The following is a 72,089-nucleotide window of genomic DNA, read 5'->3' on the forward strand; positions in this document are numbered from 1 at the left end:
GGAGGTGCGTAGTCTGACACAAGCCAGCCCTCTGAAAGTTACGTTATTGAAATCAGTTGGGGAAAACGTCTAGTCTAGTCACGTGGTGTTGAATGATAAATATGGGTGAGTGAGGGATGTCTGGGTCTTTCTCTTATTCCATCTGCTTCAACGGTTAAGAGAGGAGTGAGAGTGCCGGCCACATGGGAGTACCTTCAACCCTCATGTGGTGAAGAGATGGAAGCTGAAGAGAGGTATCCTGAGGTCTCCAATAACAGGAACCATCTTTAAGGAGTGAGAGAGGAGAAGGAGTCCGCCGTGCAGCCATTAAGCTACTAATTCTCCAGTCACTGTCCATTCCCAATTGCAGCCGTCCGACCCGCGGTCCTCCCGCATTGTGGAAAGGTTGTGGATTCCGTGTCATTGCTAGGCTATTACGCAGAAAAAACAGGGGTCTAAAACCAAAATCTGTACTGCGCATGTCTGACGGCTCGCTGTGCGGACCATCCGCAGTACAGAAAAGAGGAAGATATAAGAGGTACACGCGGATGCCGTCCGGGCACAGGGGTGCACTCCGTTGTGGGTTCCCACATGCGGAATCCGACCCGGTCGTGTGCGGCTGGCCTTAATGTGGCTGGAATATGCTTGTCTGTCACCGGTCTAAGGCCGCCTGCACACGGGGGTATTCGTGCGTGTAAAATTTGCGTGTGCAATACACAGAGAATAGAACCCATTGATTTCAATAGATTAATTCACATTTCCATATTTTCCAGCGCAAAAAAAAAAATAGAAAATGCTTTATCTTTCTGCATATCAAGGTCCCCATAGAAGTCAATAGGGTGCGCACAATACACAAGGAGATGTGTGAAACACTACGCACGGCCGGGCTCACACGACCGTATAGGAATTGCGTATACCGCGAGCTCTGTCCGCCCGTGTGATACACGGTAGCTCGCAGGCAATCAAATGCATTGCCTTAAGGCTGATTTGGACACAACGATTATCGCTCGAAATTCGCTCAAAAGCCATGGTTTAAGCAATAATCGTTGTGTCTATCCTGCACCCGTCGTGCTGTTTTCGTTAAAGATTCGCTCATCGGTCGTCTTTCAGTCCCCTTAAAATCCATTGTTCGGCCATTTACTTTTTGTTTGGTTAAAATGACCTCGTTCAGTGATTTTAGGGGAGTTTTCAATGCAAACACTACACAACGATAATACAACGACTGAAAAGACCGTCATTTTCCAACGATTTTCGTTAGGTTAAAAACGTCTGTCTTTAAAAGCAAGATCATCGCTCACTTTCATCGTTATAACGGATTTTGAGTGATAATCTGTGGGATTTACACGGCCTAATTGTCTTGGAAATAGAACAATAAAATACACCGATGTGCGCGCAAAAAAGCATTGCTCATTCTGCACGTACTCAGCACTCCGGCGCCTGCAAACACGCATACGCTCGTGTGAAGTTGGACTAAGCACCATGAACTGTGCTAGACTCCCTTTAGAAGCATTTGTATGCTGCTCATAGCTGATGGCAGATTTCCTTTAAGCTTTCATATTCCAAAAAAATCTGTTGAAAATGAGAGAGGAAATCCAACCGGTTGCTATGGGCAACCCCTTCTCCTACGTGTTTTACGGCTGCTGCACTGTCACGGCTGTTTTGGCCCAACCTGTTGCCGCTTTAGGAGTAGGAGTTGCCCTTTTAAGAGCGGCGGCCGAAGTCGAACGCGAGGCTCTGACGTCAGGGTGGAAGTGATCCGGCGGACGGTCCTGCGGAGGAGTCGGTGCGGCGGTGCCGGGAGTCTGCCGAGAAGGACGGACTGCGGCCCGTCGTGTGAAGGCCCAGGGCCCGCTCTCCATGTACTGAGCCCGCTAGCGCCCCCCGCCGCAGTCCCCGCACACAGTCCGTAGAGCGCAGGGCCGGGAGGATGAACCCCGCACACCCCTTCCTGAACCCGCCGCAGCCACAGCCGCCGGCCCCGCAGTACAAGTCCGCGCTGCCCATCAAGAAGAACGCCATCACCGACGACTACAAGGTCACCAACCAGGTGCTGGGGCTCGGCATCAACGGCAAGGTGCTGGAGATCTTCAGCAAGAAGACCGGGGACAAGTTCGCCCTGAAGGTAAGTGGCGGCCGGGGAGGTCAGTAGCCGCGGTGTGCGGGAGAGACCCGGCTTCACGGCAGACAGGAGGTGCGGTGGTGGAGCCCTGTACACATTGGGCTGCGGATCCGCATCACCAGGGGGCCGGGCAGCAAGCGGTGGTGGTGGTACGGGGGCCCGGTAGTGCTGGGTGGTGGTGCCGGAGGTAGCGGGCCCCTGTAGCGGCGGGCAGCGTGCTTTATCCATCCGAGAACATGGGACGTATCACATTTGTAAGTCTGTGACTTCACACGGGATTGGCGTGTTACTAAGAGGCTGGCGGTGCGTGTCCTCGGCGTGTTCTAGTACTAAGCGTATTAGATGGCGTCTACATACGAGTGCGGTGCGGCTTGTTCTTCACTCCGTGGGAAGTAGCGGTGATGACTGGCCACAGTCACTGACAACCGGCCGCTGCGGGGTCTGTGGTTGTCAGAAATCACGTGATAATTAACCCATTAACTCCGCACGGAAACTGCATGTGGAAGTCGCCGTGTCCGTACGGCCTGGGTCACGGGGCGTCCAGGGGTGGGCGCTGCGCCCCAGAGAAGCGGTGATGGGCCTTGAACCTCTTGGTGATTGTAACGGTTGGGGGGATCCCGATCGTATCTATGGGGGTAACCAGAGCGCCACACTCCTGGACGGGGTTAATAGTCTTGATGCCTGGGGGGGGGGGGCAGACCATTATAGCACTTGTTTCCCCTATTATACAAAGTGGACGTTGGGGAAAAGGAAGTAGTTGCACAGAGTTGCAATAGCGCGAGGCGGCTGACTCCATTAACCCCATAACACCTAAACGTATGTTAACATCCTGAGTGTGCGGGGCTCAATGGACCTAGATCGCGAGCCGATCCTGCTTAATATAAGGTGGGTGCCGGCTGTCAGTGATGGCAGACATCCCCCCACCACCACAGCAGTATCAGCATTAATGTGGACTGTAGCTGTTAACCCTCTAAAGACCACTTGTAATTCTGACAGCGGCCTTTTGTTCAGGGGTCTCAAAGGCCCTCCCTATGATGCGATCGTTTGGTTGCCATGGCAGCCAGGGGCCTATAGAAGGCCCCCAGGACTGTCATGAATAAATGCCTGTGAAGGCTTGCCTGTGGCACACCTTCATAGACCGCCTGTCAGAATGCAGTATAATGTAATGCTGTGTATGAGTGATCAGACAACCGCAGGTTCAAATCCCCCAGGGGGACTGAAATTAAAAAGTGAAAATGTAAGTAGAAGTGTAACCCCTCCTTGACCCATATTAACATCATTGATATCGCTGCGTCCATGAAGTCTGATCCATCATGAAGTACCATATTTATCCCACTCGGTGAATGGCGTCAGAAAAATAAAATTACCACCCGAATTGCGCACTTCTGGTCACACTGTTTCCTAGCAAAAAATGTAATGGAAAGCGATCGAAAAGTCGTATGTACTCGGTGATACCAGAAGAAGCAGGACGTCCCACAAATACGTCAGCGGAAAGTGATGGCAGCAGAAAATAACATCTTTGGCAAAAAATATTACCGTGTTACAGCAAAAAGCAAAACTATATAAACTCGGTATGACCAGAATCGCCCGGACCCACGGAGTAAAGCTGCTTCTTGTTTACTGCGGCCAGGACGCTGTGAAACCAGACTTCACAAACCCTCCGAAGAGATTGGAATTGCGTGTTTAAGGGGTTAATACGGTGTGCAGGGTGGTAAGCAGTTTGTAGACCCCTCTATAGGGGAGACCACCGGGGTCTGACTGACGGGTGTAATGATGGCTTGACAGCTGCTTGGCCCTATCAGTATTGTGTTGATGGCGGCAGGGACAGCTGTCACGGATATGGGAGCACGTGAAGGCGGCGCGGAGCGTCCCACCGGCTGTTTCCTTATTTAGACAGTAGTAGTAAGATAAGCCGGGAGAGCTGTCCCTCGTAATGTGCGGCCTGCGCTGACACGGTGGAAAGTGGTCGCCGGCACTCTGCAGATCGGACTGATGTGGGGGGGCTGTAAGCGGTTACCCCTTGTAGTTGGCACCGGACTCCTCTAATCTGACGGTTGATGTTGGCTACACGGAGTGACCCCTTTATTAGACCGCCCCCCAATCCAGTACTGTTGGCCTTCAGAACTGCAGCAGTTTAGAATGGCAGACGTCCATCATTCTGCAGGATTATCGGCCCCTGCGGACAGGAAGCTGCTTGTAGATTCCACAGATTATGGCCCTCTTACATGATCGCTCAGTGTTGATGCCACCCCACCTGAACGGCATACGAGAACTTGTTCGCTTCTTGTATGATGTTGGGTTTCTGCCTGCAGAGAACAGTGGATCGTCCGCGTCCACTTATGGACGACTGCCTGCTTGCTGTGATTGGAGGTGGGCGACCGGAATGATCCTCGCCGCCTCCGTTCACGGTGTGTTGCTGGCTCCTATATAAAAGCAAGGGAAGATTATTGCAGGAACAACCTTTGCACCTGACAAGTCGTCCTGCGTAAAAGGGAGCTCATATGGAAGTACGGACCTGCTGGGGTCAGCTGACAGGAAGGGGTCATCGATGCTTGCTCCAAATCCCAACCCTCCAGAAGTCTGGGTTCATGTGTGATGCAGGTGATGTGTTTGAGAACTGTGTCCCCCCCCCCGCCATAGCACTGTAACAGGGCCATGTGTGGTCCCATTACTGCCTATGCTGTTTTATGGTGGAAGCACACGACCACTGCGGCCAGTCGAAGGCTCTAAGGTTGTCATTGGCTTTCCTGGCATCAGCGCTTATACCCTGGGTGCCATGTTGCCAGGTTGGGGATGTGATTTTGCACCCTCTGGCATTGGGGCGGTGTGAGCCGCTCTGCTTCAGGGTTCCGCAGGGAGTATGACTGAGGGGACGTAGTTGTGAAACTTTTGAAGTCTTAAGCCGCTATCACAAATGAATGTCGCAAAGCGCCACGTTTTAAAACATGGTGCTTTGCTGCAATTTTACTTCCACTTTTGGCTGCAGCTCCCTGCGGCTGACGGCGTGTTTTAGCACATCCAATCGTTGTGATGAGGTGCGCTAAACATGCCAATTATGGAACAGTGTCTTTTGTTAGAGGGCCATTCATAAAGCTGCTTCCGCCAGTTTCTAGTATGCCATGTTGTGGATGTGACTTGCTGGCACACAAGCATGCTCCCTCCCATTGATTTCAATGGGCTATTAAGTGAAATGAGTCTAATAGTGCCGTTTATACATAATGCGCCTGAAAATGGGACATATTGCAGGTTTTGTACCAACAAAATTTGTGCACAAAATCCGCTCGTGAACCAACCCACTGATGTCCATGGGTTCTGATGTCCATGGGATCGTAGTCAGTAAGGGCGCCTTCACACCGGAAGCTGTGGGAAAATCTGTGCCACAATCCGGCAGTCTAAATGTGCAACTGCTGGCAGAGTTCAGCCATTTTCAACTCTTGTATTGGCACATTGGATACGGGGATTTTGGTCAGAATTTCTCCACCTGGTGGAACGGTCCGTCTCATGAGGGCGCCCTTGCCATCCTCTTACCTTCTGTACAGACTGCGGTGAGTGACCACAGGCAAGGATTATGTGCCCTTGATTGTCACATTTGGGAGGGAGAAGATGAGGTCACACCAGAAATTGCCCTCCTGTTTAGACCATTTATTGACTCAGTGACGCAAATATTTACGGACTTCTGACTCCTGGAGATATTTGGTCTCCTCCGTTCTAGTGATACATGTAGAAGTCAGTGACATGTATGAACTCCGCACATCCTGGTCTAGTTTTAGACTGTCAGAAAGGGTCTTGTTTCTCATTAAGGAGAGCAGCTAGAAAGGGTGAGGAGACTTATAAGGTCATGCAAGCTCCTCTGTGAAATATGGAACAATACCTCTATAGTACCACCTATTGGAAGGCGCCATTCCTGCAAGTCAGTGTCACTTTTTATACATGCCTTATAACAATGACTGGGAATTGTGAGCCAAAGCTGGACTAACCATGCACAGACAGCTGTTTTGGGGTGTTTGCCCTTATCGGTGTGCACCAGGTTTCTGACTTGGCTAGTGAGAGGCCTGTGATGTGGGTCAGGAAGGGTGTCGTCTTTCCTTAGGGGAGCACCTAGAAGGTGAGTTAAAAGACTTCTAAGGCCACCCATGCTCCTCTGGGAAATATATGCACAATACCTCTGCAGCGCCACCTATTGGCAGGTAGCGTTCCTGCAGGTCAGTGTCGGAATTTTTATCAAACCTGGATTTGTCTGTAGCAGCCTCACATCTGCATGTAGCTTTAGCCCCTTTCAGTGGTACAAAAACCATGTGAGGACTTCCATATGTAGAAGATGCTCAGCTTTAGTTTATTTTTCCTGCAATGACTCGAAATGTGCGCGGAAAGTCTTATAAATGATGGCGTGGATTCCAATGTAAATGAATGGGTCACTTATGGGCGTAGATTTGATGCAGAATCCGCTGCATGCGAGCTTGTACATTTTATGTCGCTAATCCTTATAATCCAGGTTTGATTTGTGTTGGTCAGATCATAAAGTAACATCTTACATCTTTGTATTGGGTTGCCGCTCTTGCAAGGATTGGCGGGTTCCTGGTGAGACTTTGGGTCTGTTCACAGGTAGTGGATTCTCTTCCTGCTTCTGCAATGTATCTACTACAGTAGCGGCAAACAAGGATGAGATTTCAGCAGGATTGGCTGTGTGGATTGTAAGTTTGCAATGTGTCCATTCTTAATGCAGTAACTCACTGTGGATTTCACCCTTTGTAATGCTTGAAGCAGAAGCTGCATGCAGACTTGGTGGTCTCGCTGTGAGGCTCGTGACGTCATGCGACAACGAAACCTGAATTCATCTTTGAGGACAACCCGGTTTCCCCCTCCGTAGCAGTTCATTGTTTACAACACCGCTACAAACGGAGGTGACGGTGGGTGTCAGAGGATGTACATGGAATGGGGGATGAGACCAAATGTCCTTCAGCCAAGTGCCTGAAAATGGCTCCAACAGACACAGGGATGTAACGATAGTGGGCAATGAAACAGTTGGAGCTGCTGGTGCTTGTTGGACAATCAGACGCTCCTCTCTACTGATGGTCTGTCGAGGGGTTCCTGAGCCCGGTCACCTTGTGTGCCCTCACGCATCCACTGGTCCCAACAACTCCTAACAGTCTGGTCAGAATGGCCGGTGGGGGACAATTCATCAATATGACCATCCAGCTTCTCACATCCCAATAATGCGCCCCTCTCAGACTCTGGTAACTGAGTGAAATCTCTTCTCTGCGTCGTAGAGGCGTCTAGTGGTCAACAAGCTCTACACAAGCGGAAGAAGAGGTCACTGCACACAAGGAGCCTCTGAGAGCCTTTTATACGCCAAGGGGGGAACAACTTTTAGGGCTTCATGTGACAAGACCGTTCATCTAATCACCACAACTCTCATCATTTATATATCTGCCTGAGATGGAACTGTGTGCCAGTGTTTACAGCTAAATGACAACTTCTCAGGCTCGTTTGGTTTTTGACCATGTATATTAAGCTGCTTTTGTTGAAAATCTCGGTGAGGACAAGTAAATCTCAAGGACCTTGAATATGATTATAAAGTGGGCAACAGATTAACCGTGTCAAGAAAATCATTCCATTAGAGCTAATAATTACTCTGTGGCATATAGGGAGATGGGAGGAGGAAAGGAGTGTAACACCGAGGAGGAGAGGCAAGTTGGGTAATAAATCCTTGGAATATCCTGCCATAATGTGAGATTAGATTAATAGAAGGCCAGGTAATTATGGGGATGTGAGTTTATATCCGCTTGCCTAGTAGATCTCCTGGGACCCTCCAGGCAGACCAGACAGTCTTACATGGGATATAAATCCACAAGGCTATTAAATGGATCGTCTCCGGCCACTGCAGAATGACTGGCAGCTAGAATTGGCTATGTGAGGAAGAGTAGGACCTGAGCACCATATGTGGAGAAGGGTAGCGGGGTCTGCGGCTTCCCGCAGAAGTGGGATGCATTTACTGAAGATGTCTGCTGCCCTGCAGACAGCACATCTGGCTGTTAGTTGGAAGCCGTGTTGGCGGGGACTTGGAGGGTATTCTATCTTGACGCCAACAGGAAGTCCTACTGGAGCCAAGATCGTGGGGGGGAGGGGGGTACGCCCCCTGAACGTGACCGGCTACACATGTGGTTGGGCTGTAGGTCCTGCCAGCCCACTAAGGAAGGCTTCGTCACACCAGAGTGAGAGTGAGTGTCCCCTCCCCGCGATGTAATTGTAAGAGGCGGTTTTCCCCCGTCCTCGGCCTCACAGGTCCTCCGAGCAGTGCTGAAGAAGCAGTATGGTCTCTGGCTGTCTTCCCGGTCCTCAGGCTCACAGGTGCGTGGTGAGGTGAGAGACGGGGGTCTGAAGTTGTGAGCACTGCAGTGCCACATGCAAGCGCTTGCCGTGCAGGCCCGGTAAGCGGCAGGGGGGGCCAAGGGTCATGAGGCGAGCAGTTTGCGGTCAGCGCTGCAGAGTGTCGTGGGGGCCGCAGTGGTACCAGGAGCGGTGCGGAGCGGCGGCGGGTCACACTGTAATCAGACAAGCAGTTTGGCCAGGCAAAATGAAATCCAGGACCTACATGAAGGTAGCCAATCGGGAGCTAGGGGTGTGACAGGGGCGTTACTGTGGCTAACCCCTGTCAAACCCCTAGCTTTCTGGTAGTGACAAGATACAATAATACCGCTGACTGGTAGGAGTGGGTGATGCTAAGGATGGGAACCAGGTCAGCGACAAACATTAGCACCTTTTGGTGTGCATTTGGCTCAGTAGTCAATGGTTCTGCCATGGTAAGTTTGAAGATTCGGTCAGAAACAAACAATGGATGAAGGCCATAACGAGGCGCATAACTAGCCCTAGGGCTCATTCACACAGGAATATCACACATGTAATATGGAGAGCTTAAACCCCAATGACTTGCATTCAAGTTAAGACGTGTTTTTCACGTGCGTGAAAAAAAATCACAGCATCACCTATTTTGGTCCGTATTGCCCACTGAAGTAAATGGAATTTGGATAAATGTGCAGTGAATTTGTACGGTATGATATATGCATATTCAGTGTATTTACGCTTGAAGGCAGGAGAAATCAATGGGGCGTGTGTCCGTCCCTCATGTGGAAAACGTAATGAATGTGCCTAAAAGGGAAAAATACAATGAGCTTAAAATATGCAGGAAATGTGGTGTTTTGCTCCGTGAAAAAGCTGCATATTTCTCGGACTGAAACCCGCGCTGCCCATGTGAATGAGCCCTACGTGCCAGTGCGATGTAGGTCCATGCAAAACCAACTGTTTTACTTGTGCTTCTTCCGGTGTTCCCATTGTCCGTCATAGTGCTGACCAACCGTCTTCTGTCCGAAGTGCCAAATGGTGAAGTCAAGATGTAACTTTCTAGTCGTTCCCTTCGGGTGTGGTAACCCATAACTGGGGGACGGTAACGAGCCGCGGCCTCCTGCAGTGTTGGGCCTTCCATACGTGGGTTCTACTCAGGATAATTTGGGATTTCCATAGAAGTATTAGATTCTGTATGTTCGAGTGCAGAAAGGGGAGGTCTGGTGAAGACCAGGGTGTCCCTAATCACCGGGGCCACATCTGCCTTATGGGTGCCTATAGTGGCCGATTTGTAAGTCTGTATAGTAGGAGCTCGTTCACACCAGGGTACTTGTGCAATACGCAGTGAATTAACCCTACTGGTTTCAATGGGTTCATTCACATGAACATAGATTTTCACCCATTCTACAATCGCTTGCAAATATGTGACATGACCTATTTTGGTGCGTACTACAGGCCATTGAAGTGAATCGGCCGGCGCAAATTCACAGGAAACCTGCATATTTGGGCACTATTCAATGGGCCCATCTGCCTTTTTTTTTTTCTCTCTCGTGCAAATGCATAGTGTATCTGCACGCAGGAAAAACGGGCATGCATGTTTTTCTTGTTGCGTAAAATATGCAGCATATTTGCGTGACTGAAATGCCATGTGCTCATGTGAATGAGCCTTAATGGCGTCCCCCACAGTGGCCAGGCAGCAGTGACGTAGACTTGCAGTGGTGAAGGAGTTAAATGATGAAAGTGGTGATGGTCACTTATCCGTCTAAGGTGATTTGTAGCCAAAAACACGTAACATATAATCATTAAGTCTATCTGTTGGCTGACGAGTAATAGCATGTGAATTAGCTATCTAATTACAATCTGTTAAATACGTAGTGGCTGTTCCGGACCGAGCAGGTTAGCGGCCGCCCTGCTGCTATGAAAACACTTACATAACCTGTGACAATCCCCGGCGGCGCACGTGAGCGGGAGGGTTAACCAGTCCTGTGCTGTCGGCTTGCCAGAGCATTAAACTGGTTGCGATGTTGGTGCGGAGCCCAAAGTGTCCCGTGAGACCTGCTGAGGGCGACGGCTGATGGTTGCCAGAAACCTGCTGCCACGTGAGACAATGTGTTCGTGGGTTACAATGTCATCTGGTTCTCAGCCGGCCTCTGACTATAGAGGGGAGACTCCGCGGGATCGTAGGACTAGTCCGTCGCAGCAGAGATATACCGCTTTTACCCACGTGGTGATTTTACTGTTTAAGGCCCCCTGCACACGGATTTCCCGCCCGTACCCACCTGCATAGGATTGCATTACAAAACGCTATCTTATGCTTTGTCCGCTTGAAAGCACGCGTGGAAAACAAATCAGGGCACGTTCTATCTCTGTGCGGGTCTCGCAGAGGCCCGCACAAATGTCAGTAGTGACGGTCCGGCTCTGCTCTGTGAACGCATCTGCACATAGCAGAGACTAAGGCCTCCTTCCCACGAACGGATTTACGCCGCGTAAATTCGCGGCAAAAATCCGCTGCGTTGCCCCATGCTATTAGGTTCTATTGAACCTAATAGCACAATGCTCACGATGCGGAATTCCACCGCGGAATTTCGCACCGTGAAATCTCCCGTCCCCACCCGCAGCATGCTCTATTTGCCGCGGGTGTACGCGCTGACTGCTTCCATTGCAGTCAATGGAAGCCGTCCGTTTGGACACCGGGAGCGGGTGAGCCGCAGGTCTCTGCCAGGGCATGGATCTGCATCCCGCTGCGAGAAATCTCCCAGCAGGATCTGACCCAGCTGCCTGTTCTCAGGCGTTTTTTGCATTGCTTTCCCTGCGGCGATAATCCGACCACGGGGAACGCAATGCACGCTTCCTATAGCGTTGCTATGGAAAGCGCAGCCCCCCTGTCCACAAATCGAGAATCTTAACAATTCGCCGCCGCCAGCAAATCGCAGCATGCTGCGATTCTCCATGGTGTGCCTCTTTCAGATAGGCTCACTGCGGATATCCGTCTGCTGGCTCCTGCTCCCCGGCGGCGGAGATACCACAACACCCGTGGGCAGGCAGATATGTAGAGGGATATGGAGGGCTTCCTTTTAATTCATTTTCTTTATTTTTTTAACTTCACCCAACAAAAAATTATTTTACTTCTATAGTTTATCTTTAAAATTGCTATTTTTATGCTAAAATGAAGTACAGTAGGGGGTTCCTCACTCTGTTTTGATATGTAACTTGTATACTCTGGGATTAAAGAGCGGTATGGCAACTATTCTGGTTGGCGGGAATTCAGTTTTTTTTTCTTTTTTAAATATAAACCCTTTTACACGGTAGCTGGGGCATCCATAGGAGAAAGCATCCCACTGTAATGACCTGTTACTAATAGAGCTGGCGAGGGTCTGGAACTGACCTGCGAGATTGCAGCAACAGAGGCTTTAATTCTGCGCCATATTTCTGCTATAGGAGCCATATATTTATATGGTTTGGCCCTTAAGGCGTTAGCGCTATCTGCTAGGTCCTGCAGCACAATTGTGTTGAAGTTTTCCAGCACTAACTATTGATGACCAGGATAGGTGATCAGCGAGAGTCCACCGCCCTGAATCCCTGCCTGCCGATCAGCTGACTGAAGGGACAGCAGTACTCCGGTGAGCGCTGCTGTCACTTCAGTCCATACTAGTCATAGCAGCGTACATTGCATAGCTGCTGTGCCTGGTATTGCAGCGCAGTCCCATTCATTTGAATGGGACTGAGCTGCTCTCAGATCATGTGACTGAATGTGATGTCACAGAGATGTGAAGAGTCCCCTTGAGTCAGCTGATCAGCAGGGAACTTGAGCGGCAGACCCCTGCCAATTGACTATCTTGAGGATAGACTATAAAAGGTGCTGGAAAAACCCCCTTCAAAGGTGTCTGGTCTAGTGGTGCCAGTATCTCCACTTCCCATTCCGTACAAACATCGAGTCATCTGGTATAGATTCCCTCCCGTTGGTGACGTCGGTGCAGGGGCTGGCTTACTTATTTTGATAACCAGGTATCGCACAGCTTCAGAGGCGGACACATTTCTCTGGGATCCCTCTAGATTTCACATTGTTGCCTTACTTTTTGGTGCCGTTTGTACCGGGTTTCAGGTCTGAGTTCTGACTTTCAGGTGGCCTTCCTCATTTTTCTGTTGCCCTGCTGTTTGTAGTCATGCAGGAGACGTGTAGCAGGGCTAGCAATTCTGCCAGTAGTGCACTGTCCTGCACTTCCTTGTCCTGACTTTCCATACTGAAATGAACAGTCCTAACAGAGTGGATTGCAAAGAAGCTGGAAGGGAGCCCCTAGTGGCAGCTACTTCAAATGTAATTTACAGAGGTAAAGCAGCAAAATTTGTAATACAATAGTATATTGGGGAAATGATGAAACTTGGGCTGCTGTCACCCAGCCATGAGACTCGGGTAAGGTTTGTGAATTGCGAGACTCACAGATCTCGTGCGTATATGAACCCATTCTTTTGTTTGGGGTCATATACAGGAGTGATATCGTGGAGTGTTCTTTTTGTGTTCCTCTAAACACGTCTCCCATTGATTTCAATGGGACCTTTAATGCATTGCATGGCTCTCGCATGCAGTAGGATGTACATGTCAGGTTTCCAATTGAAATCGATGGGAAATGCTTCCAATTCTCTATTGCATGTAAAACTCGTGCAAGAGATCAGATCTTCACAAACTCAATACGTTTCTGCCTGAAAATCATAGCCGCAGGTAAGTTGCACGTTCACAAATGCGATATGGGGCTGGGTTTCGGGGCCAAAAATTGTGCTCGTCTGTAGGTAGCGTTGGGGCTCATTCCCCTAGATGTGTGCGTAAACCGCTACTTGTGTTACGCTGTGTTTTTTTTCATCATTGAGCTGGCTATTGCCGCTTATGGCAGTGATGGTGCACTACACGTGACAGCGTATCTCTCTGCCCGTCATGTGCAGTGTGACTTGTTTCTTTTTATTTCTGAATTTCTCGCGGCCTCAGAGCAGCGTTGCTTATGCAGCGCCACCCATACGCAATGTATTTTGTCCAGCGTTAAGAGCTGTACGCGTGTAGGACATGGTGATAGAGTAATATGCACTAATGGGAATAGATCAATTAAAATCAATGGACTTTCATGGACTTCGTTCACTGTATTACGCGGTGGGAATGAGCCCTAAGGCTGGATTCACACGGGGTGGATTGCCTCCTTTTCCTCCGTGCAGGCCTGCCGCGCACACAATCTGCAGCATTTACAGTAGAACCTTGCGTTGTCGAACACTTCCGCATGTACGCGCTGTGGGAATGTAGTTGCAGTGCTGTTGTGATTATTCCGTGCGGAGACCATTTAATATACGCAATACTTCAGCTCAACCTGGCCATGGATTTTGATTGCAGAAAACGGTAAGCAAATCCAGCCGGTGTGAATCCAGCCTAAGACCAGCCAGTGGATGAGCGCTGTCTGAGGAGTCGGGGCTCCTCTGCTGACTTGTGAGATCTCCCCGGTATCGGGGACACTTGTCGGGATACAACTGTGTACTCTAGTTGAAGGTGTCACTTGTTTGCAGCCGTAGCTCCCTGTGCATACGTAGACATTACACAGACCTCTTTCTCCGGGTCACATGATCGGACAGCGCAGTTCTTGCACGCAGCATATTCTGCTGATTACTGTTTATCTTTTTGTAAAATGTCCTATTTTCCCCTCCTTTGACAAAGAGTAATGACGGAGACTGAGAGGACTTCAGTGACGAAGATTGTGCGCTAGAATGACCCCGGTGTCAGGTGACAGCCTTGCTTGCCAGGTCTGTGCGCTTCAGTGACATCAATGGCCTCGCACCGCACTGCTCCCTGTGTCACAATGTTGATGGGACCGGAGATCTGATTTCTCTCCGCTGTTGTAGTTTTAGTCTCCATTACGGGAACCTGTCATGTTTTTATAGTCCCCTTCCCTTCCCTCTTTGGTATTTTTGTAGTTGTTACACAATGTGTGTTTTCACCCTGCTGTCATGTGGAGAGGGCTTCCTCTCTGATAGATTGACCGTGGGTTTTTCTAGAGGAAGTTCCTTGGTAAGAACTGTGTGGTCATGGTACTTGCAGCTCCTCTTCTCCACCCCTCAGCTTTTTAGTGGCTGGGGAAATTGATGAAATGACTGGCGTTCCTAAAATTGTGTCCCTCCGCCTCTATTGGTGATATCTTTGGGTTTTTCTTGATTGGGTACATTTCTGGGAGTTTTTATATGGGAAGACTGATCTCTAAAAGGAACACTGATATTAGAAAGTCCTTAACGTTCAAGACTTGCATCTGTCACATTGTGTAAAGCTTGTTGACCACTAGACACCTCTACGACGCGGAGAAGAGATTTCACCCCGTTACCAGAGTCTGAGAGGGGCGCATTATTGGGATGTGAGAAGCTGGATGGTCGTAGCAATGAATTGCCTGCCATCTGGGCCGTTCTGACCAGACCGTTAGGTGGTGTAGGGGCCAGTGGATGTGTGAGGGCATACAAGGTGACCGAGTTTGGGATGCCACCGACAGACCAACAGTAGAGAGGAGCGTCCAAGTACAAGAGTACAAGCAGCTCCAACTGTATTGTCAGTTATCCAGAGACAGGTGGTGCCATTGTTACACCCCTGTCTGCCAGAAGCATTTCTAGGCCCTAGTAGTGGTATGAGGGATAGCCGCGCACTCCATGCCTACCCGTATCACATCTTGTATCCAAGCTAGAGGTGGTACAACAGGGTACTAGAGCCTCCATGCCTGCCATTATCACATTTTGTATCTAAGGTAGAGGCGGTGGAACAGGGTACTAGAGCCTCCATGCCTGCCTGTATCACCTCTTGTATCCAAGCTAGAGGCGGTACAACAGGGTCCTAGAGCCTCCATGCCCGCCCGTATCACATCTTGTATCCAAGCTAGAGGTGATACAATAAGGTACTAGAGCCTCTCTACAAGGGGTCAGTTCTCCACAAATGGTCCTTTTGCTCTGATATTGTAATCACTCATTTATAACAATGTTGCATACATACTCAGTGACATCCCTCCCCTAGAAGCTGTCGGACTGAAACGTTCTGTGTGTGACTGTATGTATTGTGGTAAGCGGTCCCATGCTCCTCTCTGCCCGCCGTGTAGATCCTGGCGCTGCTGCAGGCCTGACGCTTGTACAAGCAGTGATTGCTGCGACCGGCTTCTGTGCTCGCACATATATGGCAAGGAATGAACCACAGAACTGTGTAACTCTCCTGATGTATGAGGTGTTGCGCTGCCGCCAGCCAGGCCTTACTGACATGTCAGCCACAGAATGCTGTATTGTTATATCAGCAAGTGGCTCTTGAAGTCTGACTCGGCAATGAAGGTCTTCCAGCAATCAATTTTGTTTCTCTTCTGCCGTTTTCGTACTTGTTCTACACGGTTTGCTGCCGATCCTGGTTGTCGCTGCTTCACTATATTTAGGGAACTTGTTAAAAAGAATAAAGAAAAAAAACCAACAAAAATGAGCAATATTACTAGTCTGTGAGAACATGGGTATAATTATACTGTGCAGCAGGAAGGGTATCGTTCCTCATTAAGGAGCGCGCCTAGTGAGGAGACTTGGGCCTCATGCACACGGGTGCGCACGGAATCCTTCCCGCGATACTTCTGCAATGCTCATTGCAGAAGTGCCGCGGCAGTGATGGCTTCCATTGACTTCAATGGAAGCCGTCCCTGCATATCCGCTCTGAAAATAGAGCATGCTGCGATTTTATTTCAGCACATAGCTGCCACAAATAAAATCTGCTGGTGTGCGTGGAGAGGGGAATCCCCACACACATCAATGGGTACATGAAGCAGTGGCTCGCCCGCGTCTGCTGACAAGTGCGGGATCTGCAATTTAATGACTCCTTAAGGCCATGCAAGCTTCTCTGGGAAACTTATGAAAATAGGATGGAACCATACCTCTACAGCACCACCTTTTGGAAGGCAGCATTCCTTCAAGTCAATGTGACCTTGTAACAGTAACTGGGAAGGATCACCATGTACAGACTGTTTCAGGGTTTTAGCCCCTAAGTGTTAAGTATGTTGCTGGCTTGGCTAGTGAGGCCTGAGGAGAGACCATGCCATTCCTGACCCATGTCACAGTGTGTGTGATTATACCCTTTTTTTTTTTTTTTTTTGTCCCCTTTCCCCAGTTTGTGGATCGCACTCGTGGGAAGAAATTGCAGCATGCTCCATTTTTTTCTGTGGATTCCACAGGACTGCTTTCATTAAAATTGGAGTCAGTCCTATCTGTGGCACAGCTATCACTGTGGAGGTGTCGTGGATCTGCGGGAAAGCAGGAGATTGAGAGGAAAAAAAAAAAAAGCCCATGTCCGTGGGCACGGCCGGATTCAGCAGTGGAATCCGTGCGTGCAAGTGGACATTGGGCCTGATAATTTCCAGTTGTTACAAGGCTTGTTAGTCACTTGTTGACTTGCAGGAATGCTGCCTTCCCATAGGTGGCGCTCTAGAGGTACTGTTCCGTCTTCCTATTTGTTTACAGTGGAATGAACACCTTTCACATAAGCGGTTACATAATCTCCCTGTACCTGCGGGACATGGCATGAAAAGGAAATGCCTAGAATTTATAGTGGAATTACCATAAGTGGATGCCTAATTGTTTCCACCTCCCCGACTTGTACCACCAAAAAGACTATTAGAACTGAGCCCTAGGGCCCTTTTACATGGAACGACTTTGTTGGGCTTTCTGTGGTCAGGCTGGGACACTCGCATATTTTACGGAAGGATGAATGCGCCTGTGAAACTGGCTGTATACATATTTAGTAGGTGCTTATTACCCTGTTGTGTAATATATTATGCCATTGTTCCTCATAGATACAGCAGGCTTGCAGCTCATGGAAGGTTCCTATTAAAATATGGAAGTGGATTTCCCACAATTGACTTCATTGAACTAGATGCAATAAGAGCCTTTTAGTCTAATGAGTGGTCTCTGCTTCCCAGTAATGTCCAGGGGGGCCGCACATTTCATGGACCGTTTTTACTTTTGAAATGAATGAGTTATAAAGCATTTTTCAGCACCCCTGTAGGATGGAAATATTATGCATATATTAGACTTTTCTTTAGTAACTACCCTATTAAGGCAATTCATTGGCCAGAACTTGTAAAATCAGTCCTTGGTGAGGAACTAGGTGGAGGGTACAAATGACTTTGCTCAGAGGCTGCACGAACCAGGACTAGTAGCTGCACTGTTTGAGGAATGCCCCTTTATTTGAGAGGTTATCTTGGATCTGGCTGCCCCGTGGGGGTGGGGTATGTGATTCTGGTCGAACTTTTAGTTTTGGCTCCTGGATTCTTTCATCCTCTTTTCACTAAATGAGGGTATTGTGAAGCTGATTAGGGCTCATTCACATGGTCATATATGGATTTCGGGCCACAAATATGCAGCGTATTTACTGGCTGAGACCTGCAGCATGGATTGTGTTCCGGTCATGGCAACTTTTATTTTTTTTTGTAAACACAAATTTCGTATTTTTTGTGCCAAAAAACCTGCCTGAAGCTCCCTTGGTTTACAAGCAGATAGGAAGGGTTCCTGCGTGTTTACTGTTTCCACAGAAGCAACCGGAAGTCGTGTGGAAAAATACACAGCTGTGAATGAACCCAGTGAAGTCACTGCATTATGCAGCCGTGTGAATGAGCCCCAGCACTATGTACTGCTCTGCCCTGTAGGCATCCGGTTCCTGTTTTCCGGCGCTCTGAATGCATTTGGCAATACACTTTATATTCTTGGCGTATAAGCGTTGTCCTTTATATTTACTGTAAAGATCTCAATGTATCCACGTCTGATGCAACAGCCCCAGAGTAACGCCGCAATCATCGCTTCTGTATCGGTTCAGGCTTATTGCCCGCTTTATATGCATGTATATGGGCGGTGGAAGCTTCTATATAGATTTTTTTTTTTTTTTTTTCCCCCTTTCCTTCCTCTATTCTGCCCCCCCCCCCCCCTTTCACTCCAGTCATCCCAAAAAAATGCCAATGTAGTTGGTTAATGATGGCTCCTGTATGGGACTGGTGTGCAGCAGTCATTACACAATCTACTCGAAAGTAATGAACACACATCTTTCTGCCGCCCGCACTAGTTTCCTGTTGCCCTTTGACCAGCACTTATACAGGGACTGTGTTGTCATCTGAGTGCTGAGTCAAGAAGTCCCGAAATTCTCCTCAATCTTCCTTTTTGACTCATCAGAAAAACATATTCTAATAAGTCTTTTGCCTTGTCCCTTAAAGGGAATGTCTGGATTATTGGTGGCAGTGGGGTGATGCAGACTACTTACAACCACAATGCTCCTCTCCCGCTGCAGCTGTCACCCTGGTGGTTTACCTACATGACTGCTGCAGCCACTGAAGACCCAGCAGGCAAATCACTGGGTTTTCTGCCTGGGTGATATCTGTTAGGTGGCCTCGTGCCACGGTGACTATATTATAGTTTTGGGCACAGGGAACACAGTGTTATAAACTAACTCTTTAAACCCCTTAGTCTCTTCTCTCTGCCGCTGTTTAAGGGCGCCCACCCACTGGCGTTTGCGTTTTCCGCGGGAAAAAAAGAAGCGCTTTTTCCACGGCGTTTTCCGCGGCTTTTCCGTTAATTTCCATTGACATTCATGGGTGCATTAGGAGAAAAATAAGGACACATATGCAACTTACAGTTCCTATGTTAAAAACGCAAACGCAACGCAAAAAAAACGCCAGTGGACAGGAACACATGTTATCTCTATGCCTGTGCAGGAAAAACGCAAAACGCAGGTAAAAAAACGCCAGTGGGTGGGCGCCCTAAGTAGATAGAATTCATCTAATAGCTCCAAGCGATTCCTAATGCCCTTATGTAGCACTTTACAGCAGGGGTCCCCAACCACCGGGCCGCGGACCGGGGCCGGGCCGTTGGGTGTTTAGCGCCGGTCCGCGGAACCGCCGGGAACTTTTGCTCTAAACACTCGGCCCGCTGCCTTGTGCTATGTGGCCTGCGGCGTGCCGACGCCGCTGACCACTGAAGCGATTACCAGCGGGGGCGCCGCAGCTCCCCGCTGGTAATCGCGCTGATCCCGGTGCGCACACTGACGTCTGTGCAGCCAGGATTCTCTTCCCCCGAGTCCCCTGCTCATTAGTTCCGCAGGAGAGGACTCAGGGAGGAAGCGTTCCAGGCTGACGTCAGGGCAAGCAGACAGAGAGCGACAGCAGGGAGGAGGTAAGTATATGGGTTGGGGGGCTGCCTATTACAGGGGGGGCTACTTATTACAGGGTAAGGGGCTGCCTATTACTGGGGGGGGGGAGGGGCTGGTTACTACTGGGGGGGCGGACTGGTTACTACTGGGGGGCTGCCCATTACGGGGGAAAGGGGGCTGCCCATTACGGGGGAAAGGGGGCTGCCCATTACGGGGGAAAGGGGGCTGCCCATTACGGGGGAAAGGGGGCTGCCCATTACGGGGGAAAGGGGGCGGCCTGTGACCTAGGGGGGGGGGACCTGCTTATTACTGGGGGGAGGGGCTACTTATTACAGGGGAAGGGGCTGCTTATTACTGGGGGGACCTGCTTATTACTGGGGGGACCTGCTTATTACTGGGGGGGGCTGCCTATTACGGGGGGGGGGGAGGGGCTGCCTATTACGGGGGGGGGAGGGGCTGCCTATTACGGGGGGGAGGGGCTGCCTATTACGGGGGGGACGGGGACTGGCTGCTTATTACGGGGGGGGGGGGCGGCTGCTTATTACGGACACACACACACACACACACACACACACACACCGGCTGCTTATTAGCGGGGGGGGGGGGGCGGGAAGCACCGGATGCTTATTACTGAGAGTTGGGCTTGTTTATTACTGGGGGGGGGGGGGATAGATTATATACTGCCCCATGTGTGTACTGCCAGGACATTCTAAATGTCATAATTAAATAATAATGCACTAAACTCCAACTCCCTTCATAACCCCGCCCCATATAACCAAAGCCCCACCCATGTCCCGTCCCGCCCCACCCTGCCGGGACTTGTAAAAATGGTCTTGCTTGAAGCCGGTCCCTGGTGCCAAAAAGGTTGGGGACCACTGCTTTACAGCAATAGATATTGGGGCTCACAATCTATTCACCAGTCTGCATGTTCTGGTTTACTCCCACAATCCAAAGACTACCCGGAGGGAACACATGCAAACAACATACCAACTCCATGCACACTTTTTCTTTTTTTTTCTAGTCTAACTTACATCCAGGACTAGGGCACTGCAAGGCAGCAGAGCTGATCACTCAGCCACCCTGCCGCCGATCTGGCATCCTCTCGCCAGGCGATGCTTTTCCACTTCTCAGTGATCTAGTTTTTACATTCTTCTTGCCCACTGAAGTCTTACCTGTTTCTTGTAAAGTGGTTGTCTGATGTTGTAGCCCACCCGATGCGAAGGAACAATTGTGCCTTCGGACACGTTGGTTGGCCCACCAGTATCTGGCTACAGTTTGCTGGACTGCGCTGCATTTTCTTTAGAATGATTCTTGACTTCTTCCTCTGATCCTCTTGTTAACGAGGAGCTTTCATATTGCTGGCTGTTTTTGCTCCATCACAACATTCCCGGTATAATCAGTACGGATGGATGAGAACAATCAGATTGGCAGTTTTTGAAATGCCTCCACTGCTAGTCTGGCACTGATGATTGGGGCTTGTTGGAAATCTTAGATTCCCCCCCCCCCCCCTCCCTATTTTAATGTGGATTCAGCATGGAACTGATCACTGAAAAACTTGCTCGCAGGATTTAGTGCTGCCCTTTGGGGTCACAGGGATAATTTACATTCTGCAAAGCTCCAATCCCGGAAGAGCAGGTGTCTCTAATAAAGTGGCCGCTCGGTGTCAGCGACTTGCGCATTCCCCTCATTCCACAGGTTGATTACCTCGGCAACTCCACAACACACACTAATATGTTGCTGGTGGCCAAGTAACCTCCTGCCATGACATTACATCAACATAAGGGACGAATTCCTTCCACATCAGCTCATACGTGACAGAAGTGCCTGAGCTGCCGATGTCCTTACTGTAAGGGGACTCCTGGTCACAGGGGGGGATCGTATATCCCTAAATGATGGCTCCTCTAATTCATCACCGCTGCTTCTGGTTGGAGACAAGTTAACGAAGTGATGTGAGTTGTGTAACTGTGTTGCTGTTAACCCGGTAATTTCAGTATTGTATGCTAATAAGATAAACCTTGTCCCAGGAATCTGCAGTGCAGAGATCTACTGTATGTAAAAGACCGGTCTCATGCGAGCGCATGCTGTTGCATACTATGCACACCAAGATAGTGTATGGGGATTGGCGGCACGCCAGCAAACAGTCATGTGATTGGGGGGGGGGGGGGGGTCAGAAGAATTGGGTTTGTTTTGGCTTTTTAAATTTTTTTTTTTTAATTTTCCCCCCAAGTTGGTTTTCCAATAGATTCCTATGAAAGCGCACAAAAAATAAGAGCACATAACGCTTTGAGGGAACAAAATGCTACAAACTTGGAAAAAGCTGCTTAAAAAAACTTCATATTGTCGTTAACCTACAGCACACATCTGCGTGTAGTGTTTGTAGTCTTAACCTCTTAAGAACCAAGTTTGGTAAATCTATAGCACTTGGTCCTTGGCTTTAATCCCGCCTAATAGCAGAAGTATGGCGCTGGATTAAATCCTCTGCTCCTGCTAGATTGCAGGTTGGGTTGTCGGCTGTTGGTCACAGCTGAAGACCCAGAGAAGGGAAAAGCGTTTTTAACCGCTTCTGCCTTCTCCTTTCCTGTGTATATAGCGCTCAATGAGGAATATGTACTAAGGTGAAAGTGGAAGTATAACTTCCACTATGGGACCCAGCGATCGTGCATCCACCAGAAGCCACCTGTTACAGCAAAGCTGCAGGGTCTAGCAGACCCTGATCAGCTCTGCTAATGACTATTGTCACTACAGGGGGAATGTTTTCTCTTATAACTGGGGCTCATATGGATGCCCCAGCTACAGTGGAAAAGTGTCAAATAAAAAAAGTGAATGCACCCCCCCCCCCCCCATATGCCATATGCTCCTTGTAACTCAAAACTATACATATTATATATCAAACTGTCCAAAACAAAATAAGGAACCCATTCCCATACTTAGTGTAAATTTACTAATTAAAAAAAAAGCTATAAAGGTTAAAGGGGTGGTCTCGCGAAACAAAGTGGGGTTATACAATTCCGTATGGCCATATTAATGCACTTTGTAATATACATCGTGCATTAAATATGAGCCATACAGAAGTTATTCACTTACCTGCTCCGTTGCTAGCGTCCTCGTCTCCATGGTTCCGTCTAAATTCGCTGGCAGCTTGCTTTTTTAGACGCGCTTGCGCAGTCCGGTCTTCTCCTTCCAGCACGAGCCGCTTCAGTGTGCTCCCCGCTACAGCTCTTCTGCGCATGCGCAGACGAGCTGTCACTGCTCGGGAGCGCGCTGGAGCGGCCATTCTGTACCATCCTCTGTTAGAGGAAGGTGCAGAGCTGCCGAGCTGTCCGGAGAAGCCGCCCAGCTGTCCCGCCGTCCAGCTGTCCTGGTAAGTGATGGGCCGGGGGGGGGGCTGTCGCTGCGCCGGGGGGGGCTGTCGCTGCGCCGGGGGGGCTGTCGCTGCGCCGGGGGAACTAGCGCTGGGCCGGGGGGGGGGCTGTCGCTAGGCCGGGGGAACTAGCGCTGGGCCGGGGGGGGGGCTGTCGCTGCGCCGGGGGAACTAGCACTGGGCCGGGGGGGGCTGTCGCTGGGCCGGGGGGGGGGGGGGGGGGCTGTCGCTGGGCCGGGGGGGGGGGGGGGGGCTGTCGCTGGGCCGGGGGAAGTAGCGCTGGGGGGGGGGGGGGGGCTGTCGCTGCGCCGGGGGAACTAGCGCTGGGCCGGGGGGGGCTGTCGCTGCGCCGGGGGAACTAGCGCTGGGCCGAGGGGGGCTGTCGCTGCGCCGGGGGAACTAGCGCTGGGCCGGGGGGGGGGGGCTGTCGCTGGGCCGGGGGGGGGGGGGGGTCTGTCGCTGGGCCGGGGGGGGGGGGGGGGTCTGTCGCTGGGCCGGGGGGGGGGGGGGGGGTCTGTCGCTGGGCCGGGGGGGGGGGGGGGGGGTCTGTCGCTGGGCCGGGGGGGGGGGGTCTGTCGCTGGGCCGGGGGGGGGGGGGGGTCTGTCGCTGGGCCGGGGGGGGGGGGGGGGTCTGTCGCTGCGCCGGGGGGGGGGGGGGTCTGTCGCTGGGCCGGGGGGGGGGGGGGGGGTCTGTCGCTGGGCCGGGGGAACTAGCGCTGGGCCGGGGGGGGGGCTGCGCCGGTTACCTGCTGCCTGGCGGTGGGTGACTGGTCGGCGGCTGCGGTGGGTCCGGTCGGCGGCTGCGGGGCGTCTGGTTGCCATGGAGACACAGCTGGCAGCGTCTCGGGAGCGCGCACGTCGGGCTGCAGCGAGCGACGGGAAAAGAGCTGGCGGCCATCTTGGGCAAACTTTTATAAGTTGCTGAAACGCTGGAACGGTAAGTACGAACCAGCTAGAAATGTCATTTACAGGGGGGCTTAGTAATGTGTACTTAATGGGGGGGACTGGGCAAAAAAAAAATTCACTGCTTCCTCGAGACATCTCCTTTAAGAGAAAATCATATTTACCTTTTTACCCCCAATAAAACAAAAAAAGGAAGTCGGTGAAGACAGATGTAAAAATATAGCCCTATATGTCACGGGGAAAAACACAACAAGATTTAGTTTTGGCAGCTGAAAGAAAAAAAATTGGCCAATAAAAGCACCACATGGGTAAAATCCCTAAAGTGTTTGGTCCTTGAGGACACGCCAAAAGTAGTGTTTGTAACAAGACAGGCCAACTATCCTCCAAATATTCCCCCAAAAGAATGCACGTGCCAGTCATTCCGTGTAAATACAGCCACCCTTACGGGGAGGAACAATACAATAACTTGCTTAATTTTGTTTCATCTTTGCTAGAAGTTCCTGGTTGATCAGTCTACTGGTGTAAAGTCGCAGCTCATACTCCACGCAATGAATCTGCATGGAGGTTTCTCCCACCTCCCCTCAATAAAAATAAATAAATCTGCACTAACTAATGAAGAATAGGCGCTCTGTGTAAAAAGTTTCAAACTGTCATGAGCTTGAGTTAAGGCCCATTTACACGGAGTGATGGTCGCTCAAAGATTGCTTTCCCATGGCAGAAATCACTGGCACTATATCACAATGCCCGTGGACAGCTGATTTAAGGTGGCATCACACATTGTTTCTCGTGGTTTTGTGTTTTGGAGTTTCTTTTGGTCCTAGTTAAGAAAGGAATGACATGATGTGTGGCCTACAATACGGCACTCTCCCCCCCCCCCCCCCCCCCCCCCCCCCTCCCCTTCCTCCGTCATTATTTTGCTTCTTTAGAAACTACTTGAACTGGCACGGTTTAGAGGAATGCTATCCTTGCCTGCTGAATCTGTCACTTTATCTTGTAGCTGGTCATACTGACCTAAATCTTTGTGTAGAGGCGTTGTTGCATATCTTCCGGAACATGCCTAGAGTAAAACTACTTTGAGTAACTGAAAACTTTTGCTGTCTGAAACTATTAAAGCAGATTTGTGTTTTTTTTCTCTGTATATTTAGTCAGAATATGGTTTTCTCTTGATACACTTTTTCAAATAAAACTGTCCCACCCCTAGAAGAAGTTGTCGTTTTGCTGTAAAGCCGGCATGCAGTTCCATCTCGGGCAGGTATGTATATGAGAGTTGTGGTGTGACTAGATGAACAGTCTTGTTACCTGCGGACCTAAAAGTGTCTCCCGCCCTTGGCCTATAAAAAAGTTCTCGGAGGCTCCTTGTGTGTAGTGACCTCTTCTTCCGCTTGTGTAGAACTTGTTGACGACTAGACGCCTTCATGACTCAGAGGCGATTTCATCCCATTACCAAAGTCTGAGAGGGGCACATTATTGGGATGTAAGAAGCTGGATGGTTGCATCGATGAATTGTCCCCCACCGGCCATTCTGACCAGACTGTTAGTTGTTGGGACCAGTGGATGTGTGAGGGCACAAAAGGTGACTGGGCTCAGGGCGCCCCCTACAGACCACAAGTAGAGGGGATTGTCTAACAAGCACCAGCAGCTCCTGGTGTTTCACTGACCACCAGTAAAGGAACGTCTGTCCCACAAGCATCTGTTTTTCTCACCATGCAGAGACAGGAGGCGCCAACGTTGCATCACTGTCGGAACCATTTGTAGCCCCTTGTCTGAAGGACACTTGGTCTCATGGCCCCCATTACATCCACCCACCGTCGCCTCCATGCACAGTGGTGTCATGAACAACAAAACTTGGAGTGGAACCAGGTTGTCTTCAGCGATGAATCTGTGTTTGTGTCTGGAGACCTTGGGGTGAGCACCTCAATCCAGCCTTTGCTGTGGAGTGGCACACAAACCCCTGCTGGTGTGATGGTCTGGGGGGCAATCGCATGCAACAGTTGGCCACCCCTATTAGTGGTACGAGGGACAATGACAGCTCACCGATATGTTCAGGACTTCCTGCAGCCACGTGTTCCTCTCATGGCGGCTTCCAGCAGGATAATGCTCGGCCGCACACACCAGGGCTCACCGGAATGTCTCCAGTAGGACATATATGGGGACGTCAACTTCCACAACCTAGGAGTTTGCATGATCTAGAGGCTGTTACAGCAAATATGAAGCAGGATAAGATGCAGAACTTGTATGCCTCCATGTCTGACCATATCACATCTTATATCCAAGCTGGTAACGGGGTGATATCTCTTCTCTGTCGTAGAGGCGTCTAGTGGTTAACAAGCTCTACACAAGCGGGAAAAGGTCACAGCACACAAGGAGCCTCTGAGAGCCTTTTATAAGCCAAGGGGAGAACCACTTTTAGGGCTCCTGTCCACGGGCGAATTTTCACTGCATTCCCCGCAGCGTTCATCTGGCAACAGGGAACGCAGTGAATGCTTTCCATAGCGCAGCCCCACCCCCGTTCACAAGCGAAGAATCATAGCAATTCTCTGCAGACAGCAATTCGCAGCATGCTGTGAATTGCCGCAATCTGTCAGTTGGCTCACCATGAATTGTCTGCTGGCTCTTGCTCCCAGGCAGATCCGCCGCAGGATTTCGCAACGCCAGTGGACAGGCAGCCTTAGGATCTCGGCCCGTTCATCTAATCACACCACAACTCTCATTTACATATCTGCCTTAGATGTTGCTGCATGCCGGGTTTTACAGCAAAATGACAACTTCTTGGTGTTTCTTCAGTGTTTCTTCCTGGAGTAGTATATAACACTTGGCCAAAACTGTACAGTGGTGAAAGGGCTGTTTAGTCTGGATTACCTCTCTATGTGACCTGTTAAAGCAGATGCAGCTTCCGGCTGTTAGTAGATGATCCCCTGCTGGCTAGTGATGTCAGTCACCGGGCCACCTACCTTGTCAACACTTAAAATTTATTTTTTTACACTTTTCAACAATTTGAGTTCCTGTGATTTCAGATTAATAAAATAAAGGGAAACAATGGCCCATAAAAGCACAGATGTGTAGCCAGTAATGGGTTTTGTACGGAGTAACGCGCTCTGACTTGTGCGGTTAGGCTGCGTTGTAGGAACATTTGTGTCCTTGGAAACTTGAGCTGTTTGGAATATTTGTAATAGTTTCTGTTCTTTTTTTTTTTTTTTTTAACAGAAGCTCCTGTAACTAGTCACTTCCTAGTTGCGGGGTGTTCCCACGTGTGTATGATACTTACTGGGTGTTTGTCTAGTGAATGACCTGTTTCTACACCTCCCATGTGGGGCGGCTTCAGAACCTATTGACAACTAGGTTTTGCGCTACGGATGCACTAGTATATGGAGTGAGATCTGTTGAAGTAAACTCTCTTGCCCAGACAAGCTAAAAATCTGATCCTATCTAACTTGGGTTATGGTCACGCCTGCGTTCGGGGTCCGTTTTTGCGCCACATTATTGGAGCTGGAAAGGGAGCAATCCTGGCAGAAGTAAGCGTTAATCAATCTTTACATAAACGGCATGTACTGATTGCATTGTGTTGCCCCATAAGTTTGGTAAAGGAGACCATCATAATTTTAAAGGGAAGTACAATCTTCCTCCTTCCAGGAGACTGCAGGACATGGAGACTGACTATGAGGGGAGAGTAATGGAGGTTGGCCATGGCTTCCCTTGTGAAACGGGAGTGAGCAGCGCAGGAGACTTGCATAAGTCAGAGCCCGCTAAAGGGAAGTTTATACAACTTGATGATTTGGCAACCAGGTTATTGTCCTGGTCGTTGGGCCTTATGAAGATGCTGCGGATCACCTGGCGGGCAAATAAATGCTCATTCACCTGGGAATTGCATCTTTCTGCAGCACAAAAAATATTTCTGGCAGTGGCACATCTGGCTGCGTGAATGTGAGATGTGCTGCACATAGTGCTCTATTCAGGGGGTCAGTCGGTGAGCGGTCGTGTGGAGATGTGCTGTAGATCTATTGGGTTGGGGGGGTAAGCAGTGATATGAACGTGATGTGCTGTAGCACTATTGTGGGGTGGACAATCTTATAAATATTTGCTGTAGATCTACTGGGGGGCGAACAATCATATGACCGTGAGATGTGCTGTAGATCTATTGGGGGGGGGGGGGGTGTAAGTGGTTGTATGAAAGTGATAAGATGTGCTGTAGATCAATTGGGGGCGAGCAATTGTGTGAACGTGAGGTGTGCTGTAGATCTACTGGGCCAGCGATCGTGTGAAGATGTGCTGTAGATTTATTGGGGGTGAGGGGTTATATGAACGTGATGTGCTGTAGATCTAGTGGAAGCGAGCGATCCTATGAACATGTGCTGTAGACTTATTGCAAGCGGTCATATGAACTGCAGATCGGACACCTCAAGAGGTGTGCAGTCTTCCAGGTGCACAAATCATAGATGTGTCTGATAGGCTGTCAAGAATCTTCAGTCCTACAGAACAGCACCCATTCCTACTTATACAAATAGGGACAAATGACACTGCAAAAAGATCCTTGCAACTGTCTGCAGAGCCTTTGAAGACCTCGAAAGAAGGTGAAGGAACTAGGAGCACAAGTGGTCTTCTCATCCATCCTCCCAGTGGATGGCCATGGAATAAGGGGATAGAACCGGATTCTACAAGTGAACTGGCTACATCGATGGTGCTGCCGGCAAAGATTTGGATTCCTAGACCATGGAGTGAATTACCTATATGATAGACTGCTTGCTAGAGATGGGTTGCACCTTATGAAAGCAGGTAAGCATATATTTGGTGGGCACCTTGCTTCACTCATTAGGAGAACTTTAAACTAGAACAATATGGGAAGGGAAGTGAAGGGCCAGGTAAAAACAGCTAATATATTTGAGAACCTTGCTATTAGGAGTGGAAAGAAAGAGCTAAGACAAAAAAACTCAGAAGGCAAGTAGAGGAGCAAGAGACACCGATCACAAACTAAAATGTTTTTACACAAATGCACAGAGCATGGGAAACAAGCAAGGAGAATTGGAGCTCCCAACACAGGAAGGGGAAATATGTCATAGGCATCACGGAAACTTGGTGGAATGATACACATGATTGGAATACAAGGCTTGAAGGATACAACTTATTTATAAGAAGCAGACCTAAAAAAGGGGAGGAGGTATTGCGTTGTATGTTAGGAAAACCTTAATCTCCACAGATTCAAGATTCGGAGCATGGTAGTTCTGTAGAAACTGTTTTGGTAAGATTACAAGGAGATAACATAAAGGACACCATTGTAGGTATTTACTACAGGCCACCTGGACAAGCAAAAAACATGCCATAGTGATTATGGGAGATTTTAACTATCCAGACATTTGTTGGGAATATCAGGTAAAAGTAAAGGATCCAACAACTTATCTGCTTTTGCTGATAACTTAATCTTCCAAAAGGTTGAAGAGAAAACAAGGGGATCTGCTATCTTGGGCCTAATTCTTACCAACAGTGAGGAAATGGTAAGGAAGTAAGGTGGCTGGGATCTTAGGAGGCAGTGATCATACTATAAGTGAATTATGGATAACAAGGGGAGGAAGGCCTCAGAAGACTCAGACCTCAAGGTTGGATTTCAGAAAGGCAGGTTTCAATAAACTCAGGAGGGTAGGAAGAATCCAACAAATGTCCAAGAAGGTTGGGAAATATTGCAAAATGAGATTCTCAAAGCACAATCTGTAACAATCCCTAAAAAAAGGAAGAATGGGAAGCATTTAAAGAAACCAGGATGGATGAACTTAGAACTTGCAGACATGTTAAAAAAGAAGAATAATATGTTTATCAAAAGGAAAGAGGGGAGGAATATCTAAAGAAAAATATAATGCAGTCTGCAGAAACTGTAGGGCAAGTGTCAGAAAAGCTAATAATGAATTAAGGCTTGCAACTGAGGCCAAAAGCAATTAAAAAGGATTTTGGGGGTATGTCAAAAGCAAAAGAGAAGTAAGCATCCAATAGCAGCTTTGACACGATGAAAATGGTGAATTGGTTAAGAATGATGAAGGTTGAACTTTTAAATTCCTATTTTGTATCTGTTTTCTCTCAAAGTAGATGGAACATCAACTGATCTTCCCTGTGCTATTGGGGGAATAAAAGAATGCAGGCTATCTATAAGCAGAGAGATGGTGAGAGAATACTTGGCTAACATAAATGAGTTCAAGTCTCAAGGTCCAGATGAATTACATCCTATGATAGTAAAGAAAGCAGCGGAGGTAATTGCTGAACCACCAGTCATAATCTTTGAAAATTCCTGGAGACCAGAAGAAGTCCCAGAAGATTGGAAAAGGGGCAAATGTTGTCCCTATCTTCAAAAAAGGCAAGAAGGTCGATCCAGGAAACTACAGGCCTGTGAGCTTGACTTCTATACCGGGAAAGATCTTTGAACAAATCATTAAACAGCATGTATGCAAGTACTTGGATAAAAATGGAGTAATTAACCAGAGCCAGCATGGGTTTGTAACAAACAAGTCATGCCAGACAAATCTAATTTCCTTCTATGACAGATTTCCTGACTCGGTTGATCAGGGAAATGTGGTGGATATAGTATATCATGACTTTAGTAAAGCATTTCACAAAATATCTCCTACCATACTTATTGAAAAAATAACCAAATATTGGATTGACAAGGCAACCATTAGGCGCATTCACAACTGGCTGAGTGATCGTACTCAGAGTGGTCATAAATGGCTGCACATCCAAGTGGAAGAATGTATCAAGTGGGGTACCACAAGGATCTGTCCTAGGCCCAGTGTTGAATATTTTCATAAATGATCTGGAGGGGGGAATTGATGGGAAACTGATGAAATTTGTTGATGACACAAACCTAGGAGGGAGGGATAGTTAAAGGGGTTGTCTCACGCCGAAACGTTTTTTGTTTTTTTTTATTCAATAGGCCCCCGTTCGGCGCGAGACAAACCCAAGGGATGGGTTAAAAAAAAAAAAAAAAAGTCTATTACTTACCCGAATCCCCGCGCTGCGGCGACTTCTTTCTTCCTTTACCAAGATGGCCGCCGGGATCTTCACCCACCATGCACCGCGGGTCTTCTCCCATGGTGCACCGTGGGCTCTGTGCGGTCCATTGCCGATTCCAGCCTCCCAATTGGCTGGAATCAGCACACGTGACGGGGCGGAGCTACGAGGACCAGCTCTCCGGCACGAGCGGCCCCATTCACCAGGGAGAAGACCGGACTGCGCAAGCGCGTCTAAAAACGCCAGAAGACAGCCAATTTAGACGGATCCATGGCGACGGGGACTCTAGCAACGGAGCAGGTAAGTGAATAACTTCTGTATGGCTCATAATTAATGCACGATGTATATTACAAAGTACATTAATATGGCCATACAGAAGTGCTGAACCCCACTTGATTTCACGAGACAACCCCTTTAACACTATCTTCAAAAAGATCTAGAAATGCATGCACAGCAGGCAGCAACTAACAGAATGGTATTTTAACAAGGAGAAATGCAAAGTCCTACATCTGGGCAAGAAAAATGAAGAAGAAAAAAAAAAGTACATGTAGAATGGGAGGAATTGAGCTAAGCAGCAGCACATGTGAAAGACTTGAGTATACTAATAGATCATAGACTGAACATGAGTCAACAATGTGATGCAACAGCCAAAAAGGCAAACACAGTTCTGGGATGTATTAAGAGAAGCATAGAGTCTAGATCACATGAAGTAATCTTCCCCCTCTACTCCTTAGTCAGACCTTATCTGGAATAGTGTGTCCAGTTCTGGGCACCCCACTTTAAAAAAGACACAGACAAACTGGAGCAAGTTCAGAGAAGCGTTACCAAGATGGTGAATGGTCTGCAAATCATGTCCTATGAGGAACGGTTAAAGGATCTGGGAATGTTTAGCTTGCAAAAAAGCTGAAAGGAGACTAATAGTTGCCTACAAATATCTGAAGGGCTGCCACAGTGCAGAGGGATCAGCCCTATTTGCACAAGGAAAGACTAGAAGCAATGGGATGAAACTAAAATGGAGGTGACACAAAATAGATATTAGAAAAACTTTCTAACCATTTGAGGGTGATCAATGAGTGGAACAGGTTACCACGGGAGGTGGTGAGTTCTCCTTCAATTGAAGCGTTCGCACAAAGGCTGGACAAATGTGTATGGGATGATTTAGTGAATCCTGCACTGAGCAGGGTGTTGGTCCAGATGACAATGGAGGTCCCCTCCAACCCTACCATTCTATTAACGTGATGTGCTGTAGGTTTATTGAAGCAAACGGTTGTATGAACGTGAAGTGTTCTATATCTATTGGGGGTGAGGAGTCATATGCACAGGAGATGTGCTGTAGCTCTATTGGGGGTGAGCAATCGTATGCACGTGATGTGCTGTACATCTATTGGGGTGAGCGGTTGTATGATCCGTAGTTTTGTTCCCTAATAGTCTACTATGGCCCTCATGATTGTGCATTTACAGAAACCAGCTGGAGAGAAATTGCTGCGCTGTATCTGATATACATTCAGAGCGGCCAACTTTTTAGAACTCAGATTATGAAAAAAGGTAAAGTTGCAGATAAGTAAAACTTATATTTTACGTAAGCGGAGACCCTGGATTATCAGATGGTTTGCACTTATCTTTGTGGCATGTTTTGGCACCGCTTCTCTAAATGGCGAAATGACAAGATTTTTATTGGGTTTATACATGAATATTTCCTCTTATGCAAATTTCCCTTCATTTATTGCCCATTCGGCAGTAATGCTGAACGTCGTCCCGGTCAAACATTTCCTATTACTTCACATTTTCCATGACGTGACTTCTGCTGAAATGGTTCTTGGATTTTGTTTTCCTTTAGATTTTCTTCAAAATTGAAGCTGTTTTTTTAGCAGATTTATGATAATTACTCAGTAGCCATAACAATGGTTTTATAGCCGCTCTGTTCCTGCTTGGCAAATGTAGCAATTGAAGTGCATGCTTGGAGGGTCCTTTAGAAAACTCTGCGAGATTGGCATACCTTACCATCCCCTGTATAAGTAATGACTTGGGATAGAAGTCTGTGGTAAGACGTCTTCCAGGTCAGGACTACTACTGAATAAACTTGACAAGTGTCACTGGTTTCTTGGGGTAATCTGAAAACCTCCAGTTTTGGCGTTGAGGTCGGCTTCACATCTTTGTTGGAACCTCTGAGGTTCTGTCACAGATCTGGCTCAAAATACTGGAATCAAGAGCTGCATACCCCGTTAGTCAATAGAGTGCATTCAGCGCTGTTCCGTTCCGTCCTCAGACAGAGCAGGATAGCAGAACCCCCGCTGCAGATGTGAAACCACCCCCGTGTCCTCAGGCCAGTCTCACACAAGCACGTTTGTATGCACCCATAATGCCTCATACGGACACTTTTCCGAATAAAATTGCATCCATCCCCCCAGTGTCAAACAGCTGCTGCCAAGGCAAATGGGATAATGGGGTGCATCAAAAGAGGTATAGCGGCACATGAGAACATTGTTCTTCTTTACAAGTAACCGGTCAGACCACACATGGAATATTGTGTACAGTTTTGGGCAACAGTACTCGAGGGATATATTGGGTGTATTCGCTGGCCCTGAAATCCTCCTGCATAATGTTTTCTGTTGCCCATTGGTAATGCCCAATGCGATCCCATTCACAATGTTGGGTTCCAGTCCTCCCATTCCCAATGTTGGGGCATATTCTGCACCAGCCTTGTTGATGTGATGCTTCCCCTTATAGCTCGAAGTAAAGCAAGGTCTATTACTCAAACACGATAGTCTCGCATCTTGTGCCCTTGGGCAGTAATGAAATGCCTTTTTCTTTCTCCATTTATAGATGCTGCAGGACTGTCCAAAGGCACGTCGGGAGGTGGAGCTGCACTGGCGGGCGTCTCAGTGCCCGCACATTGTCAGGATTATCGATGTTTATGAGAATCTCTACCAGTCACGGAAATGTCTACTTATTATAATGGAGTGGTAAGTACAATTCGGGTTGTTTACTTATGTGCCTACTGGTATCTCGTCGGAGACATGCCTTGGGGCCCTCTTACACGAAACGAATAGAGCTCAGATTCTCGCTGCCAGAGACTGAACAGCGAACTGTAATTCACTCGCCAGTCCGTTTCTCCAGGCATGGAAATCAAGAAATTGGCCTGTGGATTAGGGAGTCGCTCATCTCTATATGTGACTGCCTGCTCTGTGGCTGCGGGCGGGCGGCCAAAATCTCTGCACACCGGCCTGCGCTGGCAGTGCTGTAAGCGATACTCGCTCCAACCGTGTTTTCCCGAAAGACATCCCTGGACAATAAGACCTAGTAGAGGTTTTGCTAAAGTGCTAAATATAAGGCCTCCCCTGAAAGTAAGACCTAGCTCTCTGCTGTGCGAGTCTGCTGTGATGAGCTCCCCCTGGTGGCCGGAAGCTGCAATACCGTCCCTGCTGTACAAGTGGTCCAGGAACTGCTGTGGGTGATCGCTACAGTCTCCAGACAGTGTGTGGGAGCCAGGTACTTTACAGCCCTTATTTCTTGTAGCCCTGTGTGTGTCAGGCAAGACAAGAAGTACTCATTTAAGGACCGTGCTATTGCTAGACATGAGAGATTTGGGCCCAGATTCTGAAATAAATGGAGTCACAAGAAATTCACCAGGAAATTCAGGGTTTGGATTGTTGTGGTGATCCAGAAGATGACATGACTGTCAGTGACTAAATCTTGCTTTGTGTTCATAAATATCGGGATCGGTAAATGTACCATAGATTGTTGTACATGGAAATGGTAGTGGCAAGAAATTCTTGATAGGATTCACGGTTTGGCTGGTTTGTGATGACTACTGTACCGTCTATAATCATCCCCTGAAAATAAGACCTAGCGCATCCTTGGGAGCAAAAAAATAAGACAAGGTCTTAATTTCAGGGAAACGGGGTATATAACAGCATTACTGAGTGCCAGACGTTGTTTGCCCAACAGCTCGTCCTGTGTAAAAGGACAATTAAACCTTCAGCTAGTTGGATATTACAACATCCCTAATCTCTTGAAGGAGGGGGGTGGGTTACTTCTTCCTGGGTGTACAGGCTTAATTCAGTAATCCCAAGTTACTGGAATGCATAATGTGAAAACCTTAACGCAGAACAAGCTGAAAAAGGAAAAAATGGCTTGGGTGAGGTAGCTGCAGTTTCTTTAGTTCTTTCGTGACCGAGGGTCTTCATGGTGACCAGAACAGATTTTGAAATGTGGCCTCATTAAAGAAGTTACCATAGGATTGATTAATATACTCCGGTAGATCAGGGAAAACAGAAGTTTTCAACTGGAATTAAAAAAACAAAGTTGTCTAAGCACTCGACGCTCCCTGACCATATGTCCACCTGAAGTGTCCAGTGCAGAGAGAAGAAACTTCAAGTGCTCAGGTGGTTGTTCACTGGCTTGTATAATGGCAGAGATCACGGCTTCTGTAGAAGAGGATCGGGGTGGTGGCACAGAGCTCATGATTATGTCCACCAGCATTTATGGGGCAACCCCTTCTGACCTGTTAGGTTGTAATGCTTTCTATTACAACCTGATTGCAGTGTTCTTGCTACAGTCTGTGGTCCATCCACCGACACCACTCGCCATGATTAGGGCTGTCATTCATTGGGTTTAAGGCACTCTGGCTCTGATAAAAGCACCTGCCTGTTGGGTCACTTGCTTCTGAGTAGTATTGACTTAGCTTTTGGGGTCAATTTTTAATCGCATGCGATTCCAATTTTTAGCAAATCTTGAAGTGGGTATTGAGGCAGGGCTAGTTTCAGTGCTGATGGAGACAGGAGGCGATACATGGTACTAGAGGTCTGGTGAGCGCTCTGCACCAATGGATGTGGGGACAGGGGATCCTGTCTGTTTCCTGCGGAATTCGGTTCAGTACACCAGGCCAGTGAACAGCTGACTGGCAGTGGGTCCAGGGAATGAATCCTCACCGATCTACCACATAGAATATTGCTGGTTTAAGTAGCCTGATTGCTTTTACAACATATTGCAATACTTCAGTATTACAGTATATTGTAATTTTACCAGCAGCTGATATTGGCTGTAGTACATTACAGCCCCGGGAGCCTTCACTAGGCTCTTGCTGTCATGTGAACCCATTGACTTCCTACAAACACTTCATGAACAGGTGGATAGGTTGTTGGGGTCCCACCTTCAGCCAGCCTTTTAGACCACCACCCTCTCCCCTTCCTGCCTTCAACCCATCCTAGCTTCTTGAATGCCTTTTTTTTTTTACCAATGGTAGAGATTATGGCCACTTTGGGAAAGGGGTCAATCGGCGGCAGAGATTTAACGGCAGGTGCCCTCTTTACCATAGGAAATTTGAGACCTCACTCTTGCATGGATGCAGCAGTCCTTCTTACCCTGCCAACATATGTGTAGCGCTTAGTGTGAAAGGCACTAAAAATATAGATTTTCAATTACAGGTCAGGATGCAGCTGTCTGTCATTATTATTTGTCATTACTCGTGTTTAATGGTGTAGATCAGGGTTTCTCAAGTACCTTAGAAAGACCTCTTCAGGCGTTCCTTGGTATATTGCATAGCATCTCCTGAAGCCATGAGCTGTTGAGGACTGGAGTTGAGAAGCACTGGTGTAGATTATCTTTTGGTGTAATTTAAAGTTAACATTCACTATTTGTCTTCTAGCTTGGATGGCGGTGAGCTGTTTAGTCGAATTCAAGATCGAGGTGACCAAGCTTTTACTGAAAGAGGTAAGTGCGCCTTCCTCCAGAAGTGGGAGCCTGCTTCTGTTCCTCCTTGCCTACCGTGAGTGTGTGGTGTCTCTAAGATCAGCGGTTTACAGTCTGGGTGTCTCTTGCCTTCAGTGTCTGCTGTGGGAAGTAGTGGTCTGGCAACTAGTTGCTGTTGGGTTTGGTGGAGCTAATTTCTTATCTGCCTAGAGAAGATTGCCTGCTGGATGTCCCTAGTAGTTGCCAACAAGCGCCTCCCCAAAAAGAAGTCGCTGTGCAGAGACCCGATCTGTTTACGCTTTCACAATGTGACACACAATCTTGGATTGGTGACCCAATAATTTTCTCATCTGGTTGGATCAGAGCCCCCCCCCCCCTTTATTAAAGTTTCACATTCTTTAATTTTTAAACTTTTTATTTATTGCAGAGGCGTCGGACATTATGAAAAGTATTGGCGAGGCTATTCAGTATTTACACTCTATCAATATTGCCCACAGAGATGTTAAGGTACGTGACCCCTCTGTCTGCCAGTCCTCTCGCTGCAGTATGTAGGGTGGGTAAGTAGAATACTCTTGGTATTTTCTGTAACCCTTCTATGCAGAAGAACCCACAAGTCCCACTGGTACTTGCAGTAACTTGCTACAAAGCGGAATACACCATAAAACCGGTGCATACACTAGAAATGTCGTGCACACTGAAGTGACTCTGCATGTATATTTGATAGAACTTCTAAGGTCCTGTTCACCTAGAAGTCCTGATGCCTATGTGAACAGGACCGTACTTGGTAAAATGAAGCCATGACCATCTTGGTGGATCTGATTTCCAGGGACACTGATGGACTCTATTGACCTTAGTGAGGCTCATCTGGCTTCTGGTATTTGACACAAGAATAATGATGCAAACTGCTTCTGTTGTCAGATAATATTGGGACGCTGGCTGAAACATAGGGATCTCTGAAAGCAAATATAAAAAGGGTCTTATGGGCCACTTACAAGGAACGAAAGTGAGCGATAATCATCCCGTGTGAATACAAAAAGATCATTTACGATTTGTTCACTTCTGGTCATCACTGACTCAGTCAGCATAAATGTCGCTGGGTTGTGCGGTTCTCGCTGTGTAAACACTGCCTGCTCGGCGCCTCACGTAGAAGTTAAAGCGCCGAATGAGAACCCAGCGATCCAGCGGTGATCTTCCTGTCTAAACGCTCTGCACAAGCGCTAACTACCTTGGCAGGGACATCCACGCTCGTGCAGTCCTTTACCGGCTGTCGTCCTGTCTGAATGGGGACATCAGGTAGTGCAGCAGGGGCGAGGCGGATGAGTAGCTATTCATATGTAACAATTCAGTAAGTGATGCTTTGCATCAATAGATTCAGTGAATTCTCTTGTGGAAATGGGCTTTAGGAGTGGAGGAATGTAAGGAGTTCTTCTGACTTGGCCGGCAAAGTGAAGTTGGTTTTCTTAGTTGTCGGTGTAATCCTCTTGCCTCACTCGATGTGCGGAATTAAATATTTACTTTTAAAATATTCTGAATTGATGCTGGTGCGATGTGGGATTCCAGCTCCAAGAGCGCACTACGTGCTTTTCTACTTAGTCATATTAGTTAAATGTGGATGGCTTGCGTGCCAAACGTTATACAACTCCCCGCACAGACTTCCAACTGTTGCAGGAGACATTTCAGCTAGGTGATAGCAATTACTTTGTGGTGCCAAGATCATGAATGCCGTCTGCAGCATTCAGCGGTCGCTAACACTGCCTCCTACAGTGCAAGCTAGTCCTTTTTAGTTTGAAATGAAGACCCCAAAGCCACCCAGTTGCAAAATGAACCATTTTGCTTTTTCTTCAGCGTTAACCCTGAGTGTTGGGGATAACCTATCCCTTGCCTGCAAAGTTTATTACTAGCAGACTTTACACTGCAAGGGGCAACCAGTGACAAATCTGTGACATAAGGGGCTCTCAATCTACGGCAGGATATTCTGCGGTGTGAGAACACTAGCAGGTCTTCTACTGTGCACCGATGCGGGTTTACTGGGTGGTCTCCACACACTCGACCCAGTCTGGACATGACTTTACTCTTTATACTCATTTATTGCTTGTGGATACTAGGCTATCGGGATGTGCTCACACTGGTTCAAGCAGGTTTGTATCAGTTGTTTTTACAACTGTTAGCTGTTCGTTTCTTTAGAAGTGATAGTCAGGACTTGTGAAGTTCTCAGGAACAATGTATAATATCACATGTTGATGTTGAAGGGCTTTTCTAGGCAGATACTACTGTATCCTCAGACCTAGGTCATCACTAATTTATCACCTGGGGTCTGCTTGGGATCCTGGCTGATCAGCTGTGCCATCGCCAGTAATATACCCCGGGTACAGAGCGGAAGCTTCTGCTTCGACCCCTGTGTATTGGGTGATGCTGATAACTGCAGGCACAGTTCTCATTAAAATCCGTGATGGCTGTGCCTACAACTATCAGTACGACCCACTACATGGGGGTCAAAGCAGCAGCTTCCAATCACTATCCTGTGTATTTTGCTGGTGGGCGTTGGAGTTGAGCTACAAACGGCAGCCGATCAACTATTGATGACCTATCCTGAGGAGAGATCGTAAATGGTATCTTCCAAGAAAAAACCCTTAAAGTAAACCTCCTGGGTTTTTAATATTTTCAAATATATTCTGAAATTATTAGTTATTGAAGAGTCCAGTTCTCCACTTATCGGCTCCCCCTCTAACTGCTCAGACAGTTTGACTATCTTCTCTAAAAGCTCAGATGAAGTTTATGGAGAGGGTAAGGGAAGGAGGAAGCTGCTATGGAGACTGGGATGCAGCTCGTTGGAAAATAGGGTGTGTGCTGTTGATCATACACGGACACAGTGCATTGGCACATCCTATTTGGCATCCATGGAACGGACAAGAATACTACATCAGAGCCTCGTGTGGTGCAGAGTGTAAGCTCTCGCCTACGACATGAAGGTTGCAAGTTCAATCCCCGCATGATTCTGGTAGCCGGCTCAAGCCTTCCATCCTTCCGAGGTCGGTAAAATGAGAACCCAGCTTGGTGGGGGGTAATGGGTAATTACCTGAAAGCACTGTGGAATAATTTGGCGCTATACAAATACCAAGATTTATTTATGCAATAAGTTTCTTCACATTAACTATTGGTTTTTGTGGTTAAAAAAAAATAGGGTTGTACGGTCTGTAAAATTACATGAACAGCATGACCCCAAAATGCGCTAGAGTACACCTAGTCTAAGGCCAACTTCACGCGGGCAAGCGCTTTATGGGGCTGTGATTCTCGCCCCTATATCGCTCTCCCCACCATGTGAATTCCCCCATGAGGTATACATGTAAAAATAGCTTTGCATCACTTCGGCATGCAGGGATCCTCCAGTGGGACAGTTACAGACGTGGCAGAGGATCATGGCGTTTCTCCCATTGCCTTGAATGGAACCGACAATACAGATGCCAGCTCTATTGTTAACCATGGGCGTTCCAGTGCAAGAGCATGCACAAAATAGAACATGCTGCGATTCGTTTCCCGCATCGCAGTGCCATGTGGCAAAACCTTGCTTGTCTGTATGGCCCCATTCAAAAGAATGGGGTTCCTATTTGTGCAGCTCAGTATACACCTCACGCAATTTTTCTTGCGTGTGAAGCCGTACTTAAAGAGGGACTGAGAGATACTTAACAGAGCCTTCAGCAGTAGTGTTTTATTTCACTTCAGTGCTGGACTAACAGCTACACTGCTCAGTACTGCTGTATAATGTCCTCCATGCTGCGTCTGACTCTGATGTGCTGCAGGGAGATGAGGGCCCAGGATCTTCTGTGTGTGCTGTGTATGGGAGATAACATTGTAGCTAGTATCCTCTTCAGTCTTCTTCCCACTGTAGCAGGAGATGTGCACAATCCACCGCGGTGCAGCAAGTCTTCATGAGTGTGAAGCTATGGGGTACTAACCCTTATTCCTATCCTCTCCAATTTTAGATAGGTGATGATTATCAGATGATACTTGTATGTGTATGTCCTTCCTCTGAACTCTGAGAATTGTTTTGCTTTGTGTGAAGTCTGTCCACTCTATGGGTAACAAGATATTGGTTGCATCCAAATCCAGTTTTTGTTCTGGAATTGCATATGAATGCTCCTTCTGCCTTGTTTCTATGATGTTCTCCTGAGACATGATCTAGTATAGCTTTTGGCTCCTGTGCTGTTGCCTCATAAAACATCTGACTTTTTTTTTTTTTTATTTAGCCAGAAAATCTTCTCTACACGTCAAAAAGGCCAAACTCTGTACTGAAGCTCACAGACTTTGGCTTTGCTAAAGAAACCACATCTCATAACTCTTTAGCAACACCTTGTTATACGCCGTATTATGTGGGTGAGTATTCATGTCAAGATATTTTATTAAGATTTTGTAATATGGCATAAGGTGATGCTTTAATAAATTCCCCACACGGGGCATCTAGATAGCAATGAAATTACACAAATATAGAACCAGAAATCCACACAATCTGTCGAGGTATGTTAAGTTGGCCGTTGTACTCGTAGTCCTCCCTTTCTCCTCCTTCTTACATGCTATATGTATTATGTGTAGCCCTCATCGCACCTTTCCCCCCCTCTCCCACGCCCCCCCCCCCCATCTCCGCTGTTTCTTTATATACTCAAAAATAGGTCCACGCTAACAAATGGAAATATATCTCAATAGAAATATATAGGTGCATGTTAAACCATGGCTGCAACATACAGTAGAAGCAGAAACCAAAAATGGCAACAAAATGGTTAATTATTGATTTATAGGTATGTATACCTCTGATAGTAAATTTATTTTGTGTGCTGTTGCCATTTTTGGTTTCTGCTGTTTCTTTATATATTCAAGTCTTCTGCCTTCCCTCCCTCTCTAAAGTGTCAGGGAGAGCTGGCCGCCAGTCCGATGCCTCATGAGCTAAGAGGCCAAGTTAGGCCTGGCATGTCTAGGAAATCTGCCCATGGCTTCCAGGTCTTGAACAGTTCCATCCTGTCTTCCCTCATAACCGACCACTTTTCGTATAACCTCATTCTCTACACTCTTACAGTAATTGGGTCTAGAGAAAGACTGTGTGACAGGCACTGAGATGCAATATAAATTCTAGTCGCCATGCATATATGCTGTGAAAGCTTATGTTTGTTGAAGCCCAGGGGCTTGTCAGCCAGGAGGCAAGCGGAATAGGAAAGGGGGAAATGTTATACCCAGAACTCTAGAGATACGTCTGGTCACCCATCTCCAGAGCGTCGCAACCAAGGGGGCACGTCCGCCATGTACGAGGGGCTGCTAAGTCTTTGGCTTTACCCAGAAAGAAACGAGATAGGAAGATTAAACTTTACATTTATTCCACATACTCTCCACTGATGTCAACACTTCTTACATCAGTATTCCAAGTTCTGTAAGTCTTGCAAAAAGGATTTCGGTTGTGCCTCAAACCAGTCATCCGTAGCAGCCATGGCATCAGAAATGGTGTGAAACTTGGTACCCTTGAGGTGTTTCTTCAGGTTTGGAAACGGATGATAGTCGGAGGGAGCTAGGTCTGGTGAATAAGGTGGGTGGTCAACCAGCTGGAAGCCTAGCTCCACCAGTTTTGCCGTGGTCGCTTGTGCAGTGTGAGCAGAGGCGTTGTCTTGCAGGAACAAGATTCCTTTGGACAGCTTGCCGCACCTTTTGGCCTTCAGAGCTGCCTTCAATTGGTCCAAAAGTTCAATGTAATACCTTGCATTGTTGGTGGAACCATTTTGAAGGTAGTCCACTAGCAGCACACCCTCCTTATCCCAGAACACAGACGCCATCATCTTAGTGGCTGATTTTTGCACCCTGGACTACTTTGGGCGAGGAGAACCACTGTGCCTCCACTCTTTTGACTGCTCCTTGGTTTTAGGGTCATACAAATAAATCCAGATCTCATCCATAGTGACCAGTCAATCCAGGAAGTTTTTATCGGTCCGGATACACTGACAAATGGACTGGGAAGTTTTCACTCACATGCTTTTCTGATCTGTTGTCAAACATTTGGGCACCCACTGTGCAGACAGCTTCTTCATGTTCATGGATAATGACACAAACACGTTCACGAGAAATCCCTATGTCTGCTATTCCTTTAGCTGAACTTCACCGATTCTCTAGTATGGGGTTGTGCGCAACATCAACGATCTCCGGAACAACCTCTCTCGGTCGTCCAGGATGTTCCTCATCATTGGTGCTGAAGTGGCCCGCTTTAAATTTCGTAACCCATTTCTTAACTATAGAATATGAAGGGCATTGATCCCCCAACGTCTGCGACATATCACCATGATTATCCTTCGCGGATTTTCCTTGCAGAAACATGAATTTTATCACTCCTCTGCTCTCATTTGTTGTGACTATCGCCTTAGACTCCCCCATTTTGTTTTCCCGCGTGCCGAGATCACTGTTGCCATAAGCTACAAACACAAAATTTTTAAAACATATAGTAGACACATAAGACTTTCATGTGATGTAACATTCGTTACCATAGAAACAAAAGAACACAAAGCCAAAGACTTATCAGCAGCCCCTCATATGTGCTATCAAGCCTAAGCTATCACAACCCCTAAAACAGTTCGCAGATCTGGATGGGGAGTTACTTGTGGGTTCGGACTCCCCTATTGATTACTCGTAAGGAGGAAACCAAGAAATGGGTTGTTGTAAAATAATCACAACTATAGGTGATTGCATTTGGCAGTGGGATAACCTCTAAGGTCATGTATGCCATACATGCTGACCAGCCCGTTGTAATGCTGCCGCATGGCGGCTGCCTAGTTTTCTGACCAACTTTAGTATATTAAAAATTGGATTTTTTTTCTGTTTGTTACTGTTTTTAGCTTTCACTTTCTTATCTCTGTAAATCTTTTGTTCTCTTTAAGCACCTGAGGTTCTGGGCCCAGAAAAATATGACAAGTCATGTGATATGTGGTCACTTGGGGTCATCATGTACATTTTGTGAGTATCATAAAAAAACTTTTTTCATACTATAGTTTATACCAATGTTATATATACTGTGTGGGGAGTAGTTTTAAAGGACGCTAACTTTTCAGACAACTTATGCTCATCCAATAGCCTGTGTCATCAGTCTTGTTATATACATTAAAGTTTTTTGTTTTGCCATTGTAAATGAAGTCCCTCTGTCTAACAAGCAGCAGTGGATTGCACTCAACTTCTCTAGCAACTACGACTTCTGGACTTCATCTTGGCTTCTCCACCTACAGTTATCTTCAGTCTGTGTAGACACCGACTGCAGAAGAGCTAAATCTCCACCTCACATGTTATATTGACCGAACCGGCTATGTGCACACCTTTATGTTGTAGGCTTTACTTGTCTCTCCAGTAAGAATTATGCTGCTTTGCCCAGATCAAACTGGATTGTTCTCCTATTGGTTTATATATGCTGTGACCATGCAACCACACAACACCTTTCAAGAGCTGGATATGTATTCTCGTTGCACTGTATTGTACCAATGATTACAGGAATCTGTGTTCTACAAGCGGATGTCAGGAGTCCTAGCTGACCTGTATTCTCACCTTCGTTTGTTACAGATTGTGTGGATATCCTCCATTTTATTCTAACCATGGTCTTGCTATATCTCCGGGAATGAAGAAGAGGATCCGTATGGGACAGTATGAGTTCCCTAACCCCGAGTGGTCTGAAGTTTCAGAGGAAGGTGAGAAAGTTGTTCAAGTGCTTGCCTTGAAAATGTGTTTCTATCAATCAAATGTGCTAACACGGTGACCATAGCAGTGTAAATAGAGACGTGACCTCACAGCGAGTGGGCCACTGGAAGTGCTAGGTCGCTCATTCAGAAGGATTTTGTATCTTATTTACATACATGAAACTCAAATTGCATAACTGACTTTTTTCTTTTTTTATATACATTGTGTGGAAACCTGTAAACACCGAAACTTTTCATTTTAGTAAAACAGCTGATCCGGAACCTGTTGAAGACTGATCCAACTCAGAGGATGACCATTACAGAATTTATGAATCACCCCTGGATAATGGTATGTGCACGTCGCATCCTGCTTTGTTCTTGCATTCTACCGAATTGTCGTGCAACACACCTCATTGCTCATGTCTGCCTCCTTACCGTGAAACGAGGCAACGAGTGAGGCTCCGTTCACATCAGTCTTGTGGTTTCCATCATAAATAAACTGCAACACTGTGGCAGATCCTCTGCAGCAGCGGAGCCCTTCTGTGTCCCATGTGCAAACAACATTTTCACTGGTAAAACTGCAGTGCATCAGTGAATTCTGCAATGGAACCTCCCATCACAAATGTGAACATAACCGTACAGATGTCCCTCCTTACAGCAGTCGCTGATTTGTAATGTCCTATTAAAGTATGTATCCTTATATAGAGGCATTCGGTGCTGGCAGCTTTGGAACTGACTGAGCATAATGATTATTGCGAGGGCTTGCTTCTGTGGCTTTCTTTAAATGGCTACTAGTTAGTTATGCACTTCTAATATTTTTGTTTTAACACTGGTTAGCTCTGCAGTTGGAAGGAAAAAAGTGAACCCTTTTGGAATGACAGGATTTCTGAATTACTAATGTATTCTGACTGTTGTCCAAGGCACAAGCAGACTACACAAACTTGTTCTATCCATGTGTTTTATTGGGCACACGGACTAAACATCCACAACATAGGAAGAAAAGGCAAACTCTTGAATTTATCCTCCTAACACTCCAGCCCATACAGTTACATCATTGAGGTTTGGAGCATGTGTGGAGGGGCTTTGGGAGCTGTTCCCTCTCCAGTTAATGCCCTCTGGTAACAGCTGCAGCCAACACTCATGCTGATCGTGGCTGTAACCCTTTAAATGTCTCTTATGAAAATCTCAATTTGCTAGGCCATTTCTCCTGAGTACAGAAACGCCCCATATGTGGACTGCTGTTTGGCCTTCTGACGGTGCACAGCACGCAAGGATGGCTCTTTGGCGGGCAGATTTTGCTGCAATACTTCTTGGATGCCATGTCAGTTGCAGTAACTTGAGATACTGGCACAGTGAGAACTGGAGTGCTGCGATATGATTTGGCAAATTAACCCTTTCCAATCCACTGTCTTGCGTCTGCCTACATTTTGATTGAAGCTTGTACAGTTCCAATGTCAAGACGTCCGACAGGGTATTCTTACCGTCTATTGCCAGCCACTCTGCTGTCTCTCTGGCGCGCACACACTGGCTTTAGCCAGCAGATGTCACTGTTGTATCTCAGCAAAAAGAGAGAGCCTTTTAGGTAACCCTGAATCCAAAATTGGATAGGAAAGGGTTAATCAAATTTTTATTTCACATAAGGTGTGTTTTAAGATGGAACTATTGTGCAAAAAATAGATAGATTGCTCACATTTGAGCAATAATTCAGTGTAAACCATGCCATTGAGTGATAATTCGGTCGCTTATTAGTTTCATGCAAGCATGAAAATCGTTGGCAAATTTGATCTAAATGCCTATCGTTCAGCAATTCTTATAGAATGGTAGTTGGATGGGACCACCAGGTTCTTCGGGTCTAACCCCCCTGCTCGTCTCATGGTGATTAGTGACCCGTTGGGCTGCTATTACACGAGTGCAGTTAACATTGATGTAATAACGCTAATTGCCACTTGCAGGTTCAGCTTGGCAATTGTCTGGGATAGGCCGCCTGCAGACGGCCGGGTCGGATCCGGCAGAGAGAATTCTCACCGCGGGACCAGAGCGCCTGCAGAGAGCAGTGAGTACTCACCCGCGCCCCGCAGCTCCGGATCTTTCATATGCCGGCAGCCGGCGCATGCGCAGACCGGAGCCGGCAGTGGGTGAGTGACATTTTTGTGCGGGGCTCTGTGAGCCTTACACAGAAATGGGACATGCTGCGGTTTGTTTGCCGCACAAGATTTCGCGCGGACACACCGCAGCAGTCTGCCTAGGATTGCGTTTGCGAACGCAATCCTATGGCAGCTTCCAAGGGTGGAAATTCCGCAGGAAATCCCGCTGTGGAATTTCTGCCCGTCTGCAGGTGGCCATACACAAGTGTGAAGAAGGCCGCTGATTGGCCATGTTTTATCGGCGTGTTAGAGACAGACCTGCTCGCTGCTTCCTTCTCCCTCAATAACAAGGCTTCTTGGTGTTGGCTCAGCAAGTGCTGCTGCTTCGAGATCTTACTGGAGAGGGATAACAAAGTGGACAGACTTTTGAAGTCCATGTCACTTAATGTCCCACTAAAATCCTAAGACAATCCCAGCCAGCCTTACTTTTGCTCCCTGCATGGTGGATGTTTGTGTTCATTTCTTATAGAGCACATTGTTTAAGTCCTAGATGTTCAGGTTATGTGTATCTGTAACTTCCAAAAATGACATAGTAGCGCCCAGTCGGTTACTGCTGTAATATATGTATTGGTCGTGTTGCCTTTCATGAATGTATTCTATCTTCTTTCCACCAGCAATCCATGCAGATACCACCAACTCCTCTCCACACTAGCCGTGTCTTGAAGGAAGAGAAGGATTTGTGGGAAGATGTCAAGGTGAGAACTTCTTTGTGGAGGCAGGGTGCATTGACATAGTTGAGTTGGGTCTGTGTGAACAGCTTCTCCTATGTAAAATCCCCTTACTATAATTGCAGTATCCAACACTGATCAATGGAACGATAACTGATTACAGCAGCCAGCATGTTTTTGTTGCATGTATGCTTCCCCGTTTTTGGGTCTCATTGCAGCTCTTGTCATTGCAGGAGGAGATGACCAGTGCCTTGGCCACAATGAGGGTCGACTATGAACAGATTAAGATAAAGAAAATTGAAGATGCGTCCAACCCACTTCTCCAGAAGAGGCGAAAGAAGATCACCCCTCATGTCGCCACTCATTGAACTGATGCCTTCACTCTCTGCTCTTGAACTGTTGGTGCCACTTACACCAGCTCAGTGTTAGCTGTAAATGTGGTTTATAAGTGCCACTGTAATAGTAGGGGATGGGGCTGGAATTCTATAGGATTAATGCCTCCATGGGACATCTTATAGCTTTTCAGCCTGCTTACTCCATTTTTAGTCTGGAAGGTCTATTCTTTTTACTTTTTTTCTTTTTTTTTTTTTTTCTTTTTTTTTCCAGTTTTTAGAGAATATTCACAGTATATTTTATATATAAATATAAGTATTTTTAAATGGCTAATGGGTTAGGTGACTTTTTTTTGGAGAAATGGTGAAGTCTTTTGGCCTTAAGAAGTAATACGAACTTGGTGCCTCATGAGGTGACATGTATAATGTTTTATTTTCCCAGGGCAGTGGTACGGGGACTGTGCAGTCTGCCGTGATTTCAGAGTACTGTCATTTAGCGACTGTTGGGCAGAGCTGCTTGGGCCACTGCGTGTATTTAGCAGCATTTTTACTATGACAGGTTGCATCTAGTACCACCTCTTGTTTCTGTGATAAGACTATTTGCATCACTTGGCTTTGCAATGAAATCTCACCCCATCTGTGTTTTTAAATCTGTAAATACAGTACAGCAAATTTTAATATTGTAAAACTCACTTTTTTTCAAATAACAAACTTTTATTACTGTTGGAAGGCTCTCTGTAAATGTCTCATTTAGCTAAGTGTTCGTGTCCAGTGCCTGCATTGTCATTGCCTTAAAGGGAACTTGTCACGTCCCCACAACACCATAAATTAAGTTGGGACCTGACTGGGAAACCAGGTGAGAATAATTTTTACTCACACGATCCAGCGGTGTCGCCCTCCAAGGCTGGCGCGTGGCATGAAATTCTAACTTTCTCAGTCTGGTGTGCACGCTTTCCCAAAGACTTGTATAGGAGAGCGCTCGCACGGGACTCTCAGTCAGATTTTCTTGCCGCGTGCCGGTGACCCCACTGAATTGCAGGAGCCGGTGAGTATTAAAAAAAAAAAAACATCACCCAGCTCCTTGGCACATCCCCCTAACAGCACCATAACTCGGTATATAGTGCTGCGGGATGAGGCTGGGTCCCTTTAAATGCAATCAAATTGTTCTGTCCCCCCCCCATATTTATATAGTGTAGTGAAACTCAACAGCAGCAGGTTGCAATTCTTAATGTTGCTGACATTTAGATTTGGTATATGTGCCATTCCTCACACTTGGGCACTTTCAGCCCTTAAGGTGATTGATATATGTATCTGTGCAAGAGAAACATACGCAAATAAGGTCCCTACCGGAGCCTGCTGCATCCTTTGGAGACCAGGCTTGTTTTTTTCATCATGGAAGGGGCCAAACATGCCAAATCACCGGTCCCAACCAAGCCATCTCAGATTTTCATGAAATTCACTAGAGGGCATAAAATAACTTGCAGATGTAAAATTTAGCCCTCAGTAATGCGCATGTTCATACAGAGGAAAATGCAATACCTTAGCATTTGTTCAGGAAATCACTTTATTCTAGAATGAAATGTAACTTTTCCTCAAAATTGTAAACCACGTTGGATGTTGGCGCCTCCTTCTCAGCGGGGCTGCTTCCGTGCTGCGGGTGTCTGCAGCTGTTACTGCGATGGGGCAAACCTACACACTATGTGGATCAACCTTAGTGAGGACTTGTTCGCTCAGTGTTCTATATGTCTATCTGATGAGGGGACGCACATGATGGGGTGTAGAAAACTGATCAAAACCTCCTGTAAAGTTGCATTCACATGATGAGAAAACCTAACCACCAGGCAGCATTATAAATGCAAGTCATGAAAACTTTTATACTGTACCTTCCAAAGACAAGATTTTATATGGAGTATTGGTTTACTGCACCTAACTAGTTTCCGTAGAAAACCTCCAACTATTCCAGGTATGAAAGCATGAAATGTTTGCGTTCCAGGAACTCATCTGGCTGCTTCATGGCGTCTGTAACAACTTCTCATTCTCCATTATTTCTTCTTGACACGCATACATAGTTAATATACTTCTCTTACCCTGTCAAACAGTCTGAGAAACTTATTTTGACTACATTCTTGCCCCAGCAAGTCCAACACATGACTCTTACCATGACATGTAGCAAAGAAGTGCTGCCCAGCTGGAATCCCAAAGTCAACTTGGTATACTACAAAGTTTTGGTTTTTTTTTAATGTTTGTATTGGGCTGCACACCCACCTGAGAAATCTTACATTTGTTTCCCCTATTCGAAAAAGAATGAGATGCTTAATATGAAATGGATTGCAGTGCTGTCCTAATCTATTGTCACACTGATAATTTATATATAGACCCATTCAAATTATCACTATCACTATCAGGAAAGGCTGGACTTTCAGATGCATGTTTACTGTGTTAAACAAACTTCCATGGTTGTCCCTCCATTCTGCCTCACAGCCAATCTGTACTTCCTGGTTGCTGCTGACCAGGACCCAGTGATTGGCTGCTACAATCATGGGCACAGCAGTGACCTTCTAGAGCCCGTGATTGGCTGCAGCAGTCACATGTCCTAGTAAGCCACAACCAGGGAGGAAAGAGTGGCTGTGTGACAACCACTTAATTTAATGCATATGTGAGTTGTGTTTTTTGTTTTGTTTTTTAACCTGTTCCTAAATCCATCTCGAAATGGAGATTGTGTTTAGCTGTAATACATACTCTATCTACCCCCCCCTTCCTCTAAATAAATGAGCATACACTTTTTATAGATATTCAAGGGCAGTTCACATCATGTGACCCTGAAACGAAGAATATAAAATTTTATTCAGTTTTTTAAAATAAAAAATGCGTTCAGTTGGCGTCAAAACGAGCCCGAGATGAGTTCTACCATAATAAAGCAAAGCGTTATTAAAACGAAACAATGTGAAATTTATGCTTTTCAGACAGCAAAAAAATTCTCCTTTTCTCTCAATGTTTGTAGCCCTCAGTAACACTCATACAGCAGGGTTACAAAGCTTTTTTAACTTTTATGCCCTTTACCATATTGCCAAACTTCATGAAAATCTGAGATAGTTGGGTTCAGAAGTTCATAGTGTTGTGATTTTTGGCTTGAAATGACCCAGGCACCGGTTCCCTGTGCCCAGATCTTGTGGTAATGCTGCTTTTGATTTACATTTTTTCCTTCCCCTTTACATTGATCACATGAATGGAGGCATCTAATGTCTGCACGCTATATGTGGACTATTTCCATAAGACCTCTTCCACAGTTAGCCTTATGCTGTGAACGTTTTGCATAAAAATGCTAGAAGTCTTGAACAACGCACATTGTTACGGACACTGCTTTGTTTTAATTAACTTGGTTGGAATGAATTATATGTAATGCAAAAATTAAGGTATTTGCTGTCCAACTGCGCCATTAAATCATGATGGGGACTGTATTTGGGGAATAAATGAAGGGGAAATATGGGTAGGCTTTGTTATATTTTTGTAACTTCATCTCTAGTGTGTTCTGCAAAGCAAATTATTGTCATGCTCTTCTGTGTGAGCTCCAAATTTTTCCCTGTTCTCTTGAAAGCAATATCCTTTTTTTGAAATTGTTGTAAAATTATAATTTTGTATGATCAAATTGTTTTACTAAACAATTTTAATATTTGGAAAAACTGACTATACTGCTTTGTTTAATGAGTATATAATTTTAATGGGAGTTTAATTTATTTTTTCATTTGAATGTATGTGCCCCTCAGTCAAAAATGTTATTTCCTGTAATGGTGCCAATATGTTCAGCAGCGCTGTATAAATGTGATTACTCACATCCTGTCCCCAGGTCACACAATTCTTTTAACACTTTTGGAGATTTGGGAGAAAACCAGAGTACCCAGACGAGACCCGTGCAAACGTAGGAAAGCATTGCAACACTAGTGTTCTAGGTCCAAATGCAAAGTAAAACTGAATTCAACAGGCGCTGTGCTGCAATACCAACCTTGGCTGCTGCATTTTGGTCCGTGTGTTCTGCTGACCATAGTGACAGCGGCACCAGGAATCAGCTGATCGGCCAAAAGTTTACAAAGTCCAAGAATACGAGTTTAAGCCAAGTGTAGAGGTCTAATAGAGAATTTGAGACGGTGCGCTTCCAGAATAACAGTCAAACATTTGAAGATGAGACCTGGGCAAATTGAGTTGGGGAAAAAGGGTGCAATCTAGGTGTAAACTGATTAAAAACAGAATGAAAATGTGTAGAAAGGAAGAAATGCCTTTAACTGGCAGGGTTGTGTTCAGCTTGGGCAAAAACACCACTTGGCATTTATGCATTGGATCTGTACTTGTGATGGACCATAAAGCCGCAAGTCTAGCTAGTTGCTGGGATGACTGGTGATGGGTATGAGGGATGGAAAATACCAGTTACCACTGCTTTGGGTATTGGAGTGATTATGATTCCACTACTCGTGATTAGATATATAGAATTTGTTTTCTTTAACTTGCTATATGTAGGAGACATAAGAACTTGAAAAAGATAGCATTTTTAATCTAGACCAATATGTTTAAAGGGGTTTGAAGCAGGAAATGGTGTGGAGGCCTAAATTCAGTTGTGGATTTGGCGCTATCCAATAGGCGAAGTAGAAGGGTTGGAGAGTTTTAGAGATTGTGGAAAGCTATTTGAGTGAGGAGCCACATGATCACTAAATCAAGAGGTTGGCATTATGCCATGGCCTTGTTTTATAGTGAGATTATTATGAAGGACGTGTGTAAGTAAAGATTGGGAAGTGGCAAGCTAAAATCTGCACCCTACAGTGGTGCCAGCGCCTCTAATAAAACTGCCATCTAGAAGGATACTTGGAGGTACCGTTGTAACTTGGACCCCAAATTAATGAGTTAGTGTAGAGGGACTAATCATACTTTTTCAACTTGGGCCACTTAAAAGATGGTATAGGAGTCAAAGCTGCTATGTCTGACATGGGCAGCGGTCCAATATTAAAGAGTGATGTTACGGAGGGCTAGGCTGCCATGTGAAATGGATATGAAGATCTCCCTTTTTTTTTTTTTAATCTCCTTACATCCACATGCATTGATTTAGCGCTTCATAATATTTTATAAACATGAGGTTCTCTGTCACATTTTGATCAGATTGTATAAGCTCACTAGCCACGTCACGGTGACATCTCCTTAGGGGGTCCATACAGGAATACTGGGCACGGCACTGTATGGCAACCCCTGCCACCACAATACTGTGCCTGCAGGAGGAACAACCTGGCTCAGCACCCAGAGATCTCGGTTGCATCACCCATTGGATACTGCTATCACAATGTAGCACCACATCATGTAAATGAGCCTCTGCAGCTTACCTGTCCATGTTACCAGAAACAGTCTGAGGAAATATTATGCAAAAAATAAATGGGAAAAAAAATACATGGACACATATTTAGAAACGTGAAGTCTGCTTTAGTGCTTCTCGCCAATATTTACAAACATGAGGGTCTGTTACATTTTAATCAATGTATAATATGTGGCTGTGTGGCCAGGCTGTTTTAGTTAAAAATTTTAACTTTTTTTCTTCTTCTCCCTATTATGTTGGTTTATTTGTATAGTGTGTCCCCCTCTTGTTTGTACTCTGGCCGGCACCTACAACACTTTTGCCACAGGTATTTTTAATTAACAGGAGCCTGCAAAAGGGCAACCGCCTACTTGGTTCTCAGATTGGTTTTGGGACCATATAGACAGGTAAGCTCTTGAGACTTGTTCACATTGTACAGTGACCCAGAGCCAGAGGGGCCCAGCCTGACAGCAGTGGTGGTATTGGGCAAGTGGTTTGCCTCTCCTGTGGGTGTGCTGTATTGTGACAGCAAGGGTTGCCATGTGAGACTGCCCAGTAGTTTAGGGACCCCCTAAAAAGAACTTGTACAGTTTGCTATAGCAGTTTTCAGCAATATTTAGAAACATGAGGTTCTTTGATCAGTCTATATAATGTGGATGTGCATCAATGTTGTGTTTTTTTTAAACATTATTTTTAGATCTACCACGTTGCACAGTCTAGGAAAGAGGCCTGAATAAGATTTAAGTCTCAAATGTCAATTCTCCCCAAATATTTAAACTTTGAGTATTACATTTCTGCCTACAAGAGCAATAGTAAGTGGTTTCTTTTTAAGCAGATGTTAAAAGTGCAATGAGATGGGGAGATATGAAGATGGGTATTCCCATGTATAGTGGAGCGTGGTTAGGAGCTTGTGTTATATTAACAGTGCCTCATCTTCTGAAAGGAGCAGTTTATAGCCAAATGAGACCATAGGCTATGTTGAAAAAAGTATTGGGACACCTGCCAATCGTGCTTTCAGGCAATGGGAATATACAAATTGGGTGTGTGAATATTACTTATGAAGTATCACACAGGCATATCCCAGGTGAGAAACTGTCAGAATGCCACCAGGTATAGATTTAATAGACTTTCAATGGGGTATGGTTGGATGTTACCTGAGCAACCAATTAGTATGGGACATCAAACCTTCAAAGTCTGCTGTTGGCCATGTTATTGCGAGATGGAGCCCATCTGGTATGTGCAGTGCATCCATATTCAGGGAGATATTGTAAACTGGCAGAACGTGGACAACGAAGCCTTGTACAAGCTGTGAAGACATCACAAATAGTCTACCCTCACTCAGGAGGTCTCACAAGTCATTGAAACATCTATTGGCACCAGAACCCTCCGTAGATAACTGCATGCAAGCGGTTACCATGGACGAGCGGCTGCACATAACCTCACAGCGGTGCCTACGATGGGCCTTGGAGCGACAGCCTGTAAGTGAGTGGATGCAAGTGTTGTGGACAGCCGAATCGCAGTACACCATCTTCCAATCAGATGGCTGCACTTGGGTGGGGCGGTTGCATGAAGAGTGGTTTCTACATGACTGCATCGCCCCAACAGTGAAGTTTGGAGAAGGCTCTGTTATGGTGTGGGGGTGTTGGTGCTATTGGTTATAGTAAAGTCCACCCTCAACGCCAATGCATATAGAGACATTCTGAAAAACATGGCATTACTTACCCTATGGCAATACTAATAAATGCTATGATTTTTATTTTTTTTACAGGGAAAGAAAAACCAAAAATAGAAATTAAAAAAAAAAAGGAAAGGCTGTGCCCTTAAGAGGGGTTGAGGTACTTGTGTTCATACTTTTACACTAACAATTGCTATTGACAGATTTGACTATATTGAAAATAGAAGGAGTTAAGTTTTTATTCCAACGTCAAGCAGTATTAGTTCTATAAGCAATCAAAATATGGAGGAGAGGAGAGAAGTGCAGAGTGGAGGGAAATTTTTCTGCATCAATATTTTAAGAATAGAGGAGGATTAGGTTGAATTTGAATATTACTAAAATTTGCAATTGGTTGGAAGACCTGAATTCAAAGGTAACAGATATGGACAATCCCACCATAAATGCAAAAATGTACCATCGGATGAACTGCACCTCCAACAACATTTGGAGAATTCAGGAGCTATTTTCTTGAGTTAGGTACCATCTATATAGTCTACTGGAGTTTTCAAAATGATTGGTGCATTTAGAAATGTAAGTTTAATTAAGAAGTACATCTCACTCCGCTATTTATCTGTGATCTGATGTGAAAGTGACAAAAAAAAAAAATAAAAACATTTTTTTAATTTAAATTTTCTATGGGATCTAATAGCAGGTGGATAGGCCCTCCTTGGAGTCATATGTACTCCAATATGGTACCAATAGAAACTACAAGATGTCCTGCAAAAAATGAGACTCCACACCACTATGTCGACAGAAAAATAAAGTTATGGCTGTCAGAAGATGGCGACAGAAAAAAAATTAAATAATTTTGGTATCTTAGTGATTGTACTCGCCCATAAAGTTGTCATGTTGTTTTTGTTGCAGTGTGAAACAAGACTCACCCAAAGATGGCAGAATCTTAGTGTTTTTTTTTCCATTTTACTCCACTTATAATGTACTGAAAAACTTTAAAAAAAATTTTGTTACCATCCTGCAAAAAACAAGCCCTCAGCCATCTACGTTGATGTATAAAGTTAGGTTTGTTTTTTTTAAAGGGGGAGGAAAAACTGAAAATGGGGAAAAAAGGGACACGTTAAGGGATTAACCCCTTAGTGACCACCCATACGTCTTTTCACATCCTGGGTGTCTGGGCTTTATTCTACAGTGCCAGAGATTGCCAGTTAGGTGATCGCCGTTATCCCAAAAAAGTAAAGTTTCATCTTCCCTCATGGAGCCGAGCCATGAGGGAAGATGAAATTGCTCACCTCTGGCCTCTGCGATGTTCTCGGACGATCTGGTCCTGGCACGACCTTTCCCCAGCTTCTGTGCATGGGCACCATCAGCAAAACAGTGTCGTGCATGTACAGAAGCCGCGAGGGCATCGAAAATTTAAAAACCTTCTTGCTCCCAGCCACCAAAGGTAGCAGAGAACCTGGAGATGTCACCAGGGATCCATTGGATTACGGCGTTCATGTAAAAGTTTTTTTTTTTTTTTTTTTTAAACGTTTCATCTTCCCTTACAGATCAGATTCGTGACAGGAAATGGAACTTATTACCTAAGGCCTTCGCAGTGTCCTCCAACATGATTTTCCTGCATAGACCTTCCCTGGCCTCTGTCCATGCAGCCGTTGGCAAAAGTGGAGGGCGCATGTGCAAAAGCTAGGGAGAGCTTAGGAAATTTAAAATCTCCTTGCCTGGAACAGTCACAGAGGGCCACGGTGAGAAATTACCGGGGACGTAATTGTGGTATCCAATTAATAGCAATTGCGTAAAAGTTCAAGAAGTTAAAGTTTCATCTGCCCTCACTGATTTGATTGGTAAAGAGAGATGACACTTCTTACTGGAGGCATCCGGATTTGTCCCCCGACACGCTTATCTTCCACAGATCTTCTGTGGTTTTTGCGCATAAGTCCGCCATTTTGCCGAAAACCGGGGAGGGTCTAGGAAATTAAAAATCTTGCTCCTGGCTACCAAAGGTAGCCGAGAGCCTGGAGCAGTCATTGGGCCATGGTGAGGTGTTACCGGTCCAGTGATCACTGCTATCCAATGGCTAACGGTGATCACGGAAAGGTTTAAAAAAAAAGTTAAAAGGGGTTTTCCGGCGAAAATATTATTGATGACCTAGTCACAGGATAGGTCATCAATAGTTGAGCGGCTGAGGTCCCTCACTTAGGACCCCCGATCAATCAGCTATTTGTGCCACCACTAACAGTGCCAAAATTGCACAGGTGTCAGAGCTTAAGCAGTGGAAGCCTCTGCTCCAAACTCTGTAGTGGCCTGCGCTGATTGGCTGGGGTCCATCGCTCGGGACCCAGACCAATCAACTATTGATGACCTATCCTGAGAATATACCTTTAAAGTTTTTCATCTCCATTCACCGTTTTGTGCGGTGAGGGGAGACGAAATGACTTACTAGAGGCATCTGGATTTATTCCCTGGCACGATCATCCTTCCCGGGCTTCTGCGCATGCGCCTGCCAGCAAAATTGCAGATGCATGCGTAGAAACGGGCGAGGGTCCGGGAAATTTAAAATATCCTTGCTCCCAGCTACCAAAGGTAGCTGAGAGCCTGGAGCAGTGGCCAGAAGCCCTGGTGAGCTGTCCCCAGTCATGTGATCAATGTTATACCATGGTATAAAAGGAAATCATGCGTGATAGGTGCACAGAGAGAGAACTATAAAGGATATCGTGTGATGGAGGCAGAGAGAGAACTAGAAGCAGTAGCGTGTGTGACAGGAGCAGAGAGAACTAGAAGCAGTAGCGTGTGTGACAGGAGCAGAGAGAACTAGAAGCAGTATCGTGTGTGACAGGAGCAGAGAGAACTAGAAGCAGTATCGTGTGTGACAGGAGCAGAGAGAACTAGAAGCAGTATTGTGTGTGACAAGAGAGCAGAGAGAGAACAATAAAGGGTAGGCAGTGACTGAAACACAAGGCCCACGCTGAGGAGCTGGTGGGGTAGAGATGGCACTTTTCACGGTGGCTCTACCAGACTTCTCCCCAGAGGGACGCACAGAACCTTGGCCAAGGCACTGCTAGGCCTCTTCCAGGCAACGCTGGGACAGTGGTTACCTGTATATAAATGTTTAGTGAACTATAGAAGTTGTCACTTGTGACGCCACCGGTCCTTCACACTGTTGATTGTAGAAAATAAGAGTGTCTGCACACGGTTCAACTTGGGAAAACTTAATCACTGGGAATAGACAGTGACTAGAAGACTTTACTTCTTGATTTTTCAAAGTACAGCTTTAGTCGTCAGTGCAGAAAAACAGTTTAGCGGATGGTCAGGGAGGAAGACACATGATGAAATCGGGACTACAGTTGCTTTTTGTATGACTCCGCTCCTGGATACACACACTTCGGGATGCAGGATAACACCGGAGGGGGACACAACGCTCCACAGACACTCACTTGAGATTTAGGAGGTGAATTGCTGCACGACGGACTCTTTCTCTTCTCTCACTCCTCACAGGCGGTTGCTGAAATTGCGGACGTCGGGAAACCTCTCTTCCACTTTCATCTCTTCACCACATGAGGGTTTAAGGTACCCCCACGTGGCTGGCACTCTCACTCCTCTCTCAGCCATTGAAGCAGATGGAACTCAACTGAAGGACCACACCTTACTTTAAATCACGCATATTTATATTCATACAACACCATGTGACTAGACAAAGTTGTTAAATATTCCAGCCACTTGCAGGCATTAACCTCTTGAATGCTGCAGCTGTGCAATACACATAACAGAAGACAATATGGAGGGGCCAGAAATAGGTGTTTTGGGCTCCTACATGTATTGTGTGTGACAGGAGCAGAGAGAGAACTATTGGGGATATCGTGTAACAGGGAGGCACAGAGAGAACTATAAGGGCCATCATATGTACAGAACTACGAGGGGTATCGTATGTGACAGGAGGGTAGAGAGAGAACTATAAGAGGTGTCGTGTGTAACAGGAGGGTAGAGAGAGAACTATAGGGGTATTATGAGAAAGAGAAGGAAGTATAAGGGGTATCGTTTGACGGGGGCAGAGAGAGAACTATAAGGGGTATCGTGTGTAACAGGAGCGTAGAGAGAGAACTATAGGGGTATCATGAGAGAGAGAAGGAAGTATAAGGGGTATCGTGTGACGGGGACAGAGAGAGAACTATAAAGGGTATCGTGTGATGGGGACAGAGCTAGAACTATAAGAAGTATCATATGTGACAGGAGCAGAGAGAGAACTATAAGGGGTATCATGTGACAGGAGCAGAGAGACCTATCATTGGCACTGTGTATTGTCATTATAATGCAGAATCTTGAAATGTAGTTTCAAAACACGCCCTTGACAGAGCCGTGCGGAATATTGGGGTATGGTATAAAGTATTCGTGCTCTGCTAGGCCCTAATGCTTGGCTTCTTTATTAACTCATACATAATACAATGCCCCAAAATGTTGTGATCTCTGATGCATCCACAGAGGTCCATTTATGGGGTTTTGCAAAACTGGAGTCGGGATTTTCAATGGATAAATTTCTGGGCATATAAATTACTTTATGTAACAACATGGGCAATAAAATCATCTAATAAAAAAATTAAAGTCCACCCTATGAGCCCTGCTGTATTACATTGTATCCCTGAGTTCCCAGTAAAGTCAGGGGTCTGAAATGTTATTGGGTAACAAAGTGAGTATCAGATGAATCGGGGTAACTTGAAGTGGAAGTCCTTGGATGCTTCTCAGGAGTACAGGGGGTTTAGACTCGCTTGATAATGAAGAGGGTAATGCCAGAATAGTGGGGTCATGCTTACGAGCTTAATCTGACTCAGACATAATTATTGTTTAAGCCTCCTCCGCAGTAAACTTCCTATAGGCCATACTATAGATATACACATTTATTATGCACCCAACAAAAGCTTTTATTGGTGGGTAACCACAGGACACTGGGTGATTACTGGGGCAGGATGACTACGGGACACTGGGTAATGACTGGGGCGAAGTGACCACGGGACACTGGGTGATGACTGGGGCGGGGTCACCAAGGGACACTGGGTGATGATTGGGGCGGGGTGACCACAGGACACTGGGTGATGACTGGGGTGGGGTGACCACAGGACACTGGGCGATGACTGGGGCGAAATGACCAAGGGACACTGGGTGATGATTGGGGCGGGGTGACCACAGGATACTGGGTGATGACTGGGGCAGGGTGACCACGGGACACTGGGTAATGACTGGGGCGTGGTGAACATGGGACACTGGGTGATGACTGGGGCGTGGTGAACATGGGACACTGGGTGATGACTGGGGCAGGGTGACCACGGGACACTGGGTAATGACTAGGGCGAAGTGACCATGCGACACTGCGTGATGACTGGGGCAAAATGACCAAGGGACACTGGGTGATGATTGGGGCGGGGTGACCACGGGACACTGGGTAATGACTGGGGCGTGGTGAACATGGGACACTGGGTGATGACTGGGGCGGGGTGACCACGGGACACTGGGTAATGACTAGGGCGAAGTGACCACAGGACACTGGGTGATGACTGGGGCAGGGTGACCACGGGACACTGGGTAATGACTAGGGCGAAGTGACCATGCGACACTGGGTGATGACTGGGGCAAAATGACCAAGGGACACTGGGTGATGATTGGGGCGGGGTGACCACAGGACACTGGGTGATGACCGGGGCAGGGTGACCACGGGACACTGGGTAATGACTGGGATGTGGTGAACATGGGACACTGGGTGATGACTGGGGCGGGGTGACCACAGGACACTGGGTAATGACTGGGGCGGGGTGACCATGGGACACTGAGTGATTACTGGGATGTGCTTGAGAACACAGCAGGAACTCTTGTGGATTTATTTTACACTCACAGAAATGCTGACATTACACTGATGATGGGACGGGTGTCTATGGAATGGGAACACAGCGGGAATTGTTTTTACACTGATGGATATGCTGACACTACACTACACTGACCACTAGGTTGGTGACTATGGGATGGGTGACTACAGGACAGGAACACAGGACAGAGCAGGACATTTTTTTGTGTTTGTTTCTTTACACTGGCAGGATCATTCGTTTCTATGGCCTATTGCAGGGCTTAATACACAACAAAAGAGGTCAAGCTGCATATTTTGTCAGGTGATTGCAGGTGTGAACATACCTACTGTAATCAATAGATTCTATTCCCTGCATATTACGTGCGCAAATACACCTTTACTATACAATTAAAATCAGCCCTCTGACGGCGACCATAAGGCTGATGTGGCCATTGGTGAGAAGGAGTTTCACACCCCTGATCTACATATTGGCAACAGCATTACCAATTGCCACATGCTCCTGCCCCAATGCTCTCTGGGTATTATCGCCGATCCTCGGTGTCTGTTATATATAAATCAGAAAGTAAAAGTTTCAACAAAACTGATATAAACGCCAAATAACAACCAATTGGAAATGTAGGGGTTAAAAAACTGTTTTCTCTTCATACAGTGTAAGATCTGAAGGCGGACGGAAAACTCACTAAATATAAGAGATGAATTAAGCTGTAATGTATCCAAGTGTATGAATATACAGTATGACAGGTTGTATCTCACCAAGAGAACAACATGGCAGCCGCTATAAATGGTGCTAGATGGATAATACAATGGAATATATAAGAAAGGGAAAGTTTTAAGTAGCCATTGAACACCATAATATATGAGCCTGGAAGGTGAGATGATGAGCGGCGGCTTCCCTTTACATTTACTGCTGTGTGGACCATTGTGGCAGGTGCCACCAGCAGCAGCCAATAGAATCGCAGGATTTAGTCTGAAGCCGAGCAGGAGAATGACAGTTGGTACCAGTCAGCGATTGCTCTTCTAGAGTTCAGACTGGTTTTCTATTGCTCTTATTAAGGCAATTTTAGCGACTTTCTCATTCATTTGAGACTCGGATCAACATCAGTGATGGAGAATTCACCGCCCGCTGTCCGTGAGGAGAGGTAAGCACCAAATCTGAGGAGCGGAATGTATATTGCTGTATAAAGAGCTGCACCTGCTGCATTGTAAAAGTTGTCTTATAGGCCCGCCACTTTGTTGTTTTATTGCATCTTCTTCCTTTTTTTTGGGGGGGGGGGGGGGGGGAGGGCAGGAGTATGTGTTGTACTAGAAACTGGTAGTAATGATACTGTTATTTATATATATATAATTGGAAGTGTACTTATAAAAGAGGTGTCATATATAGGCATGTCTTGTATGTGAAGTGTATAGTGTAGCTGTGGTACATAATATATGGTTACTGCAGTGATAGGCGAGGATGTCCGGCTGTAGGGGGTTGTTATACAAATGCTGATAGATAATGTTTATTGCAGATGTTGTGACAGAACTGCAGGGTAATGATGTAACCTAAATGGGTTTTGAGGATGTTTAACCGTGTAATTCAGTGTTTGTAGCAGTTTCTGTTATGGCCCCATCACCTATCCCTTCTAAAGAGGGCACTATTGACCCTGATGGTGGAACTAAAGCTTGCACCCCCAATTCCTTCCTCCCACAAACATATGGAAAGGCCGGGCAGGAGGAGCTGCTTCCCCTAATTAATTAATGAAGCTGTTCAGGGTATATTATATTCTTATTTATATATATACCGCCCGACATTTCACAGCCCTTTATATATCAGAGGGTGAGCACAGACTGCTGATGGCACAAAAGGTCAGAGAGATAGATATGAGATAGATAGATAGATAGATAGATAGATAGATAGATAGATAGATAGATAGATAGATAGATATGAGATAGATATGAAATAGATAGATAGATATGAAATAGATAGATAGATATGAAATAGATAGATATGAGATAGATAGATATGAGATAGATAGATGGATAGATAGATATGAGATAGATAGATAGAGAGATAGATAGATAGATAGATAGATATGAGATAGATAGATAGAGAGATAGAGATAGATAGATAGATGTTGTAGCAAATTATTTACTATTATTTACAACATTTTCATGTCTTCTATCTGGAGACATGTACAACTGTAGCGACATTCACTTGATATTTAACGCATTGTGATAACTAACTCCAATGTACAACGATGCTGTAAATTGCGTTCCCACAATGCACCAGTCATATGAATGATCGCTACATCTATACCCATTTCCTGCTTTGTTCGTATAGACGGTGCAGGAGGGCATGGGCTTTATGGCAGATACAATGATGGGAGCCAATAGTTAGAGTAATGTCCCAAGACCATTCCAGTCTGCCGGAGGGGATGGAGTACAGGTCGTCCCTCGGAGATCGGGGAATGACAGGGGAAGATGAGAAGCAATGCTTCCACTGCCAAGTATGGTGCCTCCCCGATCTGCTGGCCTATGGAGTATCTATGGGTCCATAGGCCATACTGGCTACATATGCTGTAGGGGTCTTATGTGCGGCTCTACAGGGTGATTATTCAGAAATGTTGGGATTATTAGCGAAATTAGTTAAATTATTAATAAATATGGAGATTTTGGGGTGAATTAATCTATATGCAGATGCACTGGAGATTTTGAATAAATATAGATATTCAGTGCCTTAGAATAAATAAGGAGATATTTGGTTGACTAGAATAAATACAGATCGATGATAGAAGTAGGGAGTCATTAATATGGAGATTTTTGGGTCACTACGAGATTTTTGGTGACTGAATTATGGAGATTTTTGGTGACTGAATATATATAGAGTTATGTTGGTGATTTTGAATAAATGTAGGTATTTAGGTGATTATATATAAATATAGAGATATTTGGGTAACTAAAAATAAATGATTCTGTATTAATGATCTTTCTATTGTATTTAATTAAACGTTTATTGACATTTTCTTCCTTATTTATTTTTTCTGTTTAGAAGGGATGCTGTGAGCTCCAGGTAAGCTATGAAGTTATAGGGGTCAGTGACTACACAGGGAGGGACGGGACAAATACACATAATGTAACCCCAGTGTATTGAGACTGCATGGTTAGTTAGACCGGACATAGAAGCTATGATGGGTTTGTCCTAATGATAATCCGTTTTTATTTCCCCTGTAAGGATTACGGATGGCACGCCGTGCAGAAGAGACAACAGTGGACGCATCGGCCAGAAGAGGAAAAGAGATCTCGGCCCGTGTGAGGATGAGCCCCAGAAGAGGAGGAGGGATGACCGGGCCCAACTACAGGAGGAAAGGGAAGCCTTCTTCCATGTCCTCGGTAAGACTCCAGCCGGTGTTTCTAGTGTTGCAGCAGGTATACAGTATTCTACATAAATCTATCAGACTCCATTATGTATCAGTATCAGTGGGATCAGACTGGCCAAACTAGGTGCAGCATGAGCCCAGGACAGGTATGCAAGGTGCCCGCATGTAGTGTGATGCTGATACACTGTGGTGCTTCAGGATAACACACTTTGAAGTTTGCTTGTTTGACTCGGGAACCGAGATCTCAAGTCAGTGAGGCGGACCACTTGGTTCGACCAGCATTATCCCGCTGGAAGGTTTGGTTTAAAGGGGTTGTCCCGCGCCGAATCGGGTTTTTTTTTTTTTCAACAGCCCCCCCGTTCGGCGCGAGACAACCCCGATGCAGGGGTTAAACAAGAACACCGGACAGCGCTTACCTGAATCCCCGCGCTCCGGTGACTTCTTACTTACCTGCTGAAGATGGCCGCCGGGATCTTCTCCCTCAGTGGACCGCAGGTCTTCTGTGCGGTCCATTGCCGATTCCAGCCTCCTGATTGGCTGGAATCGGCACGTGACGGGGCGGAGCTACACGGAGCTACACGGAGCCCCATTGAGAAAAGAAGAAGACCCGGACTGCGCAAGCGCGTCTAATTTGGCGATTAGACGCTGAAAATTAGACGGCTCCATGGAAACGAGGACGCTAGCAACGGAACAGGTAAGTGAAAAATTTCTGATAACTTCTGTATGGCTCATAATTAATGCACAATGTACATTACAAAGTGCATTAATATGGCCATACAGAAGTGTATAGACCCACTTTGTTTCGCGGGACAACCCCTTTAACATATTACAATTTTTGCTTTTAAAAGCGTTCTCTCCCCAAAAATGTTTCTAAGACGTTTGTACCTGGGGTCTCACTGTTCTTCTACAGTTCTCTCGGCTATTAACACTTTACTTCCCTTTTATTCATTCTAACCTATTTATCTGCAACCTCTCATGGACAGTCAGACCGCCTGCACATGAACAGATTTGCATTGCAGAATCCGTGGTCGGCATTCACTCCGCGGTTCTACAGCAAATACAGCATGCTATTGAAAATCGTTTCTTCCTGCACACTCGTGGAAATGAACTGCGATTTTCAAAAGCGTAGAAAAAAATCGCAGCATGCTCTGTTTTTCTGCAGTGTCTGCTCAAACGGCTTTCTTTGAAGTCAATGGAAGCCATCTGACTCTCAGCCCATCCACAATTGACATGCAGATAGGTCATGTGCACCCACGACATCACTTAATGATTGCACGGGAATACAGACATCTGTATTGCGCATGTCTGATGGCAAACTGCCAGGTCCATCTGCAATACAGATGAAAGCAAAAGCAGACTGGTCGCCCAGATGCTGGACGCGATCACAGCCAGATACATTAATTACTGAAATATTCCGATTTCTCCTGTTTTTCAAGAGCTTGACTACTTCAAGAAGTTCCTGACCAGAGACAGCTGCATGCGGATATCTGACAAGGTGAGCTAATATTGTGGAAAGAAGTAGAAAATCATATTTAAAGGGGCGACAACTGTTGTTTATAGCTATAAACCTTTTTGTATTTACACTTTAAAAAAAAAATGATTCCGCCGACCCCATTGAAGAATATTAGGTTGCAACACAAAATCAAGTAGCCATATAGAACAAGCTGTGATTTGTTTCCCGCTATGCAGGAAAGCATCGCTCATGTGTATGATCCCGTTTAAAAGAATGGGGTTCATATTTGTGTGCCTCAATACGCACAAATTTTGCGTGATTTTATCACCCGTGTGAAGCCGGCCTGAGTTATAAGAGAGTAAGACATTGTTACTACAAAGGAAGCAAGTCTGGACCGGACGCATAAAGGTTCTACCCCAGCAGGTGGCGCCATTCTAACATTAGTCCTGGAATATCTGGGGATAGAAACATTTAGTAAGTGTAAATGCAAAATGTCCTTAATTCTGGGCTGGATTTAACTATAAACACTATTCTTCATGGGACAACCCCATTAAATAACGGGACTTCTGTTGATGTAATCAGCCTGGTGACGCGCTGCGCTGTGTAACTTGGTGACATTATAGTCAGTATTAGATGTAACAGTGACAGCTAACCATACAGTGTAGTTATATTCTTTACTGACTAGTATTCACAGAAGTATATTGATCACATATAAAATGAATTACAAGTAAATCTACCACCAGCCTCTCCCTGTCCTTCCCCTCCCACCAGTACCTGCTGGCGATGGTCCTCGTCTACTTCCGGAGAGTCGGACTGCGAACAGAGGAATATCGAATAAACTTCTTTCGAGCGCTGTGAGTTGCTTTTATTAGAACAGATCTGCTTAGAATTTGAATTGCGGAATCCGCGAACGTCTCCCACGCGGACAATCTGTGGTATTCCACACCCATTGGAAAAAAAAACCATTCACATATCCACTCACATGAGCGGACAGCGATTGCGATTTCCACAAGTGGATTTAAAATTGCGCATGTTCCATTTTTCAGCGGGGTCTGCATGGACTGTTTCCATTGAAGTCAATGGAAGCTGCCCGACCTGCGACCCCCCCATAATATCAATTGCGGATAGGCCACAGGTACCCGCATCATTGCCTAGCAACGGCGCAGGAAAAACAAAGATTTACCAAAAATTGTACTGCACATGACCGATGGCGAGTGTCTGCAGTCATCTGCATTACAGGGAAAAGCAGGTACACGGGGTCGCCGGCTGCGGTCAGAGATGGATTCCGCTGTGGGCTCTCGCATGCGGAATCCAATTCGGTCATGTGCAGCCGGCCTTAGACAGGTAATCCGCTCTTCACTCTTCTGACTTGTTCATCATCCGGTTTAATCTTTCCTGGCAGCTTCCTAGCCAACCAGATGGAGGAGGACATTGACTTCTGTGAAGAGATCTACGCCTGGGCCCTCGGAGACAGCTGGAGGAAGAGGAAGGACCTATTTCTTGAACAACGTAACCAGCTATTCCGCCGCATGGGATTTAATGCGTTTGTGGACCGGAGCGCCTGTGACCTGGTAAGAATAATACAAAACACTCCAGTCTTCCATGAAGAGTCTGTGGGGATAATAATACTAATCATACACTGTTTGATCCTAGGTCATGGCAGAAGATCCGTCACATTGGGCATGGACAAGACATCGACAGGTCCAACACAGCTGGGCTATTCCCATGTTCAGGAGACATCACCAAGAGTTCACCATCCACGGCCCATGGGGCAACCCACCTCCACCCTGCGCCCTTTGTGAGAACATCCATAGGTTTCCATCGATGTGGAGAGTCCAACAGGCAGAAGAGGAACCAGACGCGGCGACAGATGAGGACTGAAGACGTCACGTATGCTTTTTATGGTCACACATTGTACAGCCAACAACACATTCAATAAACATGATTACATACCCGCACATGGTAGGTAGTCACACGCAGTCACAGTAGGTAGTCACAGTAAGTAGTCACATGCAGTCACTGTAGGTAGTCCCACACGGTCCTGGTAGTTAGTCACACACCTTCACCTTGCACACATTTTATAGTGTTACCTCCCTTAGTATGCCCGGAGGAAGGGCAGTACAGCAGCCATGGTTTCCCTACAGGTTTCCCCCACAGGGGGTTTTTCCTGTCCTGCGTGTTGCTGTTCGCTCTTCGTGAGTGATGGGAGGTAACAACCAAAACACATAGAATACACAAATAATAAATATTACATTTTTTAACTAATTGCACTTTGTCTGAGTCATTTTTTCTATATCTGTGTGTCTAAGTAAAATGGTATTTAAAGGGAATCTGCAGCTCCTATGAGCCCCATACACTAAACTTATAGGCTCATGAGAGGTGAAATGCTAAATCAGGAGATAAGAATATCGTACTTCTCAGTGTACCTCAGCTGTCAAAGCCACATCTGCATCCACCCACCCTGCGGGCTACATAGGCATGTATATAGAATAAAAGCACTCGCTGCCTCTCTCTGTTAACCATTTATATGCCATGGTCACAATTGACTGTGGCATCTAAGGGATTAGTGGTCTGGGTCAGAGGTATCTCCAATCTTGCAGGATCTTGGCTGTCGGTTACAGCCCGCTCTTGTTGAAGCTTTTGTGGGCACAGCTGCTGAGCCTGTACCATCCCTATGTCATAAACATGTTTCACTTTATCTTAAAGCCCCCTCCAGCAATGACTTAAATGTACATCATCTTTAATGTGAAGGGGTTGAAAAAAATACTAAAGTTCTATAAAACTCAGAAAATGTAAATATAGTATATGAAATTGTGATGTGGAAAATCGTTTGACAGGACAAAAACTGTGGCAAAAGTCTGATATCTGATGCGGAATTCGCCACTAAACATTCAGCTGTGAATTCCGCGATGTGAACATACTTTACTTTACATGTCATCATGTAACATAGATGCATCATTTGTGTTTGCAACAAACTGCCCATCTATAGAGCCCACCAAATACCGTATTTCCCCCAAAATAAGACACTGCTTTATATTCATTTTTGCCCCAAAAGAGTTATACTCAGCTGGTCTACGGCGTCTGGGTCCCTGGTGCTGCTGGTTCCCCAGTGGTGCTGCAGCAGGCTGCTGTGTCCTCGGCTTCACACAGAACTCTCCTTCTGGTGATGGGACTTTGCATACCTCGCCTCCAGCAAGAGAGTGCTGAAAATGCCTCACAAGCCTCGTGGCTCAGCCAATCAGAGCCGTCGCTCTATGAGCCAATCATAGCCATTCAGTGATGTCATTTACTGAATGGCTGTGAATGATTGAGTGCCGGCTCTGATTGGCTGGCGCTTAATCCAATCACAGCACTCGTTTACTAGAGGCGGGGGATTCAAAGCCCCGTCACCAGAAGGAGAGTTCTGTGTCAGTGCAGAGGACACGGCAGCCTGCCACAGCCCCGGGGACCAGCGTGAGAGACTTTCAGTGGAGAGAAAGTATAGTGGAAAGATTTGCAGACCAAATCTTCCGTATTTTGGACCCACTCCTGGTTTTAGCTCACAAGAAAACATCACAAAAACTGTCATGTGAAAGCGGCCATGCGGACAATCTGCGGTAAAATGTGGGCATTGAAAGGCATGCATTTTTACATTTTTCTTCACTCTCGTGGATATGAATTGTGTATTCGTGAGCAGAAAAAAAAAAAAATCGCAGCATGCTATTTTACTGTAGAATCTGCACAGATAGCCTCCATTGATGTCAATGGAGGTGTGTGACTCACAGCCTACATACAATTAACATTGCTTATGGGCTTGGGGGTACCTGCATCATCGCTAAGCGACAGCGCGGGAAATACAAGCAAGCAAAGAATAAACACTGTACCGCGTATGACTGCCTACGCTGCAAACCTCCCGCATGTGGAATCCGACCTACTCGTATTAGCCTGACCTAAAACTACGTTTTTTTGTTTTGAGATTGTAAAAAAAATGCCAATATACCAGTTCTGACTATCCTATATGAATACACTATACCACTGTATGCTTCCCACTATACCACTAGATGGAGCCAGAGTTTGACTAATGCACAACCAGAGTTCTCTGCACCATCTGTTAATACTCCGTACGGAAAGTGAGATGTAGTAGAATAAACCTCATTAGCATACGATTCCCCCTATCCTCAGCACTTCTATCACCCATTACTTTTTTTCTATTTTAAATATTATATAGCTATTTGAGACCTTACTTTTTGGGGGAAGGGGCTTTGTAGTATGCCCTCCATCTGACTGCATACTACAGGCTAGTGAATTATCGATATGCATGAACCGCCGGAGCTGATATTCCTTCTACAGGTGTTTTTATGATCTTCCAATAAAGGTGAGGCATTTTGTCAGGACCTTGCAGTGATGCTGGACTTTTTCTATGTTAATTTTCATGGTGGACCCGGCTCAATGCGCAGGCAGGAGGGTTGACTTTTGGAGGTGGGGAGCTAATCCTGAATTTGTTTGACTGCAGTAGGCCAAGAGTGACCTGAAGGGTAATGCTTCAGGTGGAGAGAGGAGACTTCCCACAATTGGGAATGTCATACACACCAGGAGGTGCTGTGCCATAAAGAATAAGTCACCAGCCGCCTTCAAGAGTCCTTGTGTGTGCAGTCATATTGAGAAGCCGCTGCCAGACACTGAAAAGCCATTCAAAGGGAAGACACTACAGTCAACTACTGTAAAGAGGTGGTTCAAAAAGACTCTTTCACACAGGCATTGCAATTTTTGGCTGCCCGCAATGCAGCTAAGTCTTCCGTTTTCACACCCGTTCACATTACGGGGCTGCGGCGTATATACACCGCAGCCTGGAATTCCGCGGTCTGCTGCTAAGGTCTCTCCCCCTCCCCTTGCTGATAATGGCAATAGAAGCTCCCATTGAAGCCTATAGGAATCCAATGCTTAATATGGTCGCGATTTTCGGCCAACGTTTTATCGCAGCAAGGTAGCCACAATAAAAGGCTTGTGTGAAGGAAGCCTAAGAATGGTGTCTGCTGTGGAACCAGCAAGTGTATTGTGCCTTGGTGAGTAACCGCGAAGCTTAATGTGCCTCTTCAGAGTAAAAGTGAGTTGAGTTAGATTATTTTTAAGTCCTGGAAAACTCCTTTTTACTCCGTGCTGATATTCTGCACTCCGCAGCTGTGTCACAGTAATTGCTTTCCTTCACTGCTTTAACTTAGCGCCCATTAATATGGCCATATAGTCCATAGACAGCACATGGCCCCATAATAGCCTATGAGGCAATTTCCCTGTACCATCCACTTGTTATCCAATGTGTAGACTCTGTTTACTGCTAGTATGCTGTGTGGGGAAAAAAACACATTTTAGGGCGGCCTCATACAAGCGTAAGTGCAAAAACACACACGATAGCACAATGTTTTTGTGCGGTGAATGTCACGCTATCATGTGCGTATCTGCGAATTTTACTGTGCTCTATGCGATGTTGGGGACAAATCACATCAATGCAGGACACATCCACGCCGAGATGTAAAAGTCTATGCAACCTAATTAGTACCTGATGTGTTTGATTTCCCACAATTACATGGTTATCAAGTGCACATTTGCTCACCCCATAGACTCCTAAGGGGCCTTTGGTGCGCAAATGTGCTCTAAAATATAGCATGCTGCATTTTCTTCCGCGTGCACGCAAAAGCGAAAGATGATAGATGATTTTTTTTTTGTGCAAATACGCACACAAGCACGTCTGTGTGAGTCCACCCTTACCATGAAAATCTGTAAACTGATATCTGGATAGGTCAGGGTGCTCTGGGCTGGCAGACGCTGTGACATCATGGCGCTTTGGCAGACTTGGAAACGTTTAATTGCATTATACCGGTCTCGGCTGGTGTCCTAAGGGGTGAGACGAGGTGGTGCAGCATTAAGTAAATAGTGCCACATGTTCCTCCAACATTTGGTGGAAACAGTGGACTGGATTCACTGACTTGGCACTTGTTTGGCGCATCCTCCAGTCGGTTCACACTGCATTCACATCCTCCGCAGCCTCTACTCCTTGGGTATACAACACTTCCACAGGCGGCATTTAATTAATAGTCAGTCTTCTTAGGGCAACACAAGGGGGCATGTACAGCTGTACATGTACATGCCCCCTATGCATGGTTTTTTGCATACATATCTATGTATTTTGCCGCACTTTTTGTGCCTGTAGGGCATGTTTTTTTGCGCACGGCACACAACCACACCCTGATTTAAATGGCTATTAAGCCTAATGAGTTTTAGAAGTGTTCTTTTTACTGTGCAATTGCAAAGTGTATTGTGCATCTCCTTGTGTATTGTGTGCATATTTGCGCACCCCCATAAACTTCTTTGGGGTCCTTTGGTGCGCAAATGCACACAAAAGTGGAGCATGCTGCATTTTTTTTTGTGAGCAAAAAAAGGAAATCTGAACGAACCTGTTGAAATCAATGGGCTCTATTGTCTGCATACAGCGCCTCTGTGAAGCCGACCCTTAGGGCTCCTTCACACTGGTGATCACAAGAAAATCACAGCAAAATCGCAATTGTACTCAAGTTTTTTGAGCGTCAATGATGCTTTTTCTAGAGAATAGTATTGCATCGCTGCCGCCTGCGAAAAGTCACGTCATTTTTTAACGTGAAAGTGAATAGGACTTTTTAATGTTAAAAACGCATCACATGAAAATCGCAAGTTTATGCGTTGCAATAACAAGAAGGCTCCATGGGGAAACATGGGAAATATTTTTAAATATTGGCTGTGATTGGCTGAAGGCATGTGTGTTTTCTGGAGGCGGGGATTTCAAGCTCTGCGTCCAGAAAGCAATGCTCTGCCGGGGACCAGGAGGGAGCGACAGCCTGCAGCAGCACCGCAGAACGTCAGAAGAAGTGAGTAATGATTTTTATTCTTTGCTCTGCTGTATTCCCGGCGTATAAGGTGACAGTTGGGGGGTCGTCTTATACGCCGGTATATCCGGTATATATTTTTATTTTTACACATTTCTGGATGAATTGCAGGGAAGGGTTTATATATTTAAGCCCTTCCCGACAATTCATCCCGCGCACGCCAGCAGCCCAT

General features: G+C 46.3%; 2 protein-coding genes across 3 annotated transcripts; both read left to right on the plus strand.

Moving 5' to 3' along the window:
- The first annotated feature begins 1,702 nt into the window (after window positions 1-1,702).
- MAPKAPK2 (MAPK activated protein kinase 2) lies at window positions 1,703-51,052 on the plus strand. 2 transcript variants are annotated; one of them, XM_066600202.1, is made up of 10 exons: window positions 1,703-2,101; window positions 33,676-33,815; window positions 36,500-36,564; window positions 36,971-37,050; window positions 40,788-40,914; window positions 43,446-43,521; window positions 44,116-44,240; window positions 44,492-44,577; window positions 46,987-47,067; window positions 47,274-51,052. In XM_066600202.1, exons 1-10 carry the CDS (start codon window positions 1,907-1,909, stop codon window positions 47,406-47,408), a joined length of 1,110 nt encoding a protein of 369 aa, XP_066456299.1. In that variant the 5' UTR covers window positions 1,703-1,906; the 3' UTR covers window positions 47,409-51,052. The 2 variants fall into 2 exon arrangements, with proteins under 2 accessions (XP_066456299.1, XP_066456300.1); XM_066600203.1 differs by lacking the exon at window positions 1,703-2,101 and adding an exon at window positions 21,403-21,550.
- A 13,879-nt stretch (window positions 51,053-64,931) lies between these two features.
- LOC136624745 (speedy protein 1-A-like) lies at window positions 64,932-67,255 on the plus strand. Its single transcript, XM_066598677.1, has 4 exons — window positions 64,932-65,066; window positions 65,796-65,878; window positions 66,427-66,595; window positions 66,678-67,255. Exons 1-4 carry the CDS (start codon window positions 65,049-65,051, stop codon window positions 66,903-66,905), a joined length of 498 nt encoding a protein of 165 aa, XP_066454774.1. The 5' UTR covers window positions 64,932-65,048; the 3' UTR covers window positions 66,906-67,255.
- Window positions 67,256-72,089: the final 4,834 nt, after the last annotated feature.

The sequence above is a fragment of the Eleutherodactylus coqui genome, chromosome 4 (assembly GCF_035609145.1).
Source record: "Eleutherodactylus coqui strain aEleCoq1 chromosome 4, aEleCoq1.hap1, whole genome shotgun sequence".
NCBI lineage: Eukaryota > Metazoa > Chordata > Amphibia > Anura > Eleutherodactylidae > Eleutherodactylus > Eleutherodactylus coqui.

Excerpts from the sequence above, each read along its gene's own strand:
- MAPKAPK2 (XM_066600202.1), top strand. The coding sequence starts at position 1,907 with ATGAACCCCGCACACCCCTTCCTGAACCCGCCGCAGCCACAGCCGCCG. Across the intron at positions 44,578-46,986 it reads TGAATCACCCCTGGATAATG|CAATCCATGCAGATACCACC; the intron begins GTATGTGCACGT and ends TCTTTCCACCAG. Across the intron at positions 47,068-47,273 it reads ATTTGTGGGAAGATGTCAAG|GAGGAGATGACCAGTGCCTT; the intron begins GTGAGAACTTCT and ends TTGTCATTGCAG.
- LOC136624745 (XM_066598677.1), top strand. Across the intron at positions 65,879-66,426 it reads ATAAACTTCTTTCGAGCGCT|CTTCCTAGCCAACCAGATGG; the intron begins GTGAGTTGCTTT and ends CTTTCCTGGCAG. Across the intron at positions 66,596-66,677 it reads ACCGGAGCGCCTGTGACCTG|GTCATGGCAGAAGATCCGTC; the intron begins GTAAGAATAATA and ends GTTTGATCCTAG.